The 72,089-nt window shown below is 37.1% G+C and overlaps 3 protein-coding genes across 5 annotated transcripts in view; 1 reads left to right on the forward strand and 2 right to left on the reverse strand.

Annotated features, from left to right (window-relative positions):
• LOC116267238 (uncharacterized) overlaps positions 1 to 4,688 on the forward strand; it is a 17,141-nt gene extending 12,453 nt beyond the window's left edge. Inside the window, exons 4-5 of one of the 2 annotated variants that reach the window (XM_031648859.2) lie at positions 511 to 695; positions 4,349 to 4,688. In XM_031648859.2, coding sequence (XP_031504719.1) covers positions 511 to 654 — 144 coding nt within the window. In that variant the 3' untranslated portion in view covers positions 655 to 695; positions 4,349 to 4,688. The remainder of the gene's footprint in view (positions 1 to 510; positions 696 to 4,348) is intronic. The other variant, XM_031648861.2, reaches the window with a different exon arrangement.
• Positions 4,689 to 7,434: 2,746 nt separating this feature from the next.
• On the reverse strand, positions 7,435 to 15,556 carry LOC116266804 (uncharacterized). The gene is made up of 11 exons (XM_031648191.2): positions 15,208 to 15,556; positions 14,384 to 14,505; positions 12,081 to 12,525; positions 11,879 to 11,994; positions 10,447 to 11,245; positions 9,892 to 10,341; positions 9,590 to 9,778; positions 9,271 to 9,495; positions 8,830 to 9,160; positions 8,563 to 8,740; positions 7,435 to 8,105 (listed from the first exon to the last, which is right to left on the reverse strand). Exons 1-11 carry the CDS (start codon positions 15,412 to 15,414, stop codon positions 7,637 to 7,639), a joined length of 3,531 nt encoding a protein of 1,176 aa, XP_031504051.1. The 5' UTR covers positions 15,415 to 15,556; the 3' UTR covers positions 7,435 to 7,636.
• A 14,348-nt stretch (positions 15,557 to 29,904) lies between these two features.
• On the reverse strand, positions 29,905 to 56,865 carry LOC116266758 (histone acetyltransferase HAC1-like). Of its 2 annotated transcripts, none has more exons than XM_031648084.1 (17): positions 56,699 to 56,865; positions 54,126 to 54,606; positions 53,719 to 53,824; positions 53,259 to 53,574; positions 52,689 to 53,177; positions 50,735 to 52,506; positions 49,384 to 49,680; positions 49,013 to 49,291; positions 45,757 to 45,885; positions 45,407 to 45,607; positions 45,120 to 45,262; positions 44,225 to 44,537; positions 43,827 to 43,969; positions 37,024 to 37,102; positions 36,492 to 36,884; positions 30,733 to 30,950; positions 29,905 to 30,652 (listed from the first exon to the last, which is right to left on the reverse strand). In XM_031648084.1, exons 2-17 carry the CDS (start codon positions 54,317 to 54,319, stop codon positions 30,538 to 30,540), a joined length of 5,187 nt encoding a protein of 1,728 aa, XP_031503944.1. In that variant the 5' UTR covers positions 54,320 to 54,606; positions 56,699 to 56,865; the 3' UTR covers positions 29,905 to 30,537. The 2 variants fall into 2 exon arrangements, with proteins under 2 accessions (XP_031503944.1, XP_031503943.1); XM_031648083.1 differs by having other exon boundaries at positions 50,735 to 52,518.
• Between the last annotated feature and the right edge of the window lie 15,224 nt (positions 56,866 to 72,089).

Here is a 72,089-nt window from a genome sequence, read left to right on the forward strand (position 1 = left end):
TAGGAATACCCTATTCTCCCATTCTTTAGTTACATGACGCACCTGATCTTGGGGACAATCCCAAGTGTCATCAGAGTAGTAGTCAAGGTCCTCCCACTAGTGCCAACTAGCCGCCAGACACCCTCTCTCTTTAATTATCATTCACACACCGAAATTAGGGTTTACACAGCTTAAGTAGGGCCATAATAGTAATACACTGGATTGGGTCCAGATACAGATCCGGATCTAGACCCGGATAGGTGACCCATCTACAACATATGTCAACACATCATAATCTGAATATCATACTTCTGGTTCATTTACTTTTAGCTAGCAATCCCTTTAATATAGGAAGGCTGTAAGTATTTCCATATTAATATGTTACATCACAGTCATGAATATCATTCCTATCAATTTCTTGACAAGGTTTTTTTCTGGGATTTCTTTTCTTCTGAAGTTTTTGCCTACTGATGAATGTCAAAATTGGGAATTTGGTAGAATCTACCTATCATATGGGTGTGATGTGTGTAGGTTGACATGTGGAACTCATACAGAAATGGAACTTGTGAAATGAGCTCAATAGAAGAAGAGATTCAATACAATCATGTGTCACATTCATGGTTCCATATGAGATCTTGGCTCAGGACTGACTTCATGCCAAGTTGTGCCTTATGACTCGACCATATCTGCTTTTTATACGAGCTAATCTTTTGCTGGTGAGAGGCACCATGTCCAAATAGTGCTTTTATAAGTTTACTGTTTACAGCCGGAAGCTTTATGAAATAGTTTTATTCGTGCTTCATTCAGATGCAGCTATTGTAATGGATATGTGTTTTGACAGACAAGTTGATGGCTTTGGCATGACATTCATTCAGTGATTCAGATGCAACCATTGTAAAGGATATGTATTTTGACAGACAAGTTGATGGCTTTGACATTGACATGCGATGCTGAACTATACTAATATGGTGCAGGGTTTCTGAATTACTCTAATATGATGCATATTGGAGGACATTTAGTGGAGCACCTCTTTGAGAAGACACCTAGGGAAAAAAGTATGCATGGATTTTGCTTTTGCTAGGACATATTTTCAGTTATTGTCAGATAGGAACTGATGAGGAGCTATTCTTGAGGTCATCCAAGGATACCAACTAAGTAGGGTGGGCAAATCAATAATGCAAGCTGCATCTTGCAAAGAATACACTAGATAACTTGAGAGAGAAGAAAAAAAATCATGTAATGCATGTCATGGCGGGAGGTGCTGGGAAGAGAAAAGGCAATTTAACTAATTATTTGTAATTAATTAGTTAATATGATGGTTAATTATGTTATGAAACATCGGAGAAAGTAATTGTCTTATCAAATTATCTATTGAGCCGTGAAAAGGACATAACACAAAACACTCAAACAGATGAAAGTTTATCTAGGGATAACAAACTATGTTTCCCAGGAGCTTATGTTGATGGAAAGGTTTAGCGGCTCGATGTCAGTGCTTTGACTCTGGAGACGGTAGCACATCCAAAGATTGGGCTATTTGCCTGAGCTCGGTGCAGGATGTCATGAGAAAGTTAGTTCTATTTCTAGCTGGCATCATTGGGGAAGCAACATAAATAGAGCAGGACAGCATGTTGCAAGCACAAAAAGAAACTTGAGATTCACATATTTACGAGAACAATTGGGAACTATCTCTAGGGATCATCTTTGCCTTAATGCTCCTCAATTTGTTTTTCAATCATTTGTCCACTTGAAAGGAAAGGTTGGTGTTTATTGGGAAGGCTTGACTTGGTTAATATGCAGGATATCTGCTCTTTTGTTTTCTATAGAACTATTTTGTAAGTTTTCCTCTTTTGCTCATTGAAAATTTAAACAATTGGTCCCATCCATTGTAATATGAATAGGGGAAGATGAAAGGAGAAAATTGAAAAAAAGATGCACAACTTTGAGGCGAATAACAAATGACTGCTCATTGCTCAACTTTTTATTTGTAACAAATAAGGACTCAATTTGTTTGCATAATTCTCAAATCACTGCCCCAAGTGAGAAAACATTAAATTAAAAAAATATTTACAAAATTATCCTTCCTAAAGCAAAATATCTAAAAAAAAAGAAAAAAGAAAAAAGAGACCTTCCCTATTTGGTGAGGGTTTTGCCGGCCAGGGGGAGGGGGATAGGGAATTCGATGGCTCATCAATGAGGATCATAGTGGATGTTCGGCTAGGTACTTTCCTGCCTTCCGCTTGCCGAACTGATCGAGCCCATGGTGCAGGCTATTGGCCGATAGGTGCTTCAAACCGCAGCATCAGGTGCTTCAAATTGCAAATGTTGCAGGAAAAAAAAAAAACCGTGGCTATCAGGTAGTTCTTGGGAGGTTAGGATCTTTAGCAGCTATCCCAGGCAACAATAAAAATCACCCAAGAGACAACCTTACTGCAGAAGAGGCAGGACATGAGGAGCTCGATAAATATGATAGAGTCAATGTCATGGATAAGGTTCTGGCCCTTCTGGGTGTAATCGATGTTGGCTCATCGATGAGGGTCACAAGCAGCGAGGTACTTTCCTGCCTTCTGCTCACGGAACTAATCAATCCCACAGTGCAGGCCATTGGCGTATCACATTTGGTGCTTCAGATCACAAATGTTGCAGAAAAAAAAATTCCTGAGGTAGAGAAAATCAGCTTGGCTATCTGGTAGCGCTTGAGAGGTTAGGATCTTTAGCAACTATCCCAAGCACCATTGCAACTCACCCATGCGACAGCCTTATTGCAGACAAGGCAGGAGGACATGAGGAGCACAACAAATAGTGGCGGATAAGGTTCTGGGTAGAATCGATGTTGCTGTGCTTGAGGGTGGTGACAAGTTTGGCAATTGGCACATAGATGTCGTGGTCTGGGTCAACATCGGACCCACACCTCTTGGACTTCACCTGCCTTGATGTTGTGGTCATTGCCTTCTCCAGCTGATCCTCATCAGGTAGCAGGGAATGGGATAGTGAAGGACAGCCCTCACTATCTGGCAAACTACTGGCTGCACCTGGTTGTCCAGCAAGAACCCCTCCAGATAACAAGGCTATGTCACATGGGTTCTCCTAAATGGCTACTGCACCCATGTCCCACCCATGTCAATACTGGTACTTGTGCTTGTCCAACATAGTACATCTGGTTCAATCAGCCGAACCGGGTCAAAACTCATCATTTTAAATGTAAACATAACTAAACTAGCTATAATACAAAAGTTTATATGTAAATATAGATAAGGCTACTAACTAGTTAAATAACTATATAACAAATGATATACATACATATACACACACACAAATACATACATCCTTGCCACACCTGCACCTAAATATTTTTGAAAAGTTGCCACATCCACATCTGCACCTGCACCAGCACCTACACCTCACACTCATGTGACATAGCATTAAGGTTTTTTTCTTTTCATCCTTTCATATGTTTTCCTGTTTTAAGATGGGAAATTTTGTAAATTATTTTTCTAATTTAATGGATTTTGTCTAGAGGCGGTGATTTGAGATTTACAGATAAAACTTGAGCACCTGTTTGTTACCCATCAAAAGTTGAGTGGTTATCTGTTATTTGCCGGGACATGCTTTTACAACTTATTTTGTGAAAGGATCAAAGATTATTTAAGCCACACTTTGATGGTTTCTGCAGTTTCAGATGCTGCCAATCAGGATGTTGCTGTACCCAGATTCCATGCACAACCTTGAATAATTAGTTCCGCTTGGTTTCATTTATTGCATGTTCTTAATTTCTTTTATAGGTATCATAGGGTGATTGGTTTCAATTTGACCGAGTTGAAACTGATGGTAGATCTGCTCCTGTTACTACCTGAGTTCATCAGGTACATCTTTTGCCTCCTTGCTCATATCTGGATCCTAGAATATACCACACCTCCATGATACTACTATTGTTAGATCTGCTTTTCAGCTGACAATATTTACTGCAACCTGTTTTATTTTATCCGTAGAACTTACCCTTTTCAGGGTGAGTGATTCATTCTACCGCCCCGAAGAGGGGCAACTGCCTCTCCTTGTGCCCATCACCCCTAGGGTTTACAGAGCTTGCTTTGGGACCTATTACGATCCAGAGAATAAGCGTACCAGGTCGTGACAGCGACCACGGGATTTGAACCTCAGACCCCTTTGAGATGGACTGCCTTGCCACCCACTGAGCTGCAACCCCTCGGGTTTTTTCATGCGTAGAACTTATTTCAGTGGCATTGGATTGTAAAATGCTTTCTTTCAAACAATATAACTTGCAACTGTTGCATTTGCAATTCAAGTTTTTTTTGTTTTGTTTGATATGATGGAGAACATGATCTTATTAAATTCAATTATTTGGTTCATGCAGATCGAGAACATACAGCATGATTGAAAGTGCTGCTGCGCTGCATTCATCAGTGACATCTGAAAGTTGCCACAATTTTTGTTGCCTTTGTTACCTTTGACATGCTGCGAGGAATGTAATAGTGCTTTTTTCTCTTAATCAGATGCCAAAATTCTCAGGAATCAATACTGTATCGTCTTTCCAGTTTTCTGTTTGACATGGATTGGCACAAATAATTGTTAAAAAAAAAAACCCCACTTTGTTACAGGGGATACCTGCACTGCAACTCGGTGTGGATTGTGGTCTTGTCAGATCCTTCCCACCATGCTCTAACATAATATTAACATTTGAATATGTTGCTTAACTTTTTATGCTTAATCCAAATTATCAGATAATTCTAACACTGAGCATCTAATGGTAAGATATAGGGCAATTTTCGTCCTCCCATGAGTTATGTATTGAAAACTGTAATTTAAAAAGTTACAAGAGTACAAATTTAACAATTTCGATCAAGCAGTAAGTACCTGTGACCATTTCTCTTGAGGAGCTCAACTCTTAGATTGCCGATCACGCAACAATTACATGAATTCGTCTTGGTCTGAATTGAAGGGAACTAAGTTAAAAGCTTCTTAGGCTATCACAAATCAAACCAACTCGAGCAATTACTGTTCCTAACTCGATTTGCTCAACTTATAATGAGTTCAAAAGGGTTTCCAAAAGCAGAGTTAGGAAGCAATCTGTGCCAATATAGTCTCAAAGCATTTGGTTCTTCCCGAACAGGGTGAAGCAGGAGATTCTAGACGGCAAGAATTGCTTTCCCAGGTGTCTTACACTACAAGAATGGTGGAGTCAAACCGCACCGCTCAGTCATCGACTTGGTCAAGATATGAATCCAGCAAGCTGACAAGACCAAGCCAGGTCACGGGACCTTGAGCGAACCAACTTTTGGCAACCCCGTCACTGCTTGACGTATATGTAAGACCTTTAAATTTGTGTTAAAAAGTGTATTAAACAAAATATGAACCTCCTAATGTTGAGTCATGTTTTACTTCAAATTATTTCCGTAAAGAAGTCGATCTTTTGTACTATCAAAAGTCATTAATTTTTTATATTATTAAAAAAAAAGTAAAGTAAAAAATAACTACTTAATATAAATTTTTCATCACATCATTCTTTAAGTTAGATTGCAGAAAAGATACTTCAATAATTAATTTTAAAGCCTATAACAAAGAGGCCCCAATGTTTGATGCATATTCATAAATGACCACCTTTTTTTTATAAAGATGGACAAAAAATGATTGTTTTCGTTATGACAGAAATGCCTTTTCTAACATTATAGTGGCCATTCTTCATGTTTGGATGGAGGGAAATGGAAGAAAAAGGTAGAATGGAAATGAAGGAGAAAGAAAATGGAGGGCAAAATGAGAGGAAAGAAAATAAATGATTATTAAACTTGTTTGGATGGAAAGGAAAGTAACAGAAACAAACAACTTTTTTCCTTTCCATCCATTGGAGGGATTGAATTTAAGTTATCATTTGCTTTTCATTCCATTCATTTCCTTTCCCTTGCAATCAAATATGTTTTTTTGTTTGCTTTTCATTCCATTCATTTCCTTTCCCTTGCAATCAAATATGTTTTTTTGTTTTCTTTTCATTCCCATCCTTTTCAAATAACCAACCTTGACTACTCTTTCCCTCCCTTTTCTTCCCTTTCCATCTATCCAAACAGACTCTGTTATCTGCCAGACGGTAGTGGGCGATGGCTCCCCTCTGGGTTGGCATTTATTGGAGTCAAGACGATTGTGTTTACCGAATTTCGGAAGGTGAGCATGAGTGTTTTTTGAAGGCACCCTATTCCTCGAATATTGGAGGAATTTGAGGAGAAGGAGGTGATGGAGGAAGAATTTGCTGTAGTTGGGGCTGAAGTGAGGGGAAGTGCTCAGAGAGGGTCGTTGTGATTCGGAGAGCTTGTGGAAGCAATGAGGAACCGAGTAGCTCGGGGGAAGCGTCTTTTATACGTTTTTGCATTCTTTCGAGCCGTGCATAGGATGCCGCACCTAATTCGGTGTGAAAAAGGAAAAAATAGAAGACAAAATTCTAGGACAGAGATGCAAGTTTCAGCATATTAGCTTTCAGCCAATGAATGTTTTAAGACTGGTCAGAGTTGAGTTCAAGGTTCAAGAGCTTGCTGAAGCTTGATCCTTGTTATTTTCTTTTTTGAAGAAATATTGACGAGAAAGAGAGATTATTGAAGCTGTTGCTCGGGGAAGACATGTAAAGTTGTTGGCAGAGTGTCCCTACCGTTTAGCTCTACCTATCTCGAATGCCATTACCAACTTTTATGGTAAGCTTTTCTTTTCCTGTTTTCTTATTGAAAGTTCTAATGGCGACCTCTAAAAGCTAAGCTAGATTGTTCTTTTTCCCCTTCCAATTTGAACTCTAGTGGATTTTCCTTCTTTGAGCCACTTAAGATCCCAAAAAGTCATCTGTTTTTCTGTTTCTTACCTCTATTTTTTATGTTTTTTCTATTGAAAACTCTCAGTACAAATTTGCAACAGGAAATGTTGGACAATTTTAGCGACATTGTCTTCTGGTATGCTGATTAAGGTATCGCAGCACCTCGCCCTGATGTTACAAGATCTTTTGGAAGGCCTGTTATGGACATTAGAGTACTGAAGCCACCACTGCATTTTTATAGATACGTATGTACATCTAGTTGCTGGAACTTTGTTATTCAGATCAATGATTTAATAATTCCTCTCTCTCTCTATCTATCTACCTGCAAGAACACATAACACATGGTACGTGTACAGCCCCTTGACGGGTTGTTGTTGACTGAATGCTCTTGTGGGCATTTCAACAGACAGATGGAGGCGTATATATGTAATTTTTCTTCATTTTATTGGATCTGGTTTTTGCCCTCAAGTAATGATTCATAAGGTGCATACAAAAACTTTCCTGCAAGAAAAAAAAAAACCTCAACTGTCATGCCACGATTCACGAGTTAAATCCAGAGAACAGAGATATGGACCATCGAAGATCAGTTTCAGGCGTGGTTTTCCGACGTAACTATCGAAAAATAGAAAGCACAGCAACAGGGAACAGAAGAATGAAGAAATAGAAAATAGAGATTTATTTAAGAAGACGGTGGCCTTGTCCATATCATTACAAATAATCAGATATCCACAACAAACCACAGCCGCACATCATTTTCTGCGCTTCCATCCCATCTGTGACCAACTATCTATCTTATTTACAACAAGTATAGCACTGTACAACACAAACCTATACTTTCTGTGCAATTCTATCTTTCTAGTCAACCAGGCATGCATACCATGGCCCATGCACCGATCTGCTAATCACAGCTACCATTGTCAATGCCTCTGCTACATCTGCTACTGAATCAGTAAGAACGGGTGCGCCGATGCGCCGAAGTGCGGCCTCTGCTGCTGCTTTCCCCTTAGGACCATTGCCAGAAAGCACGAGCACTCTCATTGCAGAGTGAACTGCCCCCATGATCTTTTCGAAGACGGCATCCCCAGCTTGCAGGCTTTTCCCCAACATATTAGTCACCACCTCCTTCCTTACTGATAACTTCTTGTCGCTGCCAGCATATTCGAAGCATGATGCTTCAAGAGACTCCGCAATCTCCAAGATGCCAACGTCCTCCCGCTCCAAGAGGTCAGAGAGTCGCTCGTAAGAACCAGATACTGCAGTTTCTATGGATGTGCCGCTAGGAATGGGATCTTCACAGAGGAGAGCTTGCCGAAGAACCAATAAACTGCATATAAACAAATGACATGAAAAAGCAGTTGAAGATGCTGATACAACGAAAAATTTGCTAATCAATTTATTTATTTATTTTTGTTAACATTATTGTCACTGCTGCATGTTTGCAATCAACAAGAACCAACATATTGCATATCTGCAGCCATAGTTTGTCTACACTGACACCTTAACTAGTCAAACGTCAAAGAGATAGAAGCAGATGCAGCAAAATGGAGCTGTGTAACATTAGTTTGTCATTGTGCTTGTCGGACGGTCACTTAAAGCTGCTTAAGTGTTCAGAAGGAAACTTACTCCTCTTATGACTTCTTATATACTTGTCTAAATAAATTACTAACCTGACTGGCTGATTCTATGTTATCCAGAAATTCATATATATAATTGAAATATTGAAAGACATTGAAAAGTAAAAAGTCATCGCTTGTTTTCCAAATTGGTTTGGATAGAGAGACCTTGTGCAGATGACAATTATCTTCTGCAACTTGCTTTGAATTGTCCTAAGCCTTGCACAATTGAGTGTAAGAGTCTCCGGAAGTGTATCCTTGTTGATTCCTTCAAAAGAACTAACTAGCTGAATCAATCCAAGCCTGATTGAGACATCAACTCTCTCTCCAGCACATTCAAGCTCGCCTGGTACAGACAGGTGAAGCACGCGTCAGTAATTCTAAAGAACAAAAATTATACCAGATCCCCAGATGAAAGCAAGGCATTGAGTATACCCGTGGAAGTTGTCACTTGGGCAAAGGGCATATTCCTTTTAGATGCAGAACTGTTGCTGCTGCCACCAGTGCGAAGTGATGTTGCTGGTGGTAGGCCAATATGGCCAATTTGAAACGAAGATAAATATGAAATATGGCTTGTCCACTCTTGCTCAGCACCAGCACTGATTGAAGAAAGCCACCTGGATGTCAACCTTAGGGAATTCAATGCATCTACTGGTGGCCCATAACGATTCTCAAATGCCCTCTGCAGATACTGGAGGCCATTTGTGCCACGGATTATTGGTTCCAACAATTGTATTCTTGATAAACTAATTTCCTGTCTCAGCATCTGCAATTCCAAGGAGAGAAAACATGGAAAAGACACATTACATTAGTCCTACATAGTTTCATCAAAATAGGGGACCCCAGAAAGCACCCTACTTCAAACTTTGAAACTACCTTTATCTGTTCCAGAACATAACGCAGGCCCTTAACGGTTGCAAGGGAAAAGGAACTGTCTGAATTTCTTCCATTTGCAATTGCAGTTAATTCACTCAGTAAATTCTTGTGAGCTATTTTCATGTCATCTTCTTTTGCTGGAGCAGCAAGTTTCCTCAAAGAGTTGAGCACATACTCAAGGATTGCTCCCAGATACGTCAAATCATTTGTTCCTGAGCGAAGCACCTAAGATGCAGAGTACAGAATATATCAATGGCCCCTGCTATGTTAAACAAATGAACGGAAAGAGGAGGAAAAGTGCTAGTATCAGAAAATTAACCTGGGAGAAAACATCCAAATCTATGGCTTCCACAATTTCTTCCCTCCAGCTATGCGGAGCAATGGCACAAAGTTCATCCCTAACCTCCTTTACTAATTCAACTATGCGACCATAACTTCTCCCATCTTGTGATAGGTTGTTCTGAACATCCTCCCAGAAAGCTTTCTCCATCATGGCTTGAATTTGTTTCTGCAAAAAGATAAAAAGAAACATTTAGTTATGGTGCTGTCTGTCATGGTACCGACAGCAAGTCACAACGTTCATTTCAATTCTTCCTCCATAGCAATCACATTCACACTGACCTGTAAGGGGATTTGAGCTTCCTCTGTATCTTTTAAGTTACCAATAAATGACCGCCCCCCTGAATGGATGATTTCATTCACAAGTATTTCATTTTCACTTGGTATCTTCTCATGATTTTGAATGCCCAATTGACTACTGCCCTCATGTGAGGATATAGCTTCAGCACTAGGAGGGGCCTGCGATGCTTGGAAAAGAGCACGGACAACACGCCTATGGTTCGGATCAGGTTCATCTGACTTTTTAGGATCAGATGGTGGAAACTGAATACCAGAGGAACCAGGAGGAGAAGACGAGATTTGCAGAAGGGGGGAAACCAAAGGATTGCCATTCTCTCTAGCTTCAAAGAAACTGTTGCGGACATCTGACAAAGCACTCTCCATTCTCTCAATTCCTGATGCACCACTAAGATGCTGCACCTTCTCACGCAAAAGCCTCTGATCTTCTAAGACCTAAAAGTTACCAAAACCAAATCTCCGTCACCCATCACCAGCATCGTTAACAAACAAACAAACATGAATTTAGACTAAATTTGAAGGATAATGAATGAAACCTACCTGCTTCCTGACAGCTTTCATATCATGACTAAGCTCAGGCATCTTCCCATCAGATGTTAATTTGCATGTCTGCATCATTGATAGCTCAAGTTGGCAAGCTGCTCTAACCAAATCATCCTCAAGTGATCGGGCATCCTTTATCTTCCAGGCTACAAATCTATAAAGGTAAGAGCACCATGCCTCATCAAAAGCTGCCAACTGGGACCTGAATGAATGCTGATTCAGCGAGGATGAATCTTTGTTTGGAGACGATTGCCTGGCAGATGTTGAAATGCTTCTAGGACCATCCATGATAATCTTTGTCAGAATTTCAAATTCCCGAACAAATTTCATTGCTGCTTCAGCTAATGCAACTTCACGCTCTCCATGCCCACTGAAAACTGCCTCTGGATGACCTAATATCATATAAGCACAGAGAACAACTCGAACTGGATATCTAAACATCTTCTTGTCTTCTGAGCTGCCTTTCTCTCTACTGGGAGCTTTCCCAGATGCTTTCTTCACCCTCCTGGCTTTGCTACCACTGCTAGAAAGGCCTTTCCTGCTTGGACTTGTCAGACGCTTCAGAAGATGATCAATATCTTTTGATTTTAATTGGCTAGACTGTGAGAGCATAAAGCGGCACTCAAAGCGATCCAGTAAAGCCTTAAGGGTTTGAAGAGTATGCGTTGACTCGATTCGGGTTGCAAGCTGCTCAAAAGGCATCAAACCAACAGATTTCTTATTGATCTCAAGTTCTAAATATGCTTTGGCCAAAGCAAAGGTTGTCCTCCTCGATCTTAAGAATTGCTTCCAGCACCTAAACATGTTACCAACTTGTCAGAAACAAGTACTTCCTGTATAGAAAAGGAACCAAAATGGCATGTGAAAGAAAGTTTCCAACTAAGCTAGTCTATAGAAGTTCAGGTTACTTGCATGGGTCTCACAAGATGGCAAGAAGTTGTAACCAATTCGTGTTGCGTGATCCTCATCTTACAAGGAACAAATGTTAGACACAGAAGTGCATCATCCACAGGTAAATACACAAAAACTAAGCCTGTGTGAATTATTCTCTATAGTTGTCAGGTACTCATTTTGTTGTCAATTAACCATAAATATCATACCAACACAAATTTGATCCTTATGGCAGGAGACAAGCACTGTGATGTGGGACCCCCCAACTAGCAAAACTTGATAACTTTCAAGTGGTCACAAACTGCATCCTACTTTGCAACCCAATAGGTGGTGCCACACGCCAAAAGCTGATGCAAATGGCACAAAAAAAAAATATACACTTTGGTTTCAGCAGATTGTGCATGTGTTTGTCGGTGTGCTCACATGAAAGTTTCCTTGCTTGTGCAACTCTCTAGTGAAAAAAAAAACCACACTTCCTATTGATTTCTGCATTTTGCAAGGCAGAAATAACTTATAAGAGGTTTAAATAGTATGATACCTTGCTAATTTTCTAGACAAAAAATCTCCACTTTTATACATGTCAAGCCAATTAGTACGAGTGGAACTCTGGCGACTGCCTCTATGCCTCAAGTATTCTGCTCTTTGCCTCCTTGCCTGTGAGTTGTAAGTACGATGTTAACATCATCAAAACATAAGAGACTAAAATAAGTTGGAAAAAGCAACCAATGTGCTCCACATACTCTTTGAAGGCGATCTTCCAGCTTGTCTTTCAGCTTTCTTCTTTCAATCTCACGCCGACAGCATACAGACTTTGCAACCTTTCTTGCCTGCATAAAGGTAGCCCGTGCACGGGTTTTCTCTGCTTCTAGCAATTCCAAGCGCTTTTCCTCTGCAGCAGCACGTTTTTGACATATTGCTGCATTAATCCGCTCTTTGTACCTGTCTTGATTGTGCATCCTCTGCAACAGAGACTGAGCCATTCTCTCCTGAGCAGCGGCTCTTCTTTGCTTCTCTGCCTCAAGAAGTTGCATGCGGTTCATCTCTGCTTGCTGCACTCGAGATTCAACTTTTGAGCCAAGCACTTCACGTTCCCTTTCATATCGCACCTGTACGCCAGTCTTGGCAGCTTGGCGCAGCTCATCCAATCTTGCCAAGCGCATTTGAGCCCGAGCTAAAATGCCTAACCTGTTAAAAAAAAAAGTTAAAAATAAAAATACGATAGACCAAAATACTGGTAGAACCGAGAAGGTATATTGAATAAAACTCCTCATCCCAAAAAGAATGATCATAGCGGCATTAGAATGTAACAAGCTAAATGGTCAAAATAAGGATTGGAAACATACATGTTCTCATGATCTTAACCTTGATTTTGCATTATATGCACATATTAGAATTTTTGAGCTTATTCAGGGCTTCTGAAGCAACTCCTCATGGTGGCAAATATAAAAAGTGGCCTCCTGGCATTAAGGATAGGCATAGAAAACAAAAAGAAAATGGTGGAACAGGTACCCAGCTCTGAATAAGGGAGCATCAAAAGCATACCTTTCAAATGGACATGGCACGTTGTATGTGTCAGTTAAACTTCGTTCCTATCACTATCATCAAGTGGTTTCCTATCAGTATTTCTTCACTTTGCTGTCAATTTTATTGTAGAACAGAATTTGAGCTTATCAGCCACCCCAAATTTCTAAAAGTGAAGTTCTCTCCCCACCAACCACCCCCCCTTTTTCCATTTTTGGCCTTCACCAGGTTCAACTTTTCCTAAATTAATGCTTTAAATTGGTGCTACTCAGTTGCAAAAGCATCTCAAATGAAGATCCCAGCTTTTTACACAGTGCATAGTTGCATGCATGAATATGTAACGAGATTAGCCATGACGGGAGAAATTATCTGCTGTATTTTTCTCTAAGGTTAATCTTGTAATTGTCAACTTTGATACATTCGTTGTACTTTTCCTGTGAATATCAAGAAAACCACCAAAAACTATGTTGTTCAATATCAAGATAGATTCCTCCAACCATAATAATTCCCAAATTGAACATTGACAGTTCACTATATTTCATATCGCATTAGGATGACTAAGCCACTTTAATTACAAGCTTTCTCTTCCTTCCTATATCCACATTGAATTGATCCAATTTTTCACCTTCATGTGAATCCCTCACCCTAAACTTTAGTGAGCAAGCACTCTACTTTTTCTCAGAGGAACAGCAACCCATACCGAGTGTACCTGGAAATAGAAGGGATGCTGGCGAAGGAAGGCAATCAGTTCTATGTGAAAATTGTTTTATCCAGAGGCTACATTAGAAACATTAAAGTGAGGTCATCTGTTTCAGCTTTGCACCATGCTTATTCTTCTGCAAACTATATCCACCCCAGGAAGATAGTTGATTAATGACAAATTACATGAGATATCAATCGTAATAAAAGATTAAAGGACTTGCTTCAAAGCAATGTTAAAAATCAAAGTTCAATAAATGGAAAGATATCAAGCCGGAAAAATCCCACATGCACACGCACTTGCTGAGGAGTACAAGTCTAGAACAAGGCATACGCAAGAACGCATCATTATATCATCAGCACCACACAGTTGCCAATTTTCATCGGGACAGCTAGGTTGACTTGAAGCGCTTTCTGTTTTTCTCTCTTTAAATAATACTCCCTATTGCTTATAAGTAAGATTATCTATTTAATCTGTTCAGATATATAAAATATTTTTCTGAAAGCGATCACACAAAAGTCAAACGGTGGTAATTGTTAAGCCTGTGTATGCATAAAAAATAAGGCTAAAAAATAACAATTTAATCATGGAAAATAAAGCAACGGAAACGAGCTCATTGAAGTAATATCGCGGTTCAAACTTCAAACTCAAAAATACGTGAAACGCCTGAAACTTCATTACTCAAAAAAAGGCGAAGATCAGTAAAGATTTAACGTCGTATACTAGGGAGAAGTCCAAGTGGGGAAGCAATAAAAGAGAAGTAAAAAAGATGGAAAAACGTAAACGACTGCTAAACAAACGCAGAAAGAGGAAACACTATACCTTTTCTGCTCAGCAGCATAAAGCTTTGCTTCGAGGCGCTGCGCAAGATCTTCATCCTGAGGAGCCCACGTCGGGCTCCTCGATTTCGGCTTGGCCTTACTTGACAACCACTCATGGAATTGCTGCCGAACAAAGAAACAAATTCACATAAGGCAAATTCATTATCCCTTCCAGTTCATCATCCTCACATAATCAAACTCCTCCGAAGAAATCTCAAGGATTGAATAACAAGAATAAGCTCCCAGAAATAACGAAAACAATCGAGGAGACCGGTCTCGATCATCATCCTTCGTCGCATATCCAACCCAATTCCGTAGGAGACAAGCAGCAATTCCGAACCAAACTAAGAACACATCCTTGATAAACAAGAAAACCAGGTTCGAGCACATGGGAAGAACTCTAGAGATTCCTAGACAAATTAAACGCAAAACCCAATAACTGGAAAACTGAAGAGCTCGATGGTTCCCAACCAAAAACGAAAGAAAGAAAAAATGAAGGAATCATTAGCAGGAAGAAACACGTTTTGAGCATCAAGAGAAGAGATCAATTTCGAAGATCTCCACAAAATTTCAAGTCCAAGGAGACCCATGAAACCATAATCTCTGAAGCGGAAGCAAAAGAAAGAAATTTCATAAGCAGCCACGGAAAAGATTTCTTGGGAAACAACCGAAGTGCACATGCCGATAGAGAAAAGGAAAGTGAATTCTAACCAAACTAAAGAGCACCCGAGAAAAAAGAAACCAAAATTTCTTATACAGGAAGGCACCCCAAGATCGACCCAAACCCAACGAATTCCATCGTGGGGATCGAGTAATACGACGAACCTGGCGTCGGAGGTCGGCTTCCCTGAGCTTGGCCTGGATTTCCTCGAGGCTGGTCGGCCACTTGGCCTTGCTCTCAGGCGACTCGGCTAGACGGCGGCGCACCCTTTCCGGCACCACAGGAGGCGATGCTGGAGTGTCGCACGCCACCACGTCGAACGCGATGGCCGCTGGCCTCCCCTTCTCCGGCGACTCCACCCCTGACGCCATCGATCATCTGTCTGCGCGTGTGAGATAGACCAAGACAGGGGGAGAGAGAGAGAAAGAGAGGTCTGCAAAGTAAAGAGAACCCGTCTATATAGACAGCTTAAAGACTAGCGAGAGAGAGAGAGAGAGAGAGAGAGAGAACTTTGATACGAAAAGTTTCATATAATATGGGGAGAGAGAGAGGAAGATGCGGGGAGAGAGAGAAAGTGAAGGGCAGACGAAACGTTCCCTCTTTAACGCCAACGGCAACCAAACGGCTACTTTCACTCTTGTTTCGGGGGTTGGAGGAGACGACGCGTCCTTTCTCCGTCTCCGTTACATCGGCGACGTGGCGATGTTCTGACGACTTCCTAATCGCCACGTCATCGTGCTCCTGTTGCTGACACGTCAGTAGGGCTGCTGCCACGTCATCCGAGCATTCAAGGCACTTGAGAAAAGAAGAAAGTCGCGTGGAAAAGATGGGGGAAGGTTTTCCGTTATGCGGGCCCCACAAACACCCTTTGCCAGCCTCCCGCGTAAATTACGGTTCTGCCACTTCAATCGGACTGATTAACCGCCCGTAATGGAAGACTAAATTACGGATTTTGCCACTTACGAGTTGTTCGCCACCCAGTTCTTTGGGTTGAAGATCGAGTCGAGCCGAGCCGAGCCGAGTTCAGCAAACTCGAGTTAGACATATTCAAGTTTAACTCGAGCCTGAGTTAGCTTGAGTCGAGTTTCAATTGGTTGATTCAGTTGAATCGAGTTCAGTGCGGTTTGTTTTTAAAATAAAGACTGAGTTTGTTCACCATGTTAATGAGCTCCATGAGTTGAGCCGCAGTTTAACATTTAAAATTTAAAAGAAAATGAGTCTCTTGATTCGAGCTCAAGTGTATCATGAAGTCGAGCCTCAACTTGGCTCGTGTTCAAGTCTAAATAAGAAGAATCAAACAAAATATGTGGTCAACACTTACTTTTTGAAAATCAAAATTGAAAAAAAAAAATTGTTATTAATTGATGTGGCCCTATGATGCAACCTTACGTTTTTGAAACTCAAAATTGAATTAATATTGTTATTAAGAATAATCAGAGGTTGTTAATATATATGAAAAACATAACCAGTTTCATATTAAAATTGATGTGGTTTTTTAACTCTCTCTCTCTCTCTCTTCTTATTTATTCTTCTACTCTTTGTTTTTTCTTTTTCTAAAGCCATCTTCGTTGAAACTGTTACACCCATGTGTACGTCACCAAAAATTGGTTGTACGTCACCAAATATTGGTTCGACCGAAAATTCGAGATTTTGACGGCGTAGTTGCATACATGCACATAAGTGTCGAATTTTAATGCACTTTCAGAAAAAAAAATGTAAAAAAAAAAAAAATCATACAAATTCCAATTATTTTTTTACAATAATAAAAGATCTCTAGATGAATATAACGTGAAAATCCAAACATTCGTGATTTGTACGTGTGAATGAGTCAGATGTTTGATGGTTGGTACCAAAATTTTAGAATTCTAAGAATTCTGCTTTAAATTGGAATTGGAATGAAAATTTTTATGTTTTTATATTTGATAGCTTGAAATTTTAATTCCTTGTTTGCTGAAAAGAAAATTAAAATTCTCCAATCCATGGATTAAAAACTGAGATGACAAAATTTAGATTTCATAATTCCACCAACAAGATGGGATCACGTACGAATCCAATTATTTATTTGATCATGCAATTTCCCTTTTAAAAAAATTAAGAATACTTTTAAAAATTCAAAGTCTTTTTCATAAATGTAAAAGAAAATTCAAATATAAGTTCAGAAGGCGGATCTACGTTGGTATAATATGGATTCTAAACGTTCATTGTTTTGTATGTAATATGATAATTCCAAATTTAAAACTCCACCTCAAACTGAAATTGGCATCAAAAATTTCAGTTTGTGTTTGATCAAAAATAAAAATAAAATTTTAAAACTTGTGGACTAAAAACTTCCAAAATACTGGATTCACAATTCCAACTCCTAGGATTGGATCATAATTTCAGAACTTGATTCTGGAATGTGCCTGTAATTTTTTGATAAATATAATCCCCATTTTTTTAAGAATGAAAATAATAATTATAAAATCACAGTGATTCACAAATGCCCGACAATAAGAAAGAAGATGTTATATTCTTGTTATGGGTGCAACTTATGTCCCCTGCCGCCTACAAGAGACTTTTTATTCCACGACAATAAAAAAGTAGCGGATTGAAATGTCTCGTGTTAATGGATTCAGATACAGCCTTGTTGTTCGGTCCCAACCCAACATCTTCCTGAAGCCAAGCCAAGCTCAAGATTGAATTTGAGCACCGCTTCCTAAACTCGAATTTTCTAAGAATTAAGAACAAAAAACAAAATATATATATATTTTTTAAATATATATTTAAGGAAACCTGCTATTATTTAGAATGGGCATGGGGCCTGTCCGGGCTCGACACCCAAAACTTGAGTTTGAATTTGGGTTTAATTCGACTATTTAAAATTGTGTTTGAGTTTGGCCTGATTAAATTAATAAAATAATATATAAATATAATAAATTATTATAATTATATATGTAAATTAATAAAATAAATATAAACAAAAAATTATCAATTGGGCCCCATGCCCGTCTGCGGTTAGGCCCGGTGCCTACCGTCAACACCCACATCTCCCCACCCAACCCGACCGGTTGCCCTACCTATTAATTGGTGAGTGAGAGAGAGAAAAAAAGGGGCGCACACAAGACATCATTCAATTTAGAAAAAAAAAACTATATTAATATTAGAAAAGATATAGCCAATATATATTTTGAATGAGTTTCCTCAAACCTAAGTTTTAATTTAAAACTCTAATGTCTAAACCAACCAAGTTATTGATGGGGGGACTACCATTTTCCATGTGTGCTTTTTAATTGCTTTGATCATAAATCCAATAACTCAATTTTTAGCAATTACCCATTGGCCCAACTTATTACCTCTTTCTTATTCTTTTCTTCCTTTTCTTTTGTTTTTCTTTTCTCACGACTATCCTTTCTACCCAAAATCTAAGTTACCCAGACTCTTCTATTTTACTGTCACACCAGAGTCGCATCGAGTCGGGTGCGCACCAGACATGGGTGCGGCTCTGACTCACACCCGAGCCCAGTTAGAATGTCATATTACTAAATTACTTATATAATATAGTTGTTCAGATATTTTTCTATAATACAATTATTCAAGTATGTTATATACATTAATAACTAAATTGTAATAATAATACATACATGCTTATATATATATATAATAAATTAAAAATAATTATAATAACAAAATACCCTTGCCATACCGCTGCATTTAATTTTTTTTGGGATGTGCCGTTTTGGCACCCGCACCATGAACTCAGGTGACATAACCCAAAATTCGATAACTTTGAAAAGGAAAAACTTGAAAAATCAGTCTTATGTCTTATTTTTAGACTAATAAACTAATTTTCACACATATATATTTCTTTTTTTCAAGTTCAATGACACTTTCGTCTTTTGAACCTGGATATTTAAATCTATTTTGGTTTAGAAGGTTCATATCCAAATCCATTTGGAGCCAAATTCAAGCATTCAAATCCAAAAAAATCTTTTCATAGGGACAACGCCAGCATCATGGGCTGCAATGAGCAGTTGGCTTTCACTCTTTTTCTTCTGGCCCTACACTTATTAGGCTTGCCCATTATTGAACTTTTTGCCTTGAAATGAAAAAAGTAGCAAAAGGGTCATTCTTGACTTAATGGCGTAGCGCATTTGAGTGGCAATGTGGCTCACACTCAAGGGATTAGAGGTTCGAATCCCACAATCGGTGTCACGTTCCATGTCATATTTCTTGCTCTAAATGGTAGTAAACACGACACATAAGTTGAAAGATATACATAGATAGGTCTAGCAAGTCCCAAAGCACGTTAGAACCTTTGCGGTACAAAGGTATGAATTTGGGGTTTTTTTTACACCGAAGGAAGTTTTTCTTAAGTAAACATTAAAAAAATGTGGAATATTCTTAGTTGGGTTTGTAGGTCCAAACCAATTTCATCTAGACTTAGACTTATCGGTTTTTGTATTTTTTTTAATGGGACCCATTGATTTTGAAATAAAGCTTTTAGAGAGAGAAAGAAAGAGTGAGAGACTATTAGATTGGGGTCCATAATGTACTTGATATCCCCAACAACAAGGAATTTGATTCTGAATTTTCTTCTCATTTTTGGGGCATGAACAATGTGTGTGATTCATGCTTTTCCAAGGAAAAAGTCCCCAATCACCAACTGACACATTAGCTCAACCTTACAACCATATGTTTGATAGCCTTGAATCTCATATATGAACATGCAAATATATATAGGATTTTATTGCTCTGTGACCTCAAATTTGAAGTCCTATTTGGTGCTTTGTTTTTGTTGTGTGGAGGGTTGGAGGGTCTGACTTAAATTGCATGGATCTAAGATTCACAATACTCTCAAGTCACCTCCAATCTTAGATCTGAGACTATCAAACGCATTGCATTTTGCTAATATTTTGTCAATGTGATATATAACTCGAAAGCGTACCCGTCTGTATGTAGGGGTGAACACGAGCCGAGTCGAGCCCAAGTTCAGTCAGCTCGAGCTCGGCTCGATTAATGAAACCTCGAGCTCGAGAATAGTTCGATGGAAGCAGCTTGAACTCGACTCGGTAGTTACGTGTTGAGCTCGAGCTCGACTCGATTAAGACTCGACAAACTTGTTTGAATCAAATTGATATTCATGTTACGTGTTGAGCTCAAGCACGACTCGATTAAGGTTCAACAAACTCGTAAACTCGTTTGAATATATCGACTTGATTAAGGCTCGACAAATCGATTGAGGCTCGAGCTCGACTCGGCAGTTATGTGTTGAGCTCGAACTCAACTCGATCATTTGAACGAGTCGACTCATGAATTAGAGCTCGACTCATTAAGCAAATGACTTGGCTCGAACTCGTTTACGAGTCGAGCTCGAGTAGCTCGGCTCGTTGTTTACCCCTACCTGTATGTCTTTAGGATGATTTGGATTTACTTTTGTGAAAGAAATATATCTCAAACAGGGAAAGAACATTTTTTCCAAGCATGTGAGATATTTACCAATGGCAAAATTCTCCCTTTTATTTTTTTGTCCTTGAGTTCTAATCTACAATACTGAAGAAGAATAGCATAGCTGGTGAAGCTAGTGAGGTTGAAATGATAATGTTGCCAATTTGATACCTATAGGTGCTGGGCCTTATTGGGTAGAGCGTGACGCCAAATTGAGATTGTGATATCTCTACTTTGAGGCATCCATGCAGCCCTAGACCTCGAAGGCAAGGGAAACGGTGCGGCCGAGTCATGGTCTCGTGGCACTTACTCAACCGTTAAACTCTTGTCCAGAGAAGAATAGCTATATTGGTTGTATGGAAATTGAATTTTGTGCTCAAAGACAAGAAAAGTTAGGTCCTTTCTTTGTCTTTGTTTTTTTGTCCCTTTTTTGTTTTGTTTTGTTTTGGGAGAGGTAGTCGTTATTATTATCATATAGCCTTAGTCCACTTTTCTAGTTTTATAAGAGTTGGTCCAATTGAATAAGGAGGCAAACTGTGCTATTTTTAATTACTGTTTAATATATCTTATTTTCTTGATAGTTTCAAATATATTTAATTATTTTATTTTTAAATATATTTTTGGCCTAATAAATCAATGAATTGCTGACTCACCAATAGAAAACCTCGCCAATTTGATTGACAGACCAATTTTAATAACACTGCAGTCCAGTCATAGTACCTAGATTCTTCAACACAGTATCAAATATTATTATATCCAGGTGTGATGATTAAAAGTATAGTTGCTAATCGGTTCTTCGGCTTTCAGGGATAACCTTACAAAAACCCTAAAAAACAGACATATGATCCATTTGATGGGGGCAACAGTCATCTTCCATGAAATTTATTAAAATTTGAAAAAATAACGTGCGGAGTAGTGAGGTGAACAAAAAAAAACAATAATAAACTTTTTGATGTATGGAAAAGAAATATGTTTAGGCTTTGTTTAGTTTATCACGACAAAGTAACCACGTTTAATTAAAAAAAAAATGTAGCCGTTATAGGTTGCATAATTGATAAAATGTAAATATCCTTATCGGGACATTGATTATCAAATAATATGCATAGTTAGATATTTTTCTATACCCTAGGAAACAAAGAGTTGGGTGGGAACTTTGCTTTTCTGCCGAATGGTGGATCTCTTCCAAAATACCCAAAAATTAGAAATACTTTCAAAATGTTTTAAATTACGCTAGAATAGAAATATCCAAAAATTAGAAATACTTTTAAAATGTTTTAAACTAAGCTAGAAACTTAAAACTATATATATATATATATATATATATATATATATGTTCTTTCCACTAAGACGGCTTGCGTGCATAAGCTAAAACTCGATGAGAAAAGACGATTTTATCGTCTTAGCACTTCATGCATTGCTGGAAACCTTTTGAAAAACTCAAAATGAAGGGTTTTAATTTCAACTAACTCTCGGCAATGGGTAGGGCCAAGTGGCGTGTAATGCTCACATCTCATGTTCGACTCCCAAGAGACGCTTGATGACATTGAGAGATGTTTGTATTCCATTAAGAGGCACTTGATGTAGTTTAAAGGACTTGGTATTGTCCTTCCTTCCCCTCTTCTCTCTCTTTCTTTAGGTGTGTGCATATGTATGTCGTTGCTAAAGCACCCCAACTATTACTACACCAAAACGTCGCTAATGTAGGGCTGTACAAGACTCGAGGTTGACTTAAATTCACTCGGTTAAGGTCGGTTCATTTGCCAAAGAGTCGAGCTTGAACTTAATTAAAAACTTGAGCTTATAAATGTGTCAAGTTCGAATTACCCGAATGAATTAACTTGAGTAAACTTGTTTAATCTTGTTTTTTTTTTTTTTGGTAATTTTCAAGTTTAAAACCAAGGAAAGAGAACAATTCGCATGGAGAGTTGGTAAACGTGCTTAAACGAGTAGAGCTGAAGCCAGGACTCAGCCTATCAAGTCGAGCTCAAGCTGACTTTGTGCAGCTCGAATCGATCTGGAGCCAATCAATATATGAGTCGAGTTGAGTGGAGCTAACTGAGCTCGAACTCAGCTTGGCTTGTGTATAGCCCTACTCTAATGTGACTCTAGTGACATGGTAAAAAAAGAAAACCAAGAGGTTGTCGCCTCCCCCTTCGCCGCAAATGGTTTGACCCTTAAACAGTTGAGCGTTGTGTTTTACATTTTTTTTAAGGTTGTGTTTGATTACCGTGGATTTCATATCCATGGTGATCTCAGATCGCTGCAGATTTGAAATCAGCGATTTTCAAATCCAAGCCCCAAATCCACACTTTTTACATTAAAGTGTGGATATGAAATTCACTTAGGGATAGAAGCTGAAATCCACCTTTTGATACAACTGTAGATTTCAGCTATCACAGATTTGAGATTCCCTAGGATTTAAGGGGCCCGCACTTGGCTGGTGGTATGTATATACAGGGGCCCGAGCCAAGGAAGGGCCCACACTTGCCTTGGCCCCACTTCATTTTTTTTTTTGGTTAAATTACAAGTAATTTTACAAAATTTCACTTGTCCTATATAAAAATTTCGAAAAATGATATTTCGGCCCATGCCAACATTTAAAAACTTTAATTCGACCCTCTTCATAAAAAATTTCTTGCTCTGCATTCCAGAGCAGTCCTAGATTTTAGGAATAGAAGGAAGAGAGAAAATCCTTGTTCGTCCTTTAGGTGGTTTCCGCTCACCTAATGTCGAACTCCCACCTAAGATTTTACTTTCTGCTTTTGTGGAAGTGAAGCGAACCTTGAGTGTTGAACTCTTGACCTCCTTCGTAATCGAGTCGTTAGGTGAACTCGCTAGCCTAGGGCGGCACCATCAATAAAATATTACTTAACCAATGCATTTTTTTTATCAAGAATTTTACACCACACAGATGTATGGACATGTAGAGGCACCATATAAGCCAAATGGAAGTTGTTCAATATTTATGATTTGTCACCAAACATACCAAGAAAGGGAGAGAACAATCATCATGTCTTTATCCCTTATGGGTGCTTCTCCTTCCAACTTATGGCTCCAATCCTCCAACCCATCTGAAAACCACAACTTGCAGGGGACCGCAGCAGCGCCTGTGGATGAACAAGTGTCAACCACACATCGGCGGACTAGTCCTTTCGGAAACCGATAGATCGACGGCCCCGACAAATGAAGAGTCTTTTTTTTTTCCTCGTTGGGGCCGCGCCCTCCCCGACCGATAATCGACCTGTGATCGTGAATTGACAAATTTGCAAATGTGAATTTGGTCCTAATTGCCTTAATGAGCCACTCAAGTTTCGAAGCAGCCTAGACATGAAAAAGAGGGAAGGAGGATTCAAAATGTGATTTTAGCTTTCTTTTTTAAGTCAACTAACCAGTTAATCAGAACCGTTCGTTGCGAAAAATGTGATAGGACATTTTTATCATCTAATATCTTAGAATGACATGCGTTGTTTATCAAATCTCATTTATATTCAAATTCCAAAGGAAATGAAGAAAATTTTAGTTATATCTGAATTTAAATATGTTCGGACTTTTACACAACCAAATCCGAACAAATGTTATTAACCAACTTTCAAATTGCATGAAATGATACTTATTTGAAGCTAAGCCCAAGGTAGAATCCCATTTTCCAATCGAATATTATATGTTTTTGTGTCCGAATTTTTGAAATAATTCGATCGGGATCCAAATACGAGTCATTGACATTTCTAAAAGAAAAAAAGGAAGATGGTAAAAAATAAAAATGAATAAATTTATGGACGCCGTTGATTTGTTACCTTGCATTGCATGGTCAGCTTTGAATGCTTTTCTGCAATTGAATGGACATTAAAATATATAACATCTTTTATTACTTTAGCATATGATTTTGCTTCATGAGAAACAGCTCCTTGGGCGCCTTCTTCATTTCCAAGTGTTTTAAATAAAATTTAAGATGAAAATTATTTAAAATAAAAAATTGGTGCGTGCCTTCTTTGGCTTCGTATAAATTTAATCGAAATTAAAGAAAACGAAAGCAACTCAAGAACTTTAAGGGGCCCCTGAAGAAAGGAAAGTTTTACGGTACTGCCACTAAAATATGATTTGACCGAAATGCCCATGAGCTTTGTTATTGCGGCTTTCAATGGTGGACCCGAGGGCAAGGGATGGTAGGTAGGGATGTTAATATGTAATAGGATATCTGATTTCGGATTGATTTGATCCGAAAAATTCAGATATAGAAAAAAATAATATTTGATTAAGAAAACTGATCAAATTCGGATTTAATAAATGGCATCCGATCGGATTCGAATATACATAAATATTTGATCGGATTTGGATACAAATTCGGATCGAATTCATTTTTAGACAAATATCATGTATCTAGCGCTATTAAATTTTGAAACTTTGACAAATTTCGATCCAAAATTCAGATTGGGATATAAATATAAAAATCAGATTCGAATCAGATTCAGATTGTAAAATCAAATTTTGGATTCAGATTCGGATATGACTTTTCATATTCGAATATGAATGTGTGAATATCCGAAAAGACATATATGATTAAGGATATATTTGATCTGAATTCATCTTTCACATCCCTAATGATAAGAAAGAGTTTGCGCCGCCTCTTTTGAGTATTCCGGTCAAATATAATTATAGAAACGGTCAGTTATATATTTCTGTATCCGATACTCATACATTTAAAGTTGGTCCTTCAACATACTTATGTGAATTTATACGCTGAGATGAATTTAAAATTGAAGTTCAAATTGAATTTGATTGTGGGTTTAAAAGTCTGGATTTAGATAATGCTATAGATTTTTCTTCATTTGCATTCAAATCCGGCCCACCATGTGAACATCCCACAAATTGAATATAAAAAAGATGCATATATGTTGTTTAAAATATGATTTGTTGACAATCTGAAAGGTTTTGGTGCCGTAGGTCACAAGCATTTAATTATTTGTCAATTTATTTTTCTATAATAAAATCGTCTTAAAGTACATCTCATCTTAATCATGTCATGTGCCTACCTAAGACAAGTGTTGATACAACTTTCTTATCTCTATTGGAATTTGCAATAATAATGTGCTTTTATGTTGTGAACATTAGCCACATTGTTAGGCAAATGATAAAGATTCCATACTTTTCTGTCCTTTTCTCCATTTTTTATGCATATTCAACTCCCACACTTTATCATCTTATCTATAAAGAAAGCAGTTATGTGGAAGACGAGGGACAAAGGAAAATGACAGCTTTTAATATATATATATTTGGAATTAATAAAATATTTTGTGCTATATATATATATATATTGAGAGAGAGAAAGAGAGATTAATTTTTGTTGCAGTTTAGATGTCCCCGCCTCTCACAATCAGGTTTCTCTCTCTCTCTTTCTATATATATATATATATATATATATATATATATATATATATATATATATATAGAGAGAGAGAGAGAGAGAGGGAGAGAGAGAGAAAGAGAGTATAGAATAATCAATTGCAATTGCGTCATTTGACATTGAGATGCCTCAGCCACTTGATAAGTTGATTTAGAAAAACAATTCAGCACATTACGTTACATTAACATCAGAATTAGGGACGCCTTTAGCACTTCATTCCAGACACGGCACCTCCTCACATGACATGGCAAAGGGTTTCCTCCTTTTGAATCTTATAGGGTTAGTTGGATCTTGATTCACACGATATGTTTAGGCACGTGTGTGCTGCTGGAGCAAATGAGTGAGTTTCAGACTGGATCTTATCATATTTGAATCCAAACTTGCTATACCACTGTTAAATCCAGATCTGAAAAAAAAAAACATGATTGATTGTAATTGAATGTGAATCCTATAAAAAGCATAGTTATAAAAATAAAATTCAAATTTTTGAAAATTTTTCTTACCCATCAAACTCAAACTTGGAATGAAAAAAGTGAACGTTGGGTTGGTTTTCAGAAAGTTTTTTTCGGAAACTTCTTTCCATCTCAAGGGGTAGAAAAAGATTTCGGATGAAAAAAAGTTACCGTTGGATTTTCAAGCAATGCTTAATCCAACTATTTTGTTTTTTCTTATTTCATTCTCATCAAACTGGGAAATTTATGTTATGGAATATAAACCCAAGTACAACAAACACAAAGAGAGGTTTTGGAAATCTGGATTTTGTTTCCGATTTACCAATTTCAGAAATAAATTTCTACAAACTTCTTTCTCTTTCTATATTTCCAAGGCATCAAATGTGCTTTAAGGAACATAGCATAGCTGGTCGGCTGGCATATAGGTGAAAGTCCAATCAATGGGTTGATTCATATGGGCATTATTACTTTGGATTGCAAATGGTAGATGTGCGACACCCATCCTACAGTAGCTCCGAACCCCAGGTTGCAAGAGAAAAGGGGGAGGGGTTTTGGTCTATTCGGGGTACTCTTTTCCCGGTATCAAATACCATATTGGATCTGGGTAAAATGGCAACGAACCTGCACTTCACATGTATCCTACTTGTATTTTGATCCAGATGAGATGAGTACCGGATCCAATTTGAATGAAGTGATCAGGATTTTACTTTTGCAGAAAGAGAAGAAGCACAATGCTTCTGTTGAAGCATTGACCTTCTTTTTAAGTTAACAACCTCATCCAACTAACGTTTACCAGCAAAGGAAAAGGATGTGAAAAGCAATACGAAAAGGATGTTTGAAACAGAGAAGATGACTTGATTCGTTGAAAAGCGTTTTATGATGGCGTAGACTTTGGGTTTATGTGAAATGGTGTTTCATGTTGGATCTAGTACTCTTTATCAAATCTGACTTAATTGGGCCCTGGCCTCACCTAAAAAAATAATGATAACAATTTACATATAATTTTTAAAAATTTTCAGTTGTTCTATATAAAAAGTTTAAAAAAATAATATTTCGGCCTTAGTTAAAACTTAAAAACTTTAATTGACTTGCTTCATGAAAAATTTCTGACTCCGCCCTGGAATTCGACACAAACATATCAAGGTTCCGATCTGGGCTCTTAACCAAACTTAGACCCGACTATGAAAATAAAGAGAATGAAAAAGATGCTCTAATGTAAATTCAATCCCTCCATAATTAATTGAAGGGATTGGGAAGGAAATGAAAGCCTTGTCAGGATACTAAGCACCAAATCTATGTGAGGGCTCGCGAGAGCCAGTTCCTATGTTCCAGTTTAGCTTTATGGGGAGTAGCATAACTGGACTAGCCAGTCAGTGAAAGTTCAATTGTCAGTTTAATTCACGTGGCCTCAAATCCTTTAGACCAAGAAGCATGCAACACTGTACTTGACAAGGTATATTGTCTCCCACTCAAGTTTTGAAACAGTTTTGGGAGGAAAATGGAGCGGGGAGAGGTGGAGTCCTCTCAACTCCTCCATTACGCCCCATGTTCCAGCTGAACTGATTAGTTTATGCAGATACCCATTTCATAATAACCAAATATAGGGGAAATTTGGCCGATCAAGGAGCACCCAAGGGTTGAGAATTACTACACAGCTGTAATTGGTAGATGTCAATATATCCAATTTGAATGGGATGTCCAATTGAATTGTTCCAAGAAAAAAAAATCAGATATGAAAAAAAAAATATTCAATTAAGAAACTGGATCGGATTCAGATTTAAGAAATGCAACTACATTGGATCTAGGCTAGTATCAAATTTAATTTTAAACAAATATCTTGTATCCAACACCTCGATTCAAAATTCAGATTTGGATGTGAATGTAAAAATTTGATTCAGATTATAAAATCATATTTCATATTCAGATTCAAATATGACTTTGTTTGTGAAGATTTGGAAAATAGATATAGTTAAAAGTATATGTAATTCGAATCGGATCCATGAAAGGTTCAGCAAACTTTGAGTCAATTGTACCTTTGGGAAGGATATTGGCATACATTTGACGCCTGGAAACCTACTTCTCAAAGCATTTTTGACTGATGACGCCTCAAGGCATGACTGTGAAGCGCCCGTGCATGAAGTCTGCGCTTCAAAAGAGGCACACCTCATGTGAGACATGCGCCAAAGGCACAGATTTTATTTTAAAATTTTTTATTACTAGTTGCGATTTTGTTTCTTTGCGTTGAATCCTCACTCTCGTCTATACTGGAAACTGCTGATGCCAGGAAAGTCACCCTCCCTCTCTCTCTCTCTCTCTTTTCCAAAAGATTGTAGTCTTCAAAGATACGCACCTCGTTTTGCACATATTTCTTGTGATTATACTTGCCGAGGAAGAATCCTTTCAAAATTTTCCATGCCATATGCATTGAACTGTATTGTATTGCTGAGATCTTATGAGACCCTAATGTTTGTAAGCAGATCCCGTCCTATTTTTCTAGCAAATATTGTGGCATGGTTTCATTTTCTGTTGGCATTGATTTTTAATTGTTTTCCTTCTTCTCACTATCTAATAAGCTTTTTTCTGGGCAAGCAAGCTTTCTTTCAAAAAAGAAAAAGTAAATTAACTACTTCTCATCATTAGATATCTTAATTTTAAAGTTTTGAAATGTAAGTTTTGTTTGGGATTTGAAATTCTTTATCATGGTGTTCTCTCGGTGATGGTTAAAAGCATCTTACTCATATTTGTTCAACACTTCAAAATCAGAAATTTGACTTCACATACATGGTTTTTCTCGTCTTCTTTTACCCCATCTTTTACCCCGACATGTACCATAGCTGATCAAATTGATATGCCAGCAAAATGCGACTGCCAATTCAATTCTTATATGCTACTCCTCTAGATTACAAATGGTAAATGCATGACACTAATTGACCGATGTCCCAATCCCCACCTAAGTCCATAACAACCCTACACCCTCAAGACAAAGAAAATGATAAAACACTTCTGCCTCTTCAGGGTATCTCTCTTGAATCTTCTTACCTTCACCATCTTCTTACCTTCACCATGCTTCTTTAATGCTGCTTCTTTAGCTCAATGTAGGCACAGAGACCTGTTCTTTTCCTTTTATCTTCCCTATGCTTATTGAAAAGGAATATCATGCTCAACAAGACATGTTCATCTCATGGCTACTAAATCTTGCTAACTGCCAATAATACCGCGTGAGAAAACATAAGTTCCTTAGGGAAGAGCATAAAAAATCTCCCTCTCATCAAATGATGAGAATTAACTTCTTTTGAGTTTTTGTGTTATGCATAATTTGTTTTGATAATTTATGATTTTATAGTGTTGCACCACATGTGATGCAGTAGAAACCTTATATTAATTATAGAAATTAAACACTACGTGGAAAAAGAATTTTTGGACATAGACAATATCGCCAAGACATCAAACATTTCGCTTAATAATGCTTTTTAAAAGGTTTTGTTTGGACAAGTCAATTTGATAATGAATCCAGGTTCATTAAACCGTTTCCAATGTGATTTTGTCACTAGAGATATAAATTATTTCATCTTACATTGTGAATATAACTCGGATCAGTGTTTCGTTTCATCTCATTTAACAACCTGGATTTACATTGGTGGAAGCGGTGAAACAAGTAGAGCTGCTTCAGAAAGAAAATAAAATAAAATAAGGTAAAACCGACATTTTGCAGAGCTAGCTATCAGAGTACTTGGATTCAAGATGAGTCTTGCCAGCAAAAGTTAAGCTGCAGCATCCAAATGGGGACTCAAAAATCTGATAACTTCTGCTAGAATTTCTCTCTAAGATATGATGGATTTATTAGGAGGGGGCCATTTTGTACATCTGCCATCTCTTAGATGGCGATTGGAATATAAGGCGAATAAATGAAAGAATCAAACTTACCTGGACCAACAATACACAGAGCGGACACCATCAACAGCAAATTGTCAAGAATGCTCCTGGCAATGAAATCCATACCTGGACTGGATAACTCATGGTTGGAACTGCAAAAACAATGGCAACTTGCGCAGTCTGCAGGCCAACTGGACATGAGCCCATCAATTTGGATGCGTTGACGTTGCGTTAAAGGCATCTGACTCTTTTCTCTTCGCAGATTGGCCAAGATTTCAAATGCAATGCAGCTGCAAGATGGTACATTCCTCCCTCGCCTGAAACTAACTGTACAGAGGGTTTACTTAGGCATTGTTTGCCGCAACTTCGGCAGCACGTTGCCTCATCATCTCCATCACTGCAGCCCTGCGACGTGAATCGGACTGCTGTTGTGACCTCCTGAGATGCTCCTTCAGGTCCCTGAAATTTCAAAGCCACATAAGAATCCATGAAATGGCTAACAGTGGCAGATAGGTTAGTAGATGTATTTAGCAACACACCTGCAGCGGGGAACATGGCAATCTGACTCCTTACAAGCCCGGGCATGCAATTGAAGGATATACCACATCCTTTTACACAGTTGGCAACCTCCAGAAGCACGAATCTTGCATTGTGTACCATGACGAAAGAGGCTCTTAACCTTGCGACAATTTGGATACTGGCAGGGCCCAGTGCGACATTGGGAAGCATGAATGAGCAGATCAAGCATCTTACGCAACTGGAATAACATATTCGTGTTAGAGTAGTACCAAATGAAGCCGTGCAAAAAATGCATGCGTCTGTTTTGTGGTTGTGCATGTATGCAGACGAGGGGCGAGCTCAGTGTATACCACATCTTCAAAGCAGACAAAGGTGCTAGCAGAAATTCCCCCCAAATCATGATGCAAAGAAGCTAACCAGTGCATTGAAAATTAAACCAATCGCTTCCTAAAGTAAGGTAGATACTGGAACCATGTCGACAATGAAAAAGAATTTGAAAGCTAGGAGATTCACCACCTCTGGACTACAACCTTGAAATAAGGTGGTCCAGAAAAGAAAATAAACAGATGTTACAGAAAAGAATAAATCAAAATACTACAGCCACAATAGCTCCCAACTTCGCAATTCAAAGATCTAGATAAATCCAAACACCTATCCAGTTAACTTCTGGACATATCTGTGCAGGAATCCTCCACACCTTCCACCAGCAACATTAACTCATATCTATAGAAATAGCAAAAAAAAATGCAACCACTAAGTATTTGAAAGAAGAAAACACTGCCATTGGCAGTTATCAATTCCCTTTTAGTTTATGCATTCCCCTCGTTGAGGTCCACATCACATTCCAGGATACTACGAGCACAGATTTAGGCATGACTAGACAAGCTAGCATTTGTCTTGCCCCCTTAACCTAGTTTTCATATGCATTCCCTGTATCTATATCAAACATAAACGTTGTCGCAAAACAATTTTCATGTTTATACTTTATACATTACAACAAAATAGGACCCCCTGCGCTTTTAGGGGAGGAGGAGGTGCAAAACTGCCGCCCCAACAGCACAGCAAAAACACAGCCATGCCAACCATTACCAAGCTTTTTGCCATGTGGGAAATTTCAAAACATAACAGCCAGAATGACTGTTGGCTCCCCATTGATAGCAAGGTTTATGATGTGACCAGTTACTTAGATGACCATCTGGGTGGAGATGATGTGTTATGCATATTTTTGTTACCTATGTTCCTAATAACCTCTAGGCATGAACTTGATAAATTAATATGTCCTATGCCATAAAAAGAATACGAGTAAGATGCACTATGGATTTTCAATTGTTTCTGTCACAAGTTGGAAACCAAGAGGAACCGGTAATCTTTTACCATGTCAAAGGATCTATAGATGCATAGAAGTAATGAATGACGAGCTGGATCCGGTGCAAAAGGGTCAAACATAGTCACAAATATCATTTTCGTATTTTAAAAGGCACGATTTTTCTTGGGTATAATGTGGTGAGCTTTAAAAAAAAGGGAAAAATGCAGTAAATTTTTTAAAAAATTAAAAATCTTAAAAGTTAGGGAAAATTTAAAAAAATGAGAATAAGACAAATAAGTAACAAATAAATATTACAAAATGGAAACAAGCAGTTTGGCATTAAAAACCATGGAAAAAACATCTAAGATGAAAAAAGGAAAAAAATGTGTTTTTTTAAGCTTTGGAGAGTTTTTTCAAAAAAAAAAAGAGAGCATTATTTTACCATTGTTTTCAAAAAGCAGCATTCTTTTGCCATTTTTTTGGCTGACTTATTTTTTGTGTTTTTAAAAAAAGAAAACACACACACACATTTTTTTGTGACTATGGGTCAAACATAGGAGATTGTACATAGATGATATACCTCCAACAAAAAAGGTAGTTGGATCTGAGTAGGTTTACAAAATTGTGTACATGAAGCATCAGGTTTATTCAATCACATTCATCCTTGGTCGTGGACGATGGGTGTATGATGAGACAATTAAATCTTTTTGCATGGAGATCAAAAGGATGAACTGTACATGGAGCAACCTCTGGTATATGTAGAACAAGATTCACATGGATATGCGTAAACAAAAAAGAGCAATACATGGACTGAAGCAAGCATCATATCCATCTGACAATCTCGCGAAAGAAATTCAAAGGGACAGTTTTTGTCGATGTTCATTGAGTGACTTCTTATTTGTTTGTCAAGATAACAAGATGATGACTTTGTAGGTTGTATACGTCAATATATATCACATGGAGCTCATAGGATCATATACATGAAGCAAAACAACTTCTAAGCGAAAGATTTAAGATGAAAAACTTAGTAGGCTTGAGATATTTCCTTGGAGTTGAGGTGCATAGGAGTGAAGATGGTTTAATCTTGAGACAACATACATGTTAAGCAAAATAGGAATGAAGGACTAGAAGCCATTGACCATACCGTGTCAAAGTTAGAGGCTAAGCATTTCAGATGTAGACATATAATGCCCAATGAATTACCATAGCATTATTGGAATGCTTCAATACCTTACCTAACCTTTATTAGGCTTGACATTGTTTTCGTTGTGAATTCTCAGTTCATGCATGAGTCACATTCAGAACACATGGATGCAGTAAAAGAGAATTTTAAGGTCCTTGAAAGATACCATCAGAAATGGACTATGGTACCAAAAGAATAGGGCACCCAAAAGGGTTCAAAAAGTAATTACCTACACAGATGCAAACTAATTAGGGTTGCATGGGGCCAGGCCGGGCTCGACTGGATAAGAGTCGGGCCCGTTACCCAGCCTGTTAATAATTGGGCCAGGGCCCAAGCCTCAGGGTTTATCGGGTACCAAGCGAAACCCATTACCAGGTACCTGGCCAGATAACCTTTTTCATTATCTTTTTATATAAATTGGGTCATGTTTAACTCAGCCCAACTACCCAAGCCCCTTTTATAATTGTTCTCTTCTCCCTCAACACCATCAATATAGGACTAAAGTTTGCCACATGGGATTCCTTAAATAGCGTGCTTATGTTGAAAACTTGAAATCACCTGAAAGTTGAAAGTTGAAACTTTTTGAAAAGGTAAAAGGGTGTAAAAAAATAGACTATAGTCATGTACTGAAAAAGCATGAGCACTTGCCACCAAAGAAAATATTATAAAAAGAAGCAGCTGGTAAGCAGTTAAGCATTGAACAACAGAAAAAAAAACAGAGAAAAAATGTCAATAAGGCACAATAGGCCTTGTCGGGCCAAATGCAGCGCCTAGGCTCAGCCAGAAAAATCTTGGTCTATTGGGCCAATTTCGGTGCCCAAGTCTGGCTAATTTCAGTTGGGTACCTGACTGGCATCTCAAGTACCCAGTCCAATACCCGAGTCTTAAGACCAACCCTAATGACAAAAGATCAATTTTTGGATATTGCATCCCACTTGGAAAAATTTGGTGTCATGGAAAATTAAAACGCACAAATTTTTGGTCAGGACAAGCACAGATGCTGAGTACAAGTCCAAGGCAGCAGCCACAACTGAGGCAACATGGATGCAACATGGGTGAGCAGATTTCAAAGTCACTTCTGTTGTGCAACAATCAAAATGTGAAAAATATCTTCCAATCGAATTCACTAGAGTCGAACCATCCCTGTTCAGATAGACCAACATTTTGTGAGATGGGAAGATGAGGATAAAGAAATTGAATCGCTCTCTTGTCATACCAAATATCAAGTAGATAATGTGTTTACCAAAGGACTCGCAAGTCAAGGACCTTGGAACTTAAGGATCAAGTTGTCCATGGAGCAACATCATCCACAACTTGAAGGCTGTTAGGATGTCATTTCTTGTGGATCTGGATAATTTTGTCCAGACCCAATAAAGATCTGTTTATTAGTCCATCTTCAGTGTATTTGTTATTTTTGTAGGATGTATATTCTCTTTAGGCATTTTCTTCTTATGTATTATTAAGTAATATTAACAGAGATTAGGGCACAATTCTCCCTTAATTGAAGCTGCAGCCATTGATGTCCCTTCATCTTCTCTCTTGGTTTCTTCCTGCAGCAAGTTATTGTGGTACATAAACTAAAATCTAATAGGTTCTATCTGCTGCCTACCCACAAAGTTTCTTTTTTTTTTTATAAGCATACATACAAAAGTGACTTCGATGCCATATCCAGGTTTCAGCTTTACAGAAAAGCAAGTGCAGGACCATCAAGGAAAGGTTACCAACCTGTAGAGTGTAGACAACATTTCAAGCTATGGCCAATGAAATGCCCTTTCAAATCCCAAGTAACCCATTATTCTCTATATAGAATGGAACAGCCAAGCATGTAAGCAGAACATGTTCCCACTTTTCACAGATTACCAATATAGGACAAATAGTTATATGTTCTCTTCGATGAACCATTGCTTCCCTTCTAGGGACATGCCAAACTACATCTTAACTACATGAGACTTCTGAATCTGTTCATACTCATGATAGTTGCACTCGAATCTGTATACGTTTTGATATTTTTTCTCAACTCCTTCCTCCTAAATAAATGATATTTGCTAAATACGCATACAACTGTGATGATGATCTAGGTTTACTTGTGTTTTATGAGCTTATGTACGAAGTACTGAGTATGAATTTTGTGGAACTTTGCATACATACTTTTTGCTGTACCGCGATTTTCTAAAATCGCCATAACTGTACCCATACCTATGTGACTTAGTCCATTATCTGTTCCTTCCACATTTCTCGTTGGCTTCTCCTGCTTTTCCCTTTCTTTCTGAGCAGTAACAACTAAAAAGGTTGCAGAGCCTAGCACCAAATGGTGCCTCAGATTCCAGGGTTAATGATGAAGTATACACAAGTCTACTTAAAGAATAACAGGCACTTATTTGGGTCTTCAGAACCCATGTCGAAACCTCTTCGGCAATCACAAATCATATATCATCTCAACACCAGGAAAAGATGGAATGTCTAATAACTTAGATTACCACTATTCCGTATCATCCACAGAGGGGCAAACTTCAGTATCATGGTTTATGTATATTGCCAAGAAAAGACACCATAATTGATGCTTATGCCACAAAAGTAGGAATAAGAATACTAAATTAACCTTGGAGGCTGGAGCTACATGTATATTGTTAATAATTCACATGCAAGTATACATAGATAACAAGGCTAGTTCTTCCATTTGGCATATCAAAATGTCCATCTGGATGCCCAACATACCCAAAGCATCTAGCAATCCAAGCATCAGGAAAGAAAAACCTCTCAAAAATGCACCTGGCTTATACTTGCAGGGAGATTGTTTGACAACCGTCAGTCCATAAGTGAACTGACCAACACCTTTAAAGAATCCCATGAAAAAATTACAAGAGTTCAAATTATTCAAAATAAAATGACAGATGGAGCAAAGTAATGGATCCCACCATAAGCGTCATTAGTATCTCTATGAACAGAAAAATGGAGAATAAAGTGATTCCACAGGCAATTAGCACCAAACAATGGATACAAATGTGCACTTCATTAAAATCTTTAGCTACATATGACACACTCCTTCTAAAGTTAAAGCTTTCTATCTAAAAAAATGCTCTTTTTCAACATCTATCCAGCTTAATCTAATGAGATAATTCAGCTAACAGCTGCAGATAGAGGCCAGTAGGGTTCGATTGATATTCATCAGAAATAGCTTTACCACCAGTAACTTGTATTGAAAATAAGGAAAGAAAAACACAATATAAAGCTAAAATTACGAATTTCAGCAGCAAGTATTTTGAAACACTGACAAAAATGCACATGAATACCTGGACAACTCGCTTTTGTCGAGCTTCTTTATTTTGAGCATCCCGCTCTGCTGTAGATGGAGGACTTGCCAGTTTGTGAGGATGATCAGCACCACCACCCTTCTGGTAACAAGTATTGCAGACATCATAATCAGGGCAAGTCTCACAACGCCACCCTTGGCCTGCTTCAATGTCATGGTAGCATATATTGCAAGTAGTCACAAAAGCAGGCGCTGTTGGATTGTGGAGGTGATAAAGAACCATCATTGATGAATGTTTAGCACGGCGAAGAGTGTCATATTGATAGTGGTTTCCTTGACAGAGGCTTAAAAATGCTTGCCTCGTATCAAAGAATTCACTTTCTAGGATATCATCCTTATCCTTGGTGTCTACAGGGACATCTTTCACCTCAACCTACATTTAAATGAAAATGCTATATAAGAGAGAAATATCGAAAACAAAAAATACCTTATACAAGAAATGGATGATAATTGGGAAAACAGAAAAAGCTAATATTAGTCTAAACCAGAGATAAGAAATTCTATCCACTCACAGGGAAAAGAATATGTTTCTCTTTACTGTTTATTGGATGTCTGTCCCTCTCCTCCAGCATTTGCTCTGCCTCGTAACATCTGACAAAGTTGAAAGAAGTCAGCATCTGCATAGCATCGTTACATATTTGGGAAACAGAGCTGATCATCTGCTAAATAAACACTGCTAAATGGATCCAACAAATCCATTGTCAGATTGCTTCAATCCAACCATTCCATAAAAAAAAATGTGGCTCACTAGATGTGCATATTACTAAGCTTCTTAACTATCATCTCCTATTGGTATTGCCAAAATAGATTATGCAAACATTTAGATTTATTGGAGAACGTGACTTTCGTAGTTTATTCAATCTGCTCCCAAGTAAAAATGTCATAAAACCTCCACAAGGAAAGAAAACTGACAGAAATAAAAGAAGGAAAGAGAAATGAACTTTCAATGCAAGGAGACTGTATAACAGGCTTCTCAATGTTAAGTCAATAACACACAGGCAGGGGGGAGAATGGAAGTCATTTATTATTACATTCCACCACCATTGTATTCAGATCAAAACAAGGCTAACTATATGAAAAAACTAAACTTCCCAAGCCTTAAATTTCTTCCAAAGTGTTGACGGATCTTGATGTATGGGTCCGGGTCTGGACCCGATCCATTATGTCCTAGTTTGGGCATACTTATACCTTTGTTAACCCTAATCTTAAGAGTTAATGAAGTTTCAAAGAGAGAGAGAGAGTCTGGCGGCTAGTGGGCACCAGACCTCCTCACCCGTGGTTTTTTCCCTCTAGTTGAGGGTTTTCCACGTTACATCTGTGTTCGATCTTCCGTTCTTGCGCATCTATTATTTCTACATGGTATCAGAGCTAGCGAAGCTTGGAAATTTTTTTTTAGGGTTGTGAAGTTCCAACCCTAGGCCACGTGCTGCTGCTGCCGCCACTGCTCCTGCCGCCGCAGCCACCGCTGCCGCCGCCGCCCGGCTGCATCGCCTGAGACCCTCTGCCCCAGCGCCGTTTGCCCCTTTGCTGCCCGTGCTCCAGCGCCGTTCGCCCCTTTGCCGCCCGTGCCCTAGTCGTGCATGTGCCCTAGCCCGTGCCCTAGATCTGTCATTCTGCTCCAGCCCGTGCCGCTGACTTGATCCTTGCTATCGGTGACTCTAAGGTGTGCTGTTCTCAGGGGTTGCAGCCAGTAGTGGGTAGTTGGTGATCATGGCCGACTCGTCTTCCTCCTCCACAGTCCATACTGATCAGCCTGATGTTGGGACCGTGAGAACTGATAATGTACCGGTTCAAGTTACTACCATTCGACTTACCAAGGAAAATTATTTACGATGGTCTGCTGCAATTACTATGGGGATCGCTAGTCGAGGACGAATTGCCTATGTGAATGGTAGAAAGGTCGAACCTGCTATGGAGAGTATGGCTTGGGATACATGGTTTCTTGAGGACAACCAGGTAAAAACTTAGATTGTTAATTCAGTGTCTTCAGATATTCAACCCCTTATTCTTCGTAAGAAGACTGCGAGGGATATGAGGATTATTTTGGAGCAGATGTATGGTCAAAAGAAAAGAAAAGTTCGTGTATATCAACTAATGAAGGACGTGTATGCTTTGCGACAAGGGGATCTCTCGATCGCAGATTTCTACGCAGCATTAAAATCTAAGTGGGAGGATCTTGACTACCATTCTGATCTTACATGGAGTTCTTCTCAAGACCAGATGCAGTAGATGGCCAAGGAGTGGGAGAATAGGGTATTCCTTTTCTTAGCTGGACTGAACGATGAGTTTGAAAATATTATGAGTCAGATTCTTAACTCTGAGGAATCCTTCAGTATTGAAGATGTTTATTCTCGTGTTGAAGCTGAAGAGCAGAGGAGACTGATCACAAGTGAGAGAAAGGAGGATCCCATGTCTCACAATGAACGGTCTGCCTTTGTTAGCCGTGTCTCTGTGGGACCTAACCGTTCTTCCCGTAAATGTACTCACTGGACTTTTGTTGGGACCTGCATCCAAAAAAGAAGAATAGTAGGGGGCGGCCATCTAGTGAGAAGAAGCCTATTTTGAATGCAACTAATTCTAGTGATGGTAAAGTTTCTATTTCTGCAGAACAGATTCGTGAGTTGCGCGCATATTTGAGCCAGATTGATGTTGGTCAGGAAGACACGTCAGATGAGGTGAAGGTCAATCAGGCAATGGCTGTTTCAGGTGAACAAGGTATTTCTTCCATGGGAGAGTGGATTGTTGATAGCGGTGCCACTCATCACATGACTGGCAACCCCAAACTCTTTCATGGCTACAAGCTATCATCGGGGAAGGAACGTGTGTCCCTCGCCGATGGCTCCTTTACCTCTGTGGCAGGGAAAGGGAGTCTTTCTTTGTTGAACAATTTTTTAGTGCATGGTGCATTGCACGTTCCCCATCTTCCCTTAAATCTTTTATCTGTGAGCAAGATTACCAAGGAACTCAACTGTGAACTTATATTTTCTGAAAAACGTTGTGTTTTGCAGGACCTAATGACAGGGAAGAAGATTGGGATTGGTTTGGTGTCTGATGGGTTATATCGGCTTCCTATACGCGTTGCCACAGCCCTTATGTCGGCAGTCAGCAGGACAGAGAAGAAGAAGGAAGAGTGTCGTCAGTTATTTTTATATTGGCATGAACGCCTTGGTCATCTCCCTTTTGGGATTTTGAAACAATTGTTCCCTAAATTATGTTCCAGTTTAAACATTTCCATGTTATCTTGTGATGTGTGTCAGTTTGCGAAGCATGTTAGAGCTTCGTATCCAATTTCAAATAGTCGTGCTAATAAAGCTTTCTCCTTAATTCATTCTGATGTGTGGGGGCCTTCAGGCATTCATTCTCGTAGTGGTTTTCAGTACTTTATGACTTTCATAGATGACAATTCCAGATGTACTTTTGTTTATCTGTTAAAAGACCGTAGCGAAGTGCCTCATATTATAGAAACCTTTATCCTCCTAGTGGAAAACCAGTATGGTGAGTCTGTCAAGACATTCCGGTCGGATAATGCTCGTGAGTATATGTGTCTCACTGTCGAGGAATTCCTTCGAAAAAAGGGGATTGTTCATGAGACATCATGTAGTTATACTCCTCCTCAAAATGGAGTTGCTGAGAGAAAAAACCGTCAGTTACTAAATGTCACCAGAGCTTTATTGTTCCAAAGGAATCTTCCTAAATATTATTGGGGAGATGCAGTCATTACTAGTGCCTATTTGATTAATTGCATGTCTAGTCGAGTGCTAAATGGTAGTACACCTTACTCCATGCTTCCAGGGAGTAGCCAACCTTTCCACCTCCCTCCTCGGGTCTTTGGATGTGTGTGTTTCATTCATAATCACAGCCCGAATGTTAAAAAACTTGACCCCAAATCAATTAAGGGAATATTTCTTGGGTATTCTCCTACTCAAAAGGGGTATAAATGTCTAGATCCCACCACTGGTCATGTTCACATTACCAAGGATGTCACATTCTTGGAACATGTCTCTTATTTTAGTGAGAATTCTCTTCAGGGAGAGAAGTCAATGTCTAAGGAAGAGTATTCTCCAAGTCAGGCCATTCAGTTTACAGATTTTCTAGATTACAGGCGTGAAGAGAATCCATCCGTCGATGTGCTTGGAAAAGAAGAAGATGGGACGTCTATTGAGGTACATGAACAGGGAAAGGAGAAAGAATGCAATCGTTTGTTCGGCCAGGTGTATTCTAGGAGGAGAGTTTGTATTGACAAGGTGATTGATAGTGAGCAGCCCACTCCAAATCTCAATCCTACTTCTTCCTTGGATGACCCGAGTCATGCTCAGAAGCAACCTGTTGAGAGAGAAAGTCAGACAGAAAATGAAAAGGAGGATCTTCCCATTGCCCTAAGAAAGGGTGTCAAGTCATGTACCCAACACCCTATTGGTAACTTTGTATCTTATTCTAGATTGAGCACTGACTACAAATGTTTTGTATCATCCTTGTCTGTGGTTGTGATTCCCAGGAGTGTTACAGAGGCTCAGAATGACCCCAAGTGGACTCATGCTATGCAAGAAGAGATTGAGGCCTTAGACAGAAATCAGACATGGGAAGTGGTAGAGATTCCTGATGCAGCTCATTTGGTGGGGTCAAAGTGGGTCTACACCATTAAGTACAAACCAGATGGGAACATTGAGAGGTCCAAAGCACGTCTGGTGGCCAAGAGGTTCAGTCAGAAATATGAGATTGACTACTTAGAGACGTTTGCCCCAGTTGCGAAGATGAAGACTGTTAGAGTTATTATTTCTTTAGCGGTACTGAAGGGTTGGGAGATGTGCCAACTCGATGTTAAAAATGTCTTTCTCAACAGAGATCTCGAAGAGGAAGTATACATGTGTATGCCCCCGGGTTTTGAGAAACCTGGAAAATGCTGTAAACTGAAGAAAGCTTTGTATGGGCTCAAACAGTCTCCCCGAGCATGGTTTGAACGTCTCAGACTTGTTATGAAGAAGCATGGTTACAAACAAGGGAATGGAGATCATACTCTCTTTGTAAAGAGGATAGAGGGTAAAGTTACTCTACTGCTGGTTTATGTTGATGATATGATTGTTACAGGTGATGATGAAAAAGAGATAGTAAGATTAAAGGATTTACTATCAGCTGAATTTGATCTCAAGGATCTGGGCAAGCTGAAGTATTTCCTTGGTATTGGAATTGCCAGATCAGGTACAACTCTTTTGCTTAATCATTAATCAAAGGAAGTATACCTTGGATTTACTGAAGGAGACAGGAAAACTGGGATGCAAACCAGCTTCTACTCCTCTGGATGCTGGGCACAAGCTCGGTAGCAAGGATGGAGAACTTCTGTGTGAAGAAGCTAAAGGGAGATATCAACGGCTAGTTGGTAAATTGATATACCTCACTCTGACTAAATCAGATATCACCTTTGCTGTAAATGTGATGAGCCAATTTATGCATGCACCTACGGATGTGCACTTGAAGGCTGTAGATAGAATCTTGTATTACTTGAAGAAGAATCTTGGCAAGGGACTTCTATATGTGAAACAGAGGTCTATAGAAATTGAAGGGTATTCTGATGCAGACTGGGCAGGCTGTGTTGACACCAGAAGATCTACTTCAGGGTACTGCGTTTATTTGGGGGAAATCTAGTTGTTTGGAGAAGCAAGAGACAAGACGTCTGCTCCTGCTCAAGTGCAGAGGCTGAATATAGAGCAGTTGCTACTGGAGTATCAGAGTTGTTGTGGCTAAAGATCTTGCTGACTGATATTGGGATAGAGATTGAAGGGCCTATGAGGATGTATTGTGACAACAAGTCTGCTATTAACTTGGCTAACAATCCAGTGCTTCATGATCGAACAAAGCATGTTGAGATTGACCGTCACTTCATCAGAGAAAGAATTGATGCCAGGGAGTTAACATTACCATACATGAAGTCTGAAGACCAAACTGCTGATATTCTAACTAAAGCTTTACATGTAACTCCATTTGAGAGAAATGTATCCAAGTTGGGCATGTTTGATATGTATGCGCAACTTGAAGGGGAGTGTTGACGGAACTTGATGTATGGGTCCGGGTCTGGACCCGATCCATTATGTCCTAGTTTGGGCATACTTATACCTTTGTTAACCCTAATCTTAAGAGTTAATGAAGTTTCAAAGAGAGAGAGAGAGTCTGGCGGCTAGTGGGCACCAGACCTCCTCACCCGTGGTTTTTTCCCTCTAGTTGAGGGTTTTTCACGTTACATCTGTGTTCGATCTTCCGTTCTTGCGCATCTATTATTTCTACACAAAGAAAAAGCAATTTTGATGGTAGAAAAGAACACTAATCCAAAGTTCTACTAAAAAGAATCAAGAACAGATCCTTGTGCATAATACTGGCCATCCAAAAGAAAAGAATAAGTGAATAACACACGAGTGTTTTGTAAGTACTGTCACATATATCGTGTACCGGTATTATACGGCAAGGAATTTCTCGGGTATAATACGGTAAAGTTGTATATCTCAGGAATATGTCCGGAAAATCTCGGCAAATTTTTAAAAAATTTAAAATATTTAATAAATCCTGAAAATTATAAAAAATATAAATTAACAAAAATATGAAAAAAAACTAGTACAATATGTGTTTTTTCCTTTTTTATTTTCTGGCTTTTTTTTAAAAGAAAAGTATAATTGCTGTTTTATATGGCTGACTTATTTCTCGTGTATTATACGTGTTTTTTTCGAATAATAAGCGTTTGTTGTGACAATACGTCCATGCAATACTTATCTAGGCAAATTTTTAAAAAATTTAAAACATTTAACAAATCCTGAAAATTATACAAAAAAAACACGTATAATATACTTTTTTTTCCCTTTTTATTTTCTACCATTTTTTTAAAAAAGATGCATCTAATTGTCATTTTATACAGCTGACTTATTTATCGCGTATTATACGTGTTTTTTTTTTAATAATACACATTTTCTGTGACAACGAGTCCATGTAATAATTTTTGTGATTGTCCCCACCTTGTACTGCTTTTGGACTTCTCACAAGCCATAAATCTCCAAGTATGAGGCTCTAATATTAGTATAGATCTAACAAAGAAAGAAATAGTGCTTATAGAAGTGTATTCCGCATGTTCACGTTAGTCGAGAGCACTCATAAGACACTTTTTGACTTACAATTCCTGTTAGATAAAGTGGAGCAAAAAAGAAATTCAAATGGTAAATTACACCAGCACATTCTCTATGCAACAAAAAGTAAAACACCTATAATCAAGTTCAGAAATATAAGCACAAAGGAAACAAAACAAAGATTATGGAAAAGGGAAAAATAGAGGACTTACTTGTCACAGAGTTGGAAATTTTTGCATTGCCTGCTACAAACCCAACGTTTTCCAGAGACCATAAGTTGACAACAGTGAGTACATGGATACTGCAAGTGAACCATTATGAAGTCTTCCTTCATGGGAGAGATGGTTTCACCAAGCTGCCAAGGGTTAAGAAAACAGTAAAACTAGTAAATACTAATCACTAAGATACAAATTCTTGACAAACAGTTATTCCAAAGCTAAACACACACACCCCAAACTCCAAAGGATATATTAATATGCAATTTTCATACCACACACATCCACAAAAACACCTCTAAATATACATCTCAATATGCAGTTTCCTCTAGATTCTGAGATGGTAGAAAACCATGAAATGGAGTGGCCAACTGACAGAGAGACAGAAGATTGACCTTTTGCATCAACAGTGCATCCTTAGATGCATTGCTAGAAAGATCAGCTTGTGCAGCTGCTTTAAGTGCCCTTTTTGTTAGGGTTTTTTTGGTTTTCCCTTTTTTCTGTTGTTTCCTACCATCTTCTTCTTGCCTAAGCTGATTAATCATATCCTCTGCTGCACCAGGCCAGTAATCACCCTCAAAGTACGGTAACCGCGCTGCTGTAACTTTTGCCTTACATTCACCATTCTTGACAAAGAAATGATCATAAAAGTTTGTCAGATCCACTACAACATCTTCCCTGGCAGCCTTTCTCAGCATAGAAAGATACCTGAGAAGGAAACATAAACGTCAACAACAAAAATTACAAAGTCGTTAGGTCATGTGTGTGTGCATGCACATTTGCATGGCACACACACACACACATATGTATATATATATATATATATATATATATATATATATATATATATATATATATATATATATATATATATATATATATATATTACATATATAATATATATACATATATATATATATATTACATATATAATATATATACATATATATATATATATTACATATATATATATATATATGTATATATATATACACACACACACACATACACACACACACACACACACACACATACATACACACACACACACACACACACACACACACACACACACACACATATATATATATATGTGTGTGTGTGTATATATATATACATATATATGTAATATATATATATGTAATATATATATACATATATATATATATATATATGTAATATATATATACATATATATATATATATGTAATATATATATATATATATATATGTGTGTGTATATATATATATGCTACATATCGATATATATGTAGAGAGAGAGAACAGTACCATTCCCGAAGTTTATCGGACTTGGGCGTCTTCTGTATTTCAGGATGGCAATAGAGAATGTAATCTTCTCCCTTCAGTGGCGGGCAGGCCCATATGTAGCAGCTAGTAAATCCTCGGTTCTTACAGTATTCAAGGTAACCAATCTGCTCATATATCAGAAAAAAAGTTATCACTGCTTGTTTTTCTAAAGATCAAACAGAAGAGCAAATACATTCACAGCCAGGCAAAACTAATCAACTAAAAAGGTGAAGATTATCAAAAGTTCATCAACATGTTTTAGTCAATACCAGTATTTCATGATAAACAAATGTACGAAGTGCCTCCCCTGTCACAGCTCTAATTTCAGGTCTGAAGTATTTCACTGAATCAAGATAGGAAAGATAAACTCGGCGCTGATTAGGAAATGAACATTCTGAACCAAATTCTTGGACATACATGCCAAAAAGGCAAACTTCAACCCCTTCAATTCTTTGGAACAGCAAAACAGCCTAAAGGAAACAGTGACAAGGCTACTGTCAGCATTGGGTAAATAAAACGGTGCCATCAATAAGGTGCACAACCTGAGCGAAAAAAAGGGAGAAAGAGAACATCTTTTGCATATATGTAACCCGAGAAAAAAAAGGAAAAAAATAGACACCTTTGATTTGTATGGGAATTCTGCAGGATAATTTTCTTCTTGGAAAATCTCCAGAAACCGTTGTTTTACTTCCAATTTCTTGTCGACAGATGATACAACTCTAACAACAAGACCTTCAGCTCCTGGAACCTGAAATGAAGAGCAAAACCAATGAACTCACTAAACCAAAAAAATCAGATGCCATGATGCTTTGAACAAAACAAGACTACTGAAACTTCGGAGACCAGCAAATGTATATAATAACTCCAGTTGTCACCTTGTAACCACAGCAGCCAGAAGCAGGATGAATGAATGAAGTTAACCATCAGCATTTATGGAAAAATAAAATCAAAGAGTTCCAGACATTTTTACTTGGTTAAATGCAGACATACCAGTGATCGCAGAAGTTCGCACACAAATATCATCCCAGAAGAAATAACAAACAATAAGCTCGCAGAATAGTATGGCAAGTCTACAGCTTGCAACTGGTGATATAATAAGCATGAGTAAAAACAAACAAATAAATATAGATTTCTGTAAGGGAAGTTTTCTTCAACCCTCCAATAAAAGGAGCTTTCAGGCCCCCATTTCTCTCTCACACACACACATTCCATCAAATTCCTTTTATTTTAACTTTTTTATTTTTTCATGACGTGTTCTCCTTTTCCTTTTTAATTTCTTGTTGCTCAGCCTCTATAGCCATTAAAGGCCCAAAAATCCAGCTTTCTATCTGTTGGATAGAGTCCAACAGCTAGAGAAGCTATTGCTTCTCTATAAATACGGGATTGCAGTCCCCCCTTGTGTGATTATAGATTCTTTGAAGCTTTGCCTGGCATATATTTAGCTTCTTTTATGTTTTTTACTGTGCTTTCATGCACATTGAGTCTTTTACAGCTCTTATGATTTTGTGAGTATCCCTTTTAGTAAGAATTGGATTTATTCAATATAGATTTTTACTTACATCTTCTAATTTACATGGTATCAAAGCTCAAAGGTCCTCCCACTGCAAGTATTTGTTAGTTTGAGATAACATGAGCCCTAATACTACTCATAGATGGCTGTCATTTTGAAAACGTTCCTCGGATCTTTTCTTCTTGTCACCATCGGAGTGTTGGGTGCAGCTGGCCAATTCACTTTTCCACATTGCTGATCAAAGTTGGTTTTCTCTCTGGGGGCGACCCAAATAAACAACACTCTAATATAGGTTTCTGCAATCTAGCTGATTCTTCAGTTTCATAGAGATGCAAAAAGCAATAAACTAATTTTTCTATCCACTATTGAAGGTTAAATATCAAATTGGATGAAGAGTCTTCTAAAAGACAAGGAAGATCTTCTTCCAAAACCAATGAAGTTTTGGTATGATATTAAAAAGTACTCATATAGCTAGAAATTACACATTTTATGAGCAAACCAAGTAGAGAGATATTAATCACCAAGAAGTTCACGAAAAGTTTCTTAAGAACACCATATAAGTTGCAGAAGGGATACTTTGTTAATTTACTCTAAGAGGTCTGATTTTGTCTGTTACACCTAAATGGTCTCAACTCACTCTCAGAATCATATGTGTGTGTATGAATTCTATCAAACTCCTTTTGTTGTAATTTTATTTTTATGATGTACCCTTTTCTTTTTCTTTTGTTTTTTTCATATTTTTTGTGTACAGCCTATGTAGACCTATGTTGTTAAGGTGTCGCCTAGGCATGGATTAGGAACCAGTCCACTCCTGTCGCCTAAGTCCATCACTTAGGCAATGGGTGTGGTGCCGGTGCCTAGGCACACCTAGGCTGGACTAGGCGCCAGCAGGACTAGTCCATGGGAAGGTATGTACCTGTGATTTATCTGTTATAATGTATATTATATATTTACATGTACAATCTGAATAATGTATATTACGTGTTGTATATTAATGTCTTATAAACATATATTAGTACAACCTGAAGCAATTTTTAAAGTGGTGCCATCTGCAGTTGAACCTGTTATAATGTTATATTATATGACTAATTTGTACAATCTGTTATATGTACAATCTGTTATAATGTATATTATATGTAATATGTACAATCTGTTGTAATGTATATTATATGTACTGATTTGATATGATTTTTGCTTGAAATGATTCAATGAAATAGTCTATAAGGTTCTATATAAAATGGATTTCAATTTTCAATTCATAACAGGATATACTACAGTTATTTACACCAGAATTCATATTTAAAATTTCTATTGCAGTAGAGAACCAGTTGTTTTAGAGTCGGGAAGTTTTAGGTATGTGTCTGGAATTGGATTCTGACAGGATCTCATCCTAAGAAATGCAAGCATTGTGTCTAGTATGTAAACAAGAATGGCGTGTCTTCTTTTGTGTATCAAACTAAGGCATCGGTTAGAACAGTACAAAACAGTTTTCCAGCCTCTAGTATGTAAACAAGCTGGAAATGTATTGTTAGTTTGTCATGTAAACAAGAACAGAACAGTTTTTCATGTTTTAATTTTTGGCTTTACTTACAAAATGTAATCATTCAATTAGAACAGAACAGAACAGTTTTTCATGTTTTACTTTTTCCCTAGGCATGTATGTGTTACTGGTGATAGGCACATCTAAAATAGAAGCTTACAGTTCAGTCACTAAGTACATAATTTTATTACGTAATAGTTAACTAACAAAATTAAAAAAAAAAAGGTCGCTTTGTTGTCTAGGTGCTAGGCACTGCCTGGTGCCCAGGCAGCACCTTGGCGCCTTGACAACATAGATGCAGACATTAGAGGCTCAAATGACTGCATTTCTAGACGTTTTGTAGCCTCCCAACAGCAAGATAAGCCATTTCTCCTATATAAATAAGGGACTGCAATCCCTCCTATGTTAATTTAGATTCTTTGAAGCTTCCTTGGTCATATATTCAAGCTTCTTCTATTCCTTTTACAGTGAATGCACAATTCCTTTTACAGTGACTTAATGCACATTGAGGCCTTTGCAGCTTTTTAAGCTTTGTGGCTACCACTTTTAGTGAGTTTTATTGGATACAGATTTTATAGCTATAAGACTATATCTACAAATTTATGATACTATCTCTATTTTTCAGCAGAAACGCCATCAACAACCTTGAGTGTAGCTGTGTAGGTGTATCTCAAGAACCTAGCACATGCATGATGCAAGCTGTAAGAAATTTTATGCATGTGTGATCTACAATGACAACTGAAACAAGGCAAGAATATACGAACCCACCAAACACCAAGAAGAAAATTTCAAATAACCTAAATGTACATGCTCATTACAAGGTACCTCATCAAAACTCCTTCCCTGTGCATTAGCCCTTTCCTGTCTCTCATGTTTGAGTCTCTTAAAAAGCCGATTTTCAATGTGATCACTAAGAATTGTTCTTGGGAGATCTTTGGCACCCAGCACAGAACTTTGTGGTAAGGGTTTCCTTTCCCCTCTCTCTATCTCTGCAATGTAACAATTAGGACATGTATACTCAGCTTGCCCTCCATCATTTCTCCGGCCATTGAAAAGGGCACAAATCTGATGCTGCCATGCTTCACATTTGTCACATTGAACCCACTAGAAGAACCAAATAAATCAGTAAGAAAAAGATGAAACAATAAGGCCACATTCATTTACAAGCACCTCATGAGAAAAAAAGTGCAACTTACCCATTCTTCAGTTTCTTCATCATTCTTCTTCTTCTCCATCCGTGCCTTCGGATATGCAACCCCATCAACATCAATGGCATCACTTCGGACCTCATTATAACACGGTATGCAAAAATAATGACGTGTATCAGCACTGCCTATTGTGTAGTACATTGCATTACGCTTGATACGAGCACCACAGGTAGAGCAATATATAGGAGGTGGCTCGAATGTAAGTTTCTCAACAGCACACAGCTGACATGAATTCTCACTCATAGAACGTTCCATGGCTTGGTTCTTTTCAGCTTTTGCCTTACTCTGTTAATGAAGTACAGAAAAGTGAATTAAAGCACTACAAAGCAACATAATATACGCAAATCTATCATGCAACATTACAAGGAAAATATCACAACTTAAAGAAAGTAGCTTCCCAAATTTCAGAACAAACAAACATATTTTATGCACATCATTTTTCTATTTTCTGCATGCAAGGTATGCAGCAAATTCTCTCCATATGTAAAACAAAGTATATAGCCACCCCACATTCTTAGCAAAAGGGTGAATTGTATCAATATCGGATTATTTTGTGAATGTTAATATTTGTGTGTATATCATAAGTAGCCCACAATTTGTTCCATAGAGAACAATTGGTCCAGTAAGTATTTTACTGGGAGAAAAAGGAAGAGACTTTTCATCACGAAAGTATGTAATATATACTTCAAATTTTGCATGCTAGGAATCTAGCTTGTAAGCAGAAAAAATGCCATGCACAAACTGCAAGAGATTATGTTCAAAAGTATTGGAAATTTCCTTATAGAGGCACACAAAATTGATTCTTTCACCTACCAAAGAACCCATTTAACACATGATTAGACCAGAAAAAATATATTACAGTGACTGCCTCACTTGTACTTATGATTTTATCATCAAAACAAAAATATTCCACTATCATGTCGGCACTTCACCATTTAAGGCTGCCTCAGGATAGACCCTCTTTCCAATTGCACTGAAACCTAACACCTTGTTATCACTAGGGATTACCCCACTGGGAAAACAAGCATCTTAATGAATCCGGATTCGTCTTGAGACAGTTTTTCTTCATCCAAGGGTCATGCATTTTGATGTATTGGAGATATCTTCGCTGATACAAACTGCATCTTTCATGGTTATCCCAAATGTAATTGCATGGCAGAATAAGCACTGGAATCATTTTAGCTTCAAAATAGTCAGAAAACAAAAATAAGGAAACAACTACCAATTCAGTAAATACGATGACATGAAACATCAAATGCTCCTAGTAGTATCCAAAAAAGTAACAGTCACCAATAAATCAAGAACATCAGAGACAGGAAGGGAAGGGAAATGGACTGACCTGGCCAACCCATTGGCGAAGACTAAGAATGTGATCCCTAACTTGCTCCGGAGTAAAAAGTTCAATCATAGATACACCTTTTACCTTTGGCTTCCCTGTTTTAGTGCTCACTGTATGATCAGCCACAGATCCATGAACATCCTGCCTCACCTGATCAGCTTCCTTCTGAACTGGGGCATATTCTTGCTTAAAATCAGATATTAAATTATTTGAGGTCGGAGGCTTGATTTCAGATTTCAACATACTAGAATTGTCCAAATCGCTTCGACCACTTTCACTTATTCTCTCAGGGCTTCCAAACAGCATGGGTGCATCCATCTTCACTTCCATAACTTCAGATTTAGTAGGCACAGGCACAGGCACATCACCCTGTTGGCTCCCTTCTAGTTCATCTATTTCTTCTACAGGTGACGAAGATACTTGAACTAACTCTACCTTAGGCTGAGTGATTGAAGGGGAAGAATGCTCAAGCTTAACTCGTTTCAGTGATAACTGTATAGGATCAGAAGCTTCCAAAATAGAACCAAGAGGGTTAGTTGGCATTTTACTTCCATCCACTCTAGGGACTGTCTTCCAAGTGCCATTTGTTGAATTTACATGCCCAGAATCTATTGACTGTTTTGCAGAAACTCTATGCTGAGACACCCAAGAGCGAACAGGAACACAAAGAGCACAAGTTTCAGAACGACAATTATTGAAATGATCTGTCAGCATTTTGGTTTTATGGCAATAAGTGTATGCACAGTGAACATCATGGCACTTTTCCATGTGCCTGCACAAATCCTGAGCTCTTGCACAATTTTTGTCTGGACATTTCCCTTTTGGAGCAGAGCATTTCTTAGCATGCCGCAGGAAAAGTAGCCATCTTCGTTGGTTACTGATCTCTTTCCAACGTGCCCCCAGAGTCCTTCCACCAGCTTCACATAATGTCCCACATGAAGCTTGGGCCACAGAATAATTTTCTGAAGAAACAATTTTTCCATTTGCAGATCCCTGAGTAGGGAGATGGGGACCTTGAGCTTCATCTTGCTGCATGACTCGGGGACGGAAGTCTGCTTGTATGAGCTGGTCAGAAGATGACTGATTCACAACAGGAGATCTGATTTCCAGTGTACCCCATTCTTCAGTAACGGGAATGTCTGACTGCCCAACAGAAAGACCAGTAAATTCATTTTGCAACTGTGCAACTCGCTTTTGCGGCTGCACAATCTGCTGAAATTGATTTGAATTTTGTGAGAATGAATGCTGCAATTCCTGGGAACTAGATGGTTGGAGCAAATGTGACCCTTTATTCTCAGCTAGGTGACTAGGCTGATATTGGTGCCTCAAATTTGGGAACTGATATTGATCAGGTATTTGATTATACAAAGCTTCATTATGCGTTTCCACTTCATGCTCCGGCAATATCTGATTGGCTGTTGTGGTTTGAACAGCATTTGGTGGAAACTGAGGTTGCCTCAAGTTCTCATTCTTCAGTAATTGTTGCTGCTGCTGATTTAGTTGCCTCTGTTGAGGCTGATATGGAAATTGCATCTGAGATTGATGGGGATGCTGCAAAAATTGTTGCTGCTGGGCCCTTTGTAGTTGTTGTTGAGGCTGGAGAAGAAGGTCTCTAGATGTAGGCAGATTCATCTTCATTGAATGATCAACAGACTGAGACTTAATGCCAGATACCTGTTGAAGTGATGGAAGACTTGATTGTTGAGATTGCATCATAGGGTTTGCCTTCAAATTAGACTGAAGCCCAAGATGGTTCACATTCTGGTTATTCCCTGCAGATAATGCTGAAAACTATGTGTTAACTTAAACAACTATCATGTCAAACAAACTCAAGTGTACAGCTATTACTCCAACTCAAATATAGAAGAAAGGGAGAGGGGAGGGAAGGGAAGACACACACACACACACACATATATATATACACCGAGCGAGGAAGAAAGAGAGAGATAGAGACCACTATGCATGATTTGTTGTTGCCTCTGCTGATCAAAATGCTGCTGTGGAGGTTTCTGAGAGTTCACATAAGCAGGAGAACTTAAATACCCATCGGCATGTGCAGTCCCACTCATTAACGGCATATTATTACCAAATGTCCCTAACCCACCGTTCAGAACTCCACCAGGAAAGCCATAAGCTGAAGACTTAGCCTGCAAGCCAGACCTCATCCCCACACCCATGCCCATTTGGCCACCGATGTTTTGCATCATACGGCTATTTTGATTGCCAATATACTGCTTTGGTTGCTGCATTTGTGATGCCATAATAGATTCAACACTCGAAAACCCACCGCTAGATGCATTCATGGACGAGCGTGAGTCATTCAATCCAGGTGTAGGGATCATCTGACTTGAATGCCTTTGTGTGCCCAATGAAGATAACATGTTGTTCCCAGAGCCAATGGAAATATTGGGAAGTGTTTGCTGATATTCATTAGGTAGTAGTCCTATGGAAGCAGATTGCACTAAATCTTAGAAATGTATAAAACAATAAAGGCACTCAAGGTAACATTCAAACTGAAGTTTACCATCACATGAGTTGAAGGTATTCTGCTGCATTCCACCAACAGACCCATTGGCAGTTGGCAGCAAATTCCCCATGGCAACTGAGTGTGGGATCATCAGGCCAGTATTGGTGCCGGCAGGACTAGAGTTGTCCATAGAAGAGACTGCAGAATTAGTGCTGGCACTTTGTGGCATACCTGGGGTCGGTATCATGGTCCCAACAACAGATGAAGATGCAGAATTGACATGACCCAAGTGTTGGTTGGTATTGCTAGCTGAGATACGGCTCATAACGTTGGTCAGTTTACGATGCAATATGTTGATATCTGAATATTCTTCCTAATCAGAACAAAATATGAAATCAATGACATGAACATACAAAATCCAGATGCTTAAGCAATTAAAGATGTAGTTCATATTGCTTTTTCAGCAGGAATACAATGTTTTGGTCTATGAAAAATTTATGGATGCAATTTGAAGAACCTTAGAAGAAGCATTCCTAAACAACCCCATCTCCAATTTCCTCGCAATGTCAACTAATTTTTGCCCCCATTCATTCATCTGAGGTTGCCGCCGCAAAAATTTCATACTGCAAGCCAGAGAAATTGCACAACTTAGCAGTACTGCTAGAAATAAGTGAAATAAAATCATGACAATTTTAAAAGAAAGCATGAGCTTTTTGCATCAAGAAGAAAAGATCCAAAATATAGGAAATAATATCCACTGGTTGTGGATTTACAACATTAAGCAGCTCTTGAGGCAAATGACGAAGCATTTTTCCAAGCTCAGCAAATAAGTGAGGTCAGCCAACAGTATGCTGGTCTTATCAAAGCTCAGAATACAAGCATGAAGAAGGAAAATTTGTGCTTTTGATATAAAAATCAACTCACATTTCTTCTGCTACACAGTTTCGAAGGGGATCAATATCAGGATCAGCTCGCCAAGTACTTTGCAGATTTCCCAAATTCTGCATTTGGGAAGGAATAGAGCCAACATTTTGCTGAGGTAAAGTAGGCAATGGGGGACCTGCTTGGCTAGATAACTGGCCAGCAATCTGTCCAGCCATATGTGCTTGTACATTCATCTTGCCAAGAAAACACTACAATCAAAACCAAAAATTTGGGTCTTCCACCATTTGCACCACTAATGTTACAAAGTCTAGAATATATCCATGACCTTATACTACTGGTTGAAAAAAAAACTAATACAGCAACACCAGAACACCAAAATAGAAGATTTCATTTTTAATCAACCAGCAGCATGCAGCACCCTTGTATTAATGGAATCACAAGTCATAAACCATTGCCCACTTCATTTGGAAGAACCAGCCTCTAAGACCATATTGCACAGCAGGCAAACCAACAAAACCACCTGTAAGGATCCAGTTAGAACATTATCAATGATGAATTCAAATGAATAAGTTAAGAAGATATAAGAAGTGAGAACTACGTACTGCAACATTACAGGAAACATGAAGAAGAACTATAGACAAAACATGGTCAAGAAAATCAGAAATGAAATCATACCACGTCTAACCATGCAAATTGTATTTAGTTTTTCACTTACTCATGTATGCCATTTTATTCTGATTCACATCAGGGAAGGGGGTAAGGGTCTTCATGTTTTCTTCTTTTGTTGAGCTTGCAGTTCTTAAAATTTGAATTAAAAGATGTGCACCATTTACTATATCATGATTATTATCATTAGTTAAAAGCGCATAGGGTAATATGAATAAGCAAACCACTGCAAAAGGTCAACGCTATGCACTTAACCCAATCTGTCAGGAGCTGGCATATTATCTTTAATAACTAGCATATTTATGCCGAAAACTCTATCACCGTGTTCCCTCAAGAAATGTTGTAAACCTGTACATATTGGCTACTGATCCATATTTTATCATGCAGGGGAAACTCCACTCCATGGTGCTCCTCTGAAAGACTGAAACTACTTCTGGCAGTGTAACCTACAATTTATCCGTGTATCTTACATTAAAGTACTATATGGACTATATATTATGTTACAGGTTTAAATTTTAAAAACTTTTTCTTTTTTCTGAAATTAGCAAACCCCCTCAGCACTTGAGGGTGAAGAGTAGATTCAAGGATAACATCATGCGCCGAAAATTGGGGCTTTCATAATTTTTGTTTAGGAATCTATTTCCAACCTCCAAATAAAAATTTTGAAGTTATATTTGACAGTCAAGTGTTAAACATAGAGTAAAGTTATTTCCTGCAGATAATGCTGAAATATCAGTGACATTGGTACTCTAACTAAGCGAGACAGAAAAAAGAAGAAAAGAAAAGAAATATACATTCGGTTCAGCATGGGAAAGCTTCTGTCTTATATACTCCATAAGATCTGTAGATTATTTAGAAGAAAGGGAAACCCTTTTCCATGTAAAATTATAAAAATCTCTCTTCATTAACATATACAACCGTCATGTTAAATAGATCCAAATGTACAGATACTTCTCTAACTCACATATAGAAGAAAGGAAGAAGGGACGGGAGGAAGGGAAGATATGCATAGACACACACACACGTATATATGCACAAGAGAGGGAGAAAGACAGACGAAGAGAGAGACCACTACGCATGATTAGTTCATTGTTCATCTTTTTGTAAAGCTCGTTTTTGCAATTGTCTAACTACTGCCGGTAATTTAATTTTCTTAAGCTTCAATTATTTGGGCATGCGATCCACATATGCAATTAAATTGCCATTTGAATGTGAAGCTGCAGCTTTATTTTATAGTTTATCAACTTTTATATGACCTGTGATTTTTCATAAAAGTTTTCAGTTTACATGTCAATAATATTTGTGAACAAAATTTGGCAATTTACGATTTTTACAATGCATTATGTTACAATAGATAACTGTCGCCTTTTTATCTGCTTAGTACTTGTATGTGTATGCTATAAGGACCCTTCCATTCCTCAAATTGATTCGGATTATGTAAATTTGATTAGAGCAATAGAGAGATTGGTGTCTTATCCAAATGATCCCAATACAGCAAGCCCAAGTAGAACCCAAGAAAGAAGTGCAAAGATAGAAGATAATAACGTAATCAAACTAGGATCCGTATATCTATATTATAATTCAGACCTACAAACCCTAAAATCCCCTTAGCCCTAAATTAGACCAAGGTTGGTACGTAATCACTGTTCCGTACGGTGAAAATAAAAACAAAACAAAACCATCGTAAAGAAAGCACGAGAATCGCCATATTGCATAACACTTTCATAATACCGATATCCTCCGCCAAATTCAGGCGGAAGGAGGTCAATGAATCGGAACGAAAGGAGTAATCAATTGCAGTTCACCAAATTACGAAAAATCATACCCAGTGGAAAAATCATAATCCAGATATTAGTCAAAGGAGATCGAATTTTCTTCAATTCCCGACCAGTAATCAAAAGAGCAATTTCGATGTAAGGAAGTAGTGTCCGCAGCATGACCCATACCTTCACTTCTTCCCGAAGAGATCGCCGTCGGTGACCGAAGGGAAGCCCAGCCCGAAAACCGTCTACCGTGTCCTGCTTAGACGAGAGCGCGCCGGAGCGAGAAGACGGAGAACGCCCCCGTCGACGAGCCGAGCTCTTTTCTTATCGGAGACAGATCATGGGTTCTCGACACAGAAAAACATGTCTTGACAATTAGACACACGTCATGAATAAGCCCCAAACTCTCTTCTGTCACGTCAGCTAAATTTTCCAGCATTTTCTGCATATCCCACCTGCAGTCATCATTTGATTATAATGACAAAAAAAGACTCATTTTGCTCTCGTTTTCTGATACATGCCTATACTTTTCTCAAACAATGGACTTGCTTTTTCCACTTCCCCTTAACCTATGGTTAAAAATTTGATCAAACTTAACTTAAGCGTCAGCAATGCCTTTCTTACCAATACCACATGCCAAAATGTCCTTGCTGCAGGCACTCAAGCCCTAAACCTAAACTTTGGAGAATTGGTTCATTTGCATGATGAGGAATAGCTTCAAAATGTACAATATATAGTTTTTCCAAACTAGAATAGCAAAAAGATCACAAAAATGGAATGGCATTCATCATATCACTCTGTGATAGATAGTGTTGTTTTAGGACATCAAGGTTTGATGGAGAAAAGAAAGGTCATAGTAAATTAGCTGAATCCTTAAAAAATTAAAGGTTCTTGAAACAACAACCAATTAACTTGAACTTGAATATGTATCATGTTTTTTACTTGAATCTTGTGTTCTTAAAATTTAGGATGAATTTATGTCATTTGTTTGAGAAGTGCAAAAGTTCTTAAGCAGACAAATTTTTTTTAAAAAAAAAAAACACATGATATATATAAATTTGAAAGTATTTTTGGCCATTTTATATACCCTAATGGCATCCTAGTTCAAATTGATGTTTTACGATAAGTTGTTAGAAATGACTAGTGGAAAAAAGTTTAGGATCATTTATTCAGTAATATAAACTTATATTCATATTTTTATTAAACCTGGAGTTTCAATATGTTTTTGGAATTTCTATAATTCCAATAGCCATAATAAAAGTAACAATCATAATTTTATCCGTATTTTTTCTTTTAACAACAAAATATAGAGCCAATATATGGACGATGAAAATAAATTTTATTCTTTCATCAAAATTCACTTGATTCATTTAATCCAAGTTTCAAAAAATGCACTTGATCCATGAATTTTCTTCTAAAACTATCCAACTTATGAGAAATTAATAATCTACCCCAAACTTATTCAGATTGTCAAATACAACATTAACCTTGGCATGATGAGGGAAGTTATGTTTTACTCAAATTGCAATTAAATTGACAATTGTTGTGTGGTCAATTTCAATTTTACATAGATACTAATGTCCTTTGAATGCCTAAAAAATAAAAGTTGGTAACAGTTCTACTTCAATGGATAATATGATCAAGGATGGAAATACCAATTGCTACAAAATTGAAATGAGTATCTTAAGTAATTATAAAATAATTATTATTGGCATAAAAAAAAGCACGATACAATTTTGACCTCCAAAATAAATTATCATTGTCCATCTAAATAAACAAATAAATCAACTTTCATGTCCAGTATCATAATTATAATAATAATGACAGTCTCAATAGAAGTGTCTTATTAGTTTGTTGTCACTGCATTTGCTAATATCCATCAAACCATATAGGCAAAATCAGTTTATTTCATCATTTATTTTGTTCAAAATTAATTAAAAACCAATTCCAACAAGAATTTATTAATTTATCAACTTATGGGAAAACTATATCTAGTCAATATCATTTTGGTGTTGAATCAATTAATGTACAAAATCAGCTTTGATTATAATAGCTAAAAAGGGCATCTGAACTTTAGTTTGAGACTTCTCATAACGGCCATATAAAATATATAAGTAGCATCTAACATTTAATTTGTGACCTCTTATTACAACATTATAAAATATATAAGTAGCCTTATGAATTGTTTACACAATTGATAAAATTTGATGAACAAAAATGAACTATTGAATACTAGATTCTAAAAAATTTCTAAATTATAAAGTTATGTCACATAATGTAAATATGTGTTCAGTAGTTGATTTACTTTGTTTTTCTTAGTAAAGGTGAATATATTTTACGTTCATGTAAATGGTAGTTTTTCCTCTCATAAATTTATGTATTTTATGATATGTTCATACAACTTGTGCATAAATGTCAATTAAACAAATAACAATAATAATAACAAGTACATAAGTAGTGGCTAACAAAAGAAAATTTGATGTGAAAAATGTACACAATAGTTGAATTGGCAAAGTCAATGACAAAAAACTTGGTTGACACAAGCAACCCAATTTTCTTACTATGCCAACTATCCTTTTAACTAATTAGTATCACTACTTAACCAAGTGTATGTCTCAATTTATGCATGACAGTTATATGTTGTATTATAGAGTCTATCTATGTGCATTCATTCATAATGACACTTAAATAAGATATATCTAATAAACTTTATGTGGTTATATGGGTGACATGTAGAGTTTTTCAAACACTGCGAAACTTGAGTGGTGCATAACTTCTCATTCTTTTTTTTTTGTTTCATGGTCTTTATTATCACATAAAGTCTTAGTTATGCATCACCAGATTAGACATGACAAAATAAAAATATTATAAATTCAATACACTAGTATTCATGATTTTTCATTAATAACATTTTATCCATATAATAAAATTAATTGGCTTGAGATAATATTATAACATGTTGAATATAATCTTTTACAAAAGCAACTATGTAGAATGACATTTGTGTCCTAAAATATATCAATCAAAACACATATCATTTTTTACCTACGGAAAAATAAATTTAAATGATTTAAAATATACATATTTAATGGAATTTTTTTTACCTCACTATTTATCTTTACACACACATACATATAAAGGGGTTCGTGATTAAAACATGACAATGGATGACTTTTCAATGACAAATGATGTTTAATCAAAAAGTTATAGATCTTAAATTTCTTGATTTACTGAAAGAAAAATGGAATGTTAATAGACATGTTATTACTGTTTGTAAAACTTTTTATTACAATAATTTCAATGCATTTAAAAATATTGAATTCTTATGTGCAATTAAGGGTTTTTATTTGAATATCAATAGAATAAGATAAACTCAAAAGAAATTGTTGTTATTAAACTAAACTTAAACAAGGTCAAATAATCCAATGTAGTGTTTATTCTTCATAAATTTCTTCTTACTGTATGCAAATCTATATTTGAGAAAATTTGACCCCAAGTTTCTCCCTTCTATCCAAGCAAAGTCATAACATAATGCATTGTCTTTTTAACAACTGTGTAAATTTTGTTTTTTGCAAAAAAGTACTTTAAGATACGGTTAAATACGAATAATATATATTATGTAAAGAAGTGTTCAAAAAAACATCATGTTCTTATTCAAGGGAATAAGTTTTGATAATGTATAGCGTTTCTTTGCTAAACTTAAAGCCCACATGTTAACAACATACATAGTGCTTTGAGTATTTTTATATAGTTTGATAAACAAACATGTTGAATTATTGTTTTGCATATTTCTCCCTCTTGTTAGTTTACACAATTTAAAACTTAAGATTCAAAATTTCAAATCACAACCTAGTGATAGAAAAAATGAATATCTTGGGTAATAATGATGTTTTATATTTGAATGTTTTGAATCAAATTTTCACATTTTGTTGTTATTCAAGGAAATCACAAGGAGTGTTTTCTCGTCTCACATTGTCAAATACCAAATTAAACTTAAAAAATATAAAGTAAATTGCTATTGACAATATATACACATAAAATAAAAATAATGTCTATTTCATGACACATTTATGTAAGTACAAAGTTCAACGCATGTAAAGTTTGAGTATTTTGGTATCTCTAACTACCATTATTGGGTTAAGTTTAAACAAATGTTTGCATCTCTAAAATTTATATTTATTTTTTGAGTGCTTCATAAATATAGAATTTTATTTTTGAAATGAGAGAGAAAAATACTCTCTGTCGGTATGAGGATTGACCATAAAGAAAGATACTTTCCGTCGGTATGAGGATTGACCATTCTCGTGCCTTTACTGAAGGTAACCAATCGAGGGGCTATATTTATTATTGATGCATTTCGTTTTGCTTAAACATCTTTTTTATTTCAAATGTGATGTGTTGTTTGAAGAAAATGTTGAAGATTTGACGTTTTAAATTTTTGAAAAAATTTTGAAGAATCATTTAAGAGTATAAACCATTTTGATTTAGGTGATTTTGAATTGACAAATATTTACAAGTATTATGTGGAAACCTTCAGAAGATAATATGAGTATTTTGAAGATCAATTTTTGAAGTCGATTTAGTGTTCTCTTAAGAACTTATTTGATTACTATATACCTAAAGCTCCATCTCATAGTATGAGTGTATTGACCTTATATGATTGAAAGCAAATTATTCATTCATACCATAACTCATTTAAAAGCATTCTTACCATCACATATATCTAAGTTCTCTATTTTTATTTATGTAATTATCGTAAATATTCTTATGAAGAATTTTTCTTTTTTGAAAAGGAAATGAGGTTGTAGACCATCAAACATGATTCTGATATTGAGTCATTACTTCAGTTTTGGTCTTGGTGAAGCCCATAAATAAAAAGTTGAAGTCTTATATCTCGAGAGAGGAATATTCAAAATAATGGAAGAAAGAAAAAAAAATGTTAATCCAAGAGGAATAAGGAGAAAGAGAAAGATATTTGAAAATCAGGAAAGGAAAAAATTTTAAGGAGACAGAGAAATACATATACATATACGCACACACACACACACACACACACATATATATATATGAAAACTCATGAAAGGAAAGTATTAGATCGAATGAAGAGAAAGAATAAGATTTTAGAAAGAGAGAGAGAATAAGTTTTTAGAGAGGGAAAGATAAAGGAATATATACATATATATATATATATATATATATATTTATTTATATGAAAGTTTGTAAAAGAAAATATTAACTCGAAAAGAAAAATAAAAGATTGTCATGAGAAAAATGAAATACACATATATATTTATTTATACGTATATAAAAATTTGTAAAAGAATATGTTCAATCATAAAGAGATGAGAACAAATAAATAACATGTATATACACATATGTTTTTATGAAATTTGAAATCAAGAAATAACTTGAAAAATATCTGATTTGATTTTTCTATGTAGGTTAGATGGGAACTTGGGCTGATGAAAGAGCCTAAACTAAGTCTCAAAGACTTCACTGAAGAGGGCTCTTGTTTTCATTTTTTTTTTTTGAAAACATGATTCAAATAATTGTAAATGCGAGCATAAAATAATAATCATTTATTCCACCATCGGATTTGAAAAAAAATCAAATATACATGAAATGAAGAACAACGTAAGAAATCTCTCATTGGGATTCCTAGTCGAGTAATTAAGAGAAAAACTAAATGCGAGAATGTTATGAATATGTATTTTAACATATACACATTCGTGAAGAGCTTTCATGGGTTGGATAAATTTCAACATTAAAATCAATGTAATAATGAAAAAAGCTCAACCCAAATGCTGATTATTACCATTCATTTGCATATTAATTAAAAAAAAGTTGGGCTACCATGCATGAACATCATCTTAAACATGAAAAATGAAGTAATCAATGTAAGAAGCATATTTCAGAGATAAATAAAAAAATAGAATTTTTTCGCCTTGGTCGTACTCTCAGTGCATTCAAAAGTAGATAGAGAATCTTTAAACTTTTCTTATATGGCCATAAGAAGGTGGCAAAGGGAAATGAAAATACATAGAAATGAGAGGAGCACTACATACCTCCAATGGAAATTATTTTAGAAATGATTCTCCTTCTTCGGATGATCCTAGGGTTTCTTTGAGGGAAGCTCCAATATGTTAAGGATATTTCTTCAAAAGGTCTTTTGGTTCTCCATTGAAAAAAGTTGGAAGTTGGAGAAACTTATTCCTAAGGTTGGAGAAGAAAAAGATGATGGATGAAAGGAGGGAAATTGAGAGAGAGTTGAGAAAAATTATAAGTCTTCAAGTGAGAAAATACTAGAGATTTCTCATAGGGAGAAGATTGTGAGGATATCTATAAGAAATTTTAGTCAAACCTCAAAATTTGAATCTTTTTTACCCTTAGCCTACAAATACCCATTTGGGGTGTGGTGAGGGCTAATGCTCATGCATCTGACCCAAAACCATCCCCAAGGGAGAGGTTTTCTACCTAAAGAAGGGTTTGCGCAGCACGCAGGCCCTGCCTCAGCATGGCCATAGGCGCATGACCATGATTAGCTGCACGCGCACATGGCAGCGTGCCGGGTTTGTGTGAGGGGCGGAATACTTTCCTTATTGGCTTGTTTTAGACCAATAAGAGGTGACTTTGGCCGCCCTCACCTCCAAGGAGTCCCACTGATAAAAAATATATAAAAATTATTTTTTTTAAATGTATATTTTAGAGGGTAAAAAGGTATTTTGTTAAGAATGGGGCTAATTCCATTTTGAGTGATTATGGACTCGTTTTAGATCTGGATCAAGTTAACTTGGTCACTGATGCATTCTAGTTTATGCCCGAGGCTTGGATCAAGGATTAGGTGAGTGGTTTAAACTCAAAACACATTTTTGGTGTGATAATAAGACACAAAAACAAGGGGAATATTCGTCCATTCACATGTGATGCTCGATAGCATCAAAATTTGTTGTTTTGATATCGACTTTGGATTTTGATTTTGAAATTCTCGATTTGGATCTAGACTTTGATTTTGGATCTAATTTAAATTTGAGAACATCTTTATGGGTCTGTTTTCCCATTTTGGACTTAATTTCATTTGTGGGGGTTTAGGTACGGACTTTGGCTTTGTATTTTGGATCAAGATCTACATTTTAGATCTAGAATTTGGATTTGAATCTTGGTCTAAAGTTGGATGTTAGACTTGAATCTTGCATTTGGACCTAGATATGGGTCTACAGATTTGTTTTGGATCGAGTAATCATTAATTGGACTTAGGTATGGATATAGAAGTTTATTTTGGGCCTAGGGTTTGGCTCATGTCTAAAATTAGATCCAAATCATTGTAAACATGGTTGGATTAACTGAGAATCTTGTTTGAGTAACACAGTCTTTTGGAAAAAATTGAGGTGATAACAGATGCTCCTCTTTGCTACTAAGCAAGCGCATGCCGCGCTTAGTGGCAAAGATAAGCACTCCAGGATTTTTCAAACAAAACATGTTTGAAGTGACATTTTTTCATATTGAAACACCTCAACAACCTAAAGCTTCATATGCTAAAACCACAAATAAGGGTAAGAAAAGCCAAGCAAACCTTGAAGAGGGTCATTTTTTGTTGTTGTCTGATATTCCTATCCATGTGAAAACAATAACACAATCTCTAAAACTACTCAACACATTCAAGCTTCACAAATATTGGAAGAAATGCACGATTCAGGTGGAATACATAGCTATTTGATTTATTATAAGATGATAACAAGCCCACTACCGTCCTCTCACTTGAACCAAGGTGCCACTATATTGGCTGGTTTGTAAAACCACAAGGCTCAAGGATAAATTCATGTTCTCCCTTCTATTTTACACAATAATGACAATTTGTTTGATCATATGTGTGTTTGTTATTACTTGTGCCAACTGATTGCTTCTTTAATATATGATATTGTCATGCACATACTTGTTTGATTGTAAAATCTCATATAAGAAGGTATGTCTTATGATAAAGAGAATATTGTGGAACTTATATCGGAGCTTGTGTTCATATTTATCTTTTTTTGTATAAACAATTGGATCATTGTAGACAAATTTTTCATCCAGTTAGGGATACTAGATTTCTCTTTGTATGTGAATAATTATCTCTTCTTGTTCTTCTTCACCAAGACTTAACTAGCTCTCATCACAATCAACATGCATGACCACATTCGTGCTCAATCGTGCATCATTGGAAAAAATATGCCCCATGTGAAGGCATATGAAGTAACATTATCCACCACCAAAATTTGCCTTCAAACACATATGTGCAACACATGTAAGGGCTTTTAAATAAGAATGAAAACAAAGTTTTCCTTGTGAGTAGGATATAACCTTGTCTATTTAAATCAAATTGGGTAAATACTGTATGGATCATTTAAATACTGTATGGATTGTTTAACCAATGTCTATTTTATTACTGATATTAGGGATTATAAAAATTAGTATTATAAAAATATTCAATAATTAATTTTTATACGTAAATAGCATGGAAGAATTCTCTCTCTCTCTCTCTATCTGTTTCTTTTTTGAAGTTTTTTTATGAGTATGATGTGAGTGTATGTCTCTAGTTAATAGAGTCAGCCCAGTCTGGCCCCGCCCAGTGTCCAACCTTATCGATGAAAACTCAGTTCCAAAGGAAGCTCTGGAAGACAACACCTTCACCGTCCAGTTTATAGGCATCAACTCCAAGCAGAGCGCCAACAAAAAACTGAAGGTCACAAGACACGCAGAACAGAACATGCGTGTCCTGTTTAATGACTTTTTTCGTCAAATGCCATCCATAGTACAAGACGGACACGATGGACAATGGAACAAGGGTATAAATAACTCCCTGTTCCAGGATGGTCCAAGATAACCCTTGAAACAGCGCAGAACAAGACACTCGTCTCCCGCCCCCGACTTGTCCTCGAGTCGAACTCAGCCCTTTCTCCTTCTCTCGTTCTCCTCCTGCTTTCTCCATCTCTCTTTCTCCTCCATTTCTCCCCCTTCTCTCTTCTGAGTCTCCTCCTCGCCCACTGCTCTAAGCTCCTTTGCTCTCTTCCTCCATTCCATCAATCGACGGTTTTGCTTCATCCATTCCATCGACAACGGGTCATGCGATCACCTTCATTGCTGCAAGGAGCTCCATTGCTATGAATAACTTTTTTCAGGTGAGGTCCGGCTTTCATTTTTCTCTCTTTCTCTTGTTTTCTCCCTTGCTCCTTCCCTCTATTTGTCCCTGATTTGTACTAACTAGGGTTTTTGCTCCTTTACATCGATTTGAGGTCCTTTTCTCTTTCTTTCTCTCGCTGTCTCTCTCCCTTCCTCCCTGCATCTATCCATGCCATTGAAATGGTGAATTTTTTATGGCATCCTTGAAACACCATTGAAAAACATATTTGTGTGCTTATATTTTTCTTCCCGTCGCACTCTTTCTTATGAGCCTACAAGGCCAAGCATTTTTTAAGGGCATCCTCTCTGTACTGTTACCAAGAATATGACTAGCAGAGCAATGCACTTGTTAGGTTTTTTGTCTGTTGTTACTCTGTAAATTCATTAGCCACAGATGAAGTGTTTGCTGAAATTCTTAAAAGACTTACGTTTGTATTTTAGTTCATCTGGTCCACATTGCAAGTTGTAAACAAATTTGGTATGTTCCTTCTCAATCATTTTGCCACCTCATGTTTGCAACCAAAAAAAAAAATTTGGAACATGTTATCTAACCAAAACCATAGCTTGAGAAGCCAGTTGCAGCTCCCGCGGACCTTCAATCTTCCAAAAGGGGTGGAAAGAATCACCTGATTTTCATACTTTTTTTTTTGTAATGGAAATAACAAAAGTGATCACGAAATCATCTTGGTTAAGATTTTCTAGAAACAGGGATCTTCAATAGCGGCATATGAAAGGATGAGGAAATGTGGGTAGCTGCAGTCGTTTAGTCTCCAAACCTACGGTGGTTACTCTCTTTCCTAAAGAAAGTAGATACCTATGAACAGATCTTGGTGGTACACCCTTTTCTATAAATTTTATCAATTATTATATGATTCAGCTTTGGTTCAGAAGCATACGAACCTTAATTTATGCTTTAAGCAAGTTGTGCTTCTCACTATTTTTCATTTTCACTCGGAAAGAAACCCTTAAACCTTACTATTGTGATATATATATATTCTAATTTGTTGGTTGTTGGATGTTGTTATATGGTAAAGGATTAAAACTCTGTTACTGAAATGCACTGATGGTTTATATTCTTTTAGCAACAGTTTTTGATACTTTTAATGGCAATTTTTTTTTTACTTTTAATATATTTGAATCTTCCTATATGTGGAAATGAAGACTACATCCTGCTCCCTTGATGTTCTTTTATGAGAGCAGGCTTCTCTTGTAGTCATTGATACGCTTATGTAGGCTTTGTTTCAAGTTTGAATTCCCATGTCTCTTGTAGTCATTGATACGCTTATGTAGGCTTTGTTTCAAGTTTGAATTCCCATGTTGATAGGCCATTTGTCATTGCTCGATCATACATCATTGAGTTGGTATGTGTTTACTAATTATTTTGTGCTGCAGAAAAAAGAAGAACTTGATTGTGGCTTTGCACGAGTCATCTGTTACCTCAACACAGTTTATTTTCGGATCCCAATTTAAATTCCTAACCAACAAATTTCACATTTGAAGCTTATTTTTCCATTCCATCTTAATTTCCAATTGGTGGTTGTAATAAAGATTGTTCTGTTGTAGTTGGTGAAGGAGCTTCTGCAAGAAGTGAAAAGGGTGTGTCCAAAGAGTGCTGCCAAATGTCAATTGTTTTTCGTTTTTTATTTTTCTCTTTCACTTGTATTATAGTTAGAAATAGAGCAGACACAGCGAGCAACATGGATTTATAAATGTTATCGACAAATATTATTCAAAGCCTGTAAAGATTGAAGGCAAAGTTGCTGCCACTCTTGACAGAAGCTGGCCATATAATGGTTCTGTCGAAATTGAAATGGATGGACAGTAGAGGTGTGAGCACCCATGGCTGCCTGGACTGGTCATGTAGTGCCGAACTTAGCTCTTTGTAGTGTGAATGTTGAGGAAATTTCATAGGCTGGATAAATAAGGGCAGTGTGTTGCTTGTTTAATTACTTCATATTCTTCGGTCATTCCATAAAGATTGAGTAGTGCTATATTTGTGGCATGTTTTCTTTTCTTTCCACTTTGTTAGTTTGTACGTAATAAGATCCAAAGTTGAAGAACATGGTAAAGTTGGCTCTATGGACTCATGTACCAAAATTGAGGCTTACACGTTGTTACCTCAAACTGTAATCTTCTTGCAACTTGAAAAGGCTATTTTGACATAATCAATCTAAATTGAGATTGCTCGTGTAGTGCTTAGAACATGTAGATATAAATATTCATGACATATGAAACAAGTAAGGTAGTTATTTTAGTAGTCCAATTGATTCCAACTAAGGAAGTGCTCATAAAACATCTTTTTATAGCGATTAAAAAACAAAGATTTTGTGTCTTTCGGTTTCCAATTTTTCACAAAAAAAAGGAAAAAAGAACTTGCTAGTTGAATGTGTTCTTTCTTGTGGGATTCAACTTGGTGTTTTTTGGATGCACCTAATTTGATATGGATATAATTTCATATAGCAGATAAAACAAATATAATAGATAAAACTGATCATAAAAGACACAAACACTTGATAGAGCAGATGATTTGAACAGAACAAAAGTGAACACCAAACAAAATGAAAGACATAAACATAAGACAGATCAGACATAACAGAAACAAACGTCAGACAGGACGGACGAAACAGACAGAACAAACATATACAAAACAAACGGTGGACAAGAGGGTCATAGTGTTCTGTTCTTAAAATTATCAAACGACAGACAAGAAACATCATTGTCTATAAGGACATGACAGTAGTGTAATGGACATGACGTCCTATCTGTCCTGTCTTAATGGACATCAATCAAACGACCTCTAAGCTGACAACATACGCTAGTGTGCCCTTCAGGGGTGGTGTGTTGGTACAGCCAAGTTTGACCAATAAAATAGACATTAGGATGATAATAAAATGTGCTTAGGATGATAATAAAATGTACTTTGATCAATAAACATTGTCTAACACTTTGGTTTTCCCTTTCTCTAAGTCAAACCTGATGCTTCAATTGTTAGAGAGACTTGGGAGTTGTACATGGATTAGATATGTCCAACCACTGGTCAGATCTCAAATCCATTTAGTTAGTTATGGTAAGGAAATCAAAATCTGATTATTAAAGAAGTTCACCTCAAGGAGCATAGGAGTTGTTAGTTGGGATGGCTGAATGTTCGCAGTGCGTCTTCAGTTCGATTCTCATTGGCACTATTTTCTTATATCTTATGGAGGTGGAGCATGCCATTGAAATGAAAGTATACTAACTATTCCCTAAGTGCTGATACAACCATGGACCCTAGAAACAAGGGAAAGAGGAAGGGCTCCAGCCTCCATTGGGATGGTAGGGATAACCTTCTCGCTCATCGAGATTACTAATCAAATTTATATTCACTCGGTGGTGAAGGCAAGATTTTTCATCGGTAAGGTACTTGCATTGATGACACAACTTTGGTGTGGACATTGCATAAAATTTTAGTCATAATAATGTAAAGTTAACACAATATAATGAAATGTTTGATGGTCTGGCGTAGGCAGTGGCCCACCCAAGCCAACAAGTAGCTCTGCTATTGTATTCACTGTATAATTTCATAACACAAATTGAATTTGAGTCCGACATGTGGCTATGTTTGGTATATGTCTGACTTATGTTAGTACTCTCAAACATGGGATTTAAATTTGTCTTTGTTGGTTAAGCCAATTTGCTAAATATTGGATATCTATCCAATTTAAGTAATACTTTTCTCGTGTTTGATTGCCCTGTATCTAAGATTTTATGTTCATTTAAGATTTACATTACGAGAGATCAATCAACTGTCTAAACAAATAATGAATTTCAGATCTACAGTTTTCAAGTACTATGTTTTACATTGAAAAACAGATTCGAATCTGAAAAAAAGTAGACAATAAGTACAAAGTTTTGAGGTCAGTATAAATACCAATCAGAGGTAATCGAACGCAACCTTTAAAGTCTGTCCACTTGGTTAATTTGGCTTTGCGGTTGTGATTTCTTTTGACAACGGAGATCCGTTGTATTGCAACTTGTTTGGGGGAGCTGTGGTCCCCACAATTAAGAAGACGACACGTGTCCTCCAAATGACAGGTCATCAGTCCTCGAGGTATTTTTGCTGCCTTGGCCTGAGTTTGACGGAACAATCACTGCTGTTGATGAAATGACAAAAATAGCCTTCCACGGAAGGGAGCAAGGCGGGCCGAAACGTCAGCGATTTGGAGCACCTTTTTTTTTGTGGACCGAGTTAGCGAGTCGATGGTTCTGTTGATATGAACCGGGATGGGTCCCGGTAGGCAAACGAAAATTGAAAAATTTATTCGACTCGGTCAGACTCTTGGTTTAGTGAATCAGTTGATTCGTCAATCTCGTGCTATTTCGATCCCTGTTGTCTTCAGCTGAGTCCGGTTTCGAGTCACTTTTGAATCCGTGGGAAAGCGTGGCAATTCGAGAAATATTTTTCTATATGATGGGCAGTTGGATATTCTCTCGTGTCAATTAATGGTGAGCCTTGCGCAACTTTTACGTTACAGAGACATATCCTTTGGATGAAGCTAAGATGAAGGCGTAGTCCTTAAGCTGACACGTGGCACATCATGGCGGACCGGGAAAAGGAAGAAAAAGTCGATCGCTGTTGGATTTGGGGCAGTCACTAACTAAATTCAAACCCATTTGATAACTGGATCCGGTGCAGTAAGAAACGAATGAAATGAAATCAAATTTGAAGGAAATTTATTTAGGTACTAATTTTTTATGTTATTGTTTTCTCAACCAAACCCATATGAAGCAAAAGTTAGTTTAGGGGAACTTTAGCAAAAGTATTAGAAAGCACTACTATTTTTGACACTTCTGCATTTCGAACGAACCCGACTGCCCGAGTGAGACGCTGAAGCCCCATCACTTTTCTCTTGCCCTCAGATTCTGGAGCTACTTCGAGACCTAGTTGAATTTATGGTTACACAATTCAACTTGGGAATAGCGTCTATTACCATTTATAGTTCAAGAACATAGCAACACCGAGGTATCACAGCAACCACAGTGATTGGAAACCTACACCTTTTTTTATGTGCCGCTTAGCCGTCTGGTTGCGCTATGCACCATCAATACCACGTTTACGTTTGATAGCTTGACATCTGAGATAAAATTTTGTGAATCTCATACCATCAAACACAAAAAAAATCTTTTATAACAAAATATTTGCATGGCTTTTCATAAATACAATTGGAGTTGAGATGTCAAACTATTTTTTGTTAAAAACTTTTACTTTGAGTACAACATCAAATGTTTCAACCACAAAAACACCATAAAAATTCTTAGCTCTGCCCTTATATATACATCTATAGTGAACTTACTGAACAAGGCTCAGTCTATGGAAGCTGATTGTGTATTGAAGCATCGAACAGAAAGTGGGCGTTAGTTGACAGGTATTCCATTCCCCATCAAGGTTCCAAAGCAGCCCTAGAGCTCGAGGGAATGAAGAAAAAAGAAGGAGCTTTAAGCCTCTTTGAGGTATCTCCCTCCCATTGTAAGACAACTTGAGTAATTGGTGCTTGCTATGTAAAATTTATCAAAATTGTTGGTTAACCATGCAATGTGTGTGGATTTTCATAAAATTTCAAGTACAAATTATATGAATTGTTTATGTTGAATGATTTATATGACCCACAACTTTCTTTCCATGAAAGAAAGAAATGGGCACGCTTTGAAAAGTCATATTTTACCTTATTTGATTAAGACATGTCATTTTCATACTCTTAATATCGATTAGAGGACAGGATAAAGGAAAGTTGGCATAAATTGGTTAGTATTTAAATTGCAGCACCAATCGAGACTTATAGGCTTTGTTGCAAGATCTTGATAGGCTCGAGCCTAATGGCCCTACATGTGGCTGCCCTATTGCTATTGAAGTGAAATTTTATTTCATTTAGGCATTTGATATATCCATAATAATGGATTTTTAGAATCAAAATGCTCATTTTTTTAAGAAATTAGAATTATTAAACAAACATGGTATTTTGTTTCTAGAATTAATAAACTAAAACCTGGAATTTTAATTTCATTCCAGTTTGAGGGGCAATTATGATTCTAGAATATTCATTATTGAATCAAAATTCAAACAGTTAAACACCCCCCTTACATGCATTGACATAAAGCTCAATCACATGTAAAATCAAATCTAGAAATTAATAACATTAGCTGAATGTGCAATTTTTTTGTTTATTTGTCAAGACAGCAATTCAATAGATTGTTTTGGCATATTAAATGTCTTCTTATTTATAGTAAAAGAAAGCTGATGTGATTTTAGCTTCCTTTAAATGTAAATTCAAATGGACAAGTTAATTGATTGAATAAATTGCATCAAGCTAGTTTTGTATAAATGAAAGTGATATGTGGTTAGCTGTGGTTTTATGGGTGAGCAAGAGCTTGACAACTCATTGCT

This window comes from Nymphaea colorata, chromosome 13 (genome assembly GCF_008831285.2).
Source record: "Nymphaea colorata isolate Beijing-Zhang1983 chromosome 13, ASM883128v2, whole genome shotgun sequence".
NCBI lineage: Eukaryota > Viridiplantae > Streptophyta > Magnoliopsida > Nymphaeales > Nymphaeaceae > Nymphaea > Nymphaea colorata.

What these genes read in the sequence shown, in the direction of transcription:
- LOC116266804 (XM_031648191.2), bottom strand. Translation starts at nt 15,414, where the DNA reads ATGGCGTCAGGGGTGGAGTCGCCGGAGAAGGGGAGGCCAGCGGCCATC. An exon ending in ATGTTCTGGAACAGATAAAG is followed by an intron (nt 9,161 to 9,270) that starts GTAGTTTCAAAG and finishes TTGGAATTGCAG; the next exon opens with ATGCTGAGACAGGAAATTAG. An exon ending in CCAAGTGACAACTTCCACGG is followed by an intron (nt 8,741 to 8,829) that starts GTATACTCAATG and finishes TGTCTGTACCAG; the next exon opens with GCGAGCTTGAATGTGCTGGA.
- LOC116266758 (XM_031648083.1), bottom strand. Translation starts at nt 54,319, where the DNA reads ATGAATGTACAAGCACATATGGCTGGACAGATTGCTGGCCAGTTATCT. An exon ending in AACTGTGTAGCAGAAGAAAT is followed by an intron (nt 53,825 to 54,125) that starts GTGAGTTGATTT and finishes TCTGGCTTGCAG; the next exon opens with TATGAAATTTTTGCGGCGGC. An exon ending in AATTCCCATACAAATCAAAG is followed by an intron (nt 45,608 to 45,756) that starts GTGTCTATTTTT and finishes TGTTTCCTTTAG; the next exon opens with GCTGTTTTGCTGTTCCAAAG.